This window comes from Lissotriton vulgaris, chromosome 5 (assembly GCF_964263255.1).
Source record: "Lissotriton vulgaris chromosome 5, aLisVul1.2, whole genome shotgun sequence".
In the NCBI taxonomy this organism is placed as follows: Eukaryota; Metazoa; Chordata; class Amphibia; order Caudata; family Salamandridae; genus Lissotriton; species Lissotriton vulgaris.
In genome coordinates, this window is record NC_141693.1 from 1,028,776,569 (window position 1) to 1,028,848,657 (window position 72,089).

At 43.2% G+C, this 72,089-nt stretch overlaps 1 protein-coding gene across 1 annotated transcript; it reads left to right on the forward strand.

Moving 5' to 3' along the window:
• The first annotated feature begins 32,061 nt into the window (after window positions 1-32,061).
• Window positions 32,062-45,913, forward strand: LOC147711934 (uncharacterized). The gene is made up of 5 exons (XM_086920261.1): window positions 32,062-32,120; window positions 36,398-36,433; window positions 42,918-43,355; window positions 43,866-44,081; window positions 45,626-45,913. The coding sequence occupies exons 3-5, from the start codon at window positions 42,918-42,920 to the stop codon at window positions 45,908-45,910; spliced, it is 939 nt and encodes a 312-aa protein (XP_086776387.1). The 5' UTR covers window positions 32,062-32,120; window positions 36,398-36,433; the 3' UTR covers window positions 45,911-45,913.
• The last annotated feature ends 26,176 nt before the right edge of the window (window positions 45,914-72,089 follow it).

The window sequence follows — 72,089 nt, forward strand, 5'->3', positions numbered from 1 at the left end:
ACCTCTACAAGAGCGCGCGGATCAGCAGACACTCCTCAGGCCGTGTATTACTTGAGAGCTCCGAGTTCCACACTTGCTAATGCACTAGTATTTCTTTCGCTTTGCTGATAACGGTTCAGTTTCTATTTTTAAAAGGCATTTTCTCCCGAGGCCTCTGCAACTGTCTGTTCCATGCCATTTTGCCAGGGTTGCTTCTTGAGAGCTGTCTCGTGCGGCGAGGCCTCTGATAAGTTTGTAGCTGACTGGCGCAGCTCTAGCATAACTTGAAGACTGTTCTTGACTGAGTAAAACTAGTGCTGACCTGTGGCTTGGCTAATGACCTATCGAGAAGCACATAGATGAAACCAGACACATCCATGTGCAGCGCAGTACCTCTATTAGTAAGGTTATAACTTATAAGGTGTTACATTAATTATTTGTATTGAGCTATATTCGCCCTTCAGAAGGCTAGTGAGCAGCTCAGCAGTGACAGGACTGGATAGGCGCTAGACGCAAGGGGGGGGGGGGGGGGGGACAGTCGGAGTTATGGCAGTGAAAGAGAGATGTTTTGGGATTCTACCTTCAATGGGCCCCCCTGAGAAAGTGAACTTTCTCTCTGTCTCACACTGCACATCTGTCTATTTCTCCATCTCATCCTTTTAAGTATTATTCAATGTTGTTGGGCAGTGTGGAGCTTAAATTGGAAGAAAATGGGTAATAAAATACAAAGCTGTACTGGGCAGGGGCCCTTAAAGTTTTTCTTGCTTGGGGACCCCAAAATCCGTACGATGACACTGTAGTGAGATGAATCAGGGCGTGGTTGAGGGTTACAAATCATGGTATATTTGTCTAGAGATACTGAGGCACCCCACCAAGAACTCTTCTAGAAGGCAAGATAGTCTCTCTCTAACTAACTAACACACTGTGGCAGCTGGCACAGGTAAGAGCAGTGGGGTGGAGGCAGTGCTGGGTGAGGGGGGGGGGGAGTCAACAGTCGATGGGAGAGGTAAAATTAAATAGGTAAAAAATGAAACCACTTACCTTACGCTCGCCGCGTTGCTGAGTCGGCAATGCGCCGAGCGCAAGGTAATTGGTTTTATTTTTTTAGATTGAATTTACTTCTCCCATCGACGGTCAATTTTTCCCTCACCCCCACTATGCCCCGCCCCACTGCTCTTACCTGTGCCAGCCCGCCACTGCTAATAGATATAGCTCTGGTTTGGCAGATGGAGTGGGTCACATACCTTAGAGTGTTGGGGGTAGGGAGTGCAAAGTTTGAAAAAAGTTTTCGCTCAATCTTCAACATTTTTTGCTATTAATGTGATTACTACCTGTAGTTTGCTAAGTACTCTTTTAACCAGTCTTGCATGGAAATATTGCACGTTTAAAAGGGAAAACAACACCAAAGTCTAATCAAAGAAAAATTAAGAAAATCTGTGCACCACATTAGAGCAATACTTGTGATATGTGTGAGACATAGTTAACATAATAACAACTTTGTACGCTCCTAGATTCGTCCATTCATTTCCCTGTGGAGAACCAAAGGATCATGATTTGGAAAGTAGTTGCACAAAGTGCTGAAGTCTCACACCATTCATGGTTGTCTGTGATTCTGGGAAAAAACATTTAAAAGGAAACGTGCTGGATAAACTTTTTCACAATCCTTTTTATTCAATTTTTCCCAATTAGAGACATTCCCATGATGTTTAATCCATTTTGATGAATGCCCTTTGAGTTGAAAATTTCCTTGAAGTCTTGTTTACAGGATCACATAGAGTTCATACTTCCCTTTTATGGGTAAATCTCATACATCCTCCTTGTATACCCTTTCTTTGTCTTGTATGTGGGAGCAAGGATAAGGTGTCTGATCCCTGCTGCTCCCTGCTGCTCCCTTCTACTCTCTTTGCTCTTCCTTCCTCTAACTATATCATTGTCGGTTCCTCCACCTTCTTCAATAGCTCTTTGTTTTTTCAGCGCCCTTTTCTTCTACCACTGCCTATAACCTGGACCCCTCTATTCCGACGTATACCCGATATACCCTTGCCTATACCATAGTGCCTCTGCCTATGCCTAAACCTTAGTATTCCCATACCTACCTATACCTCAGTATTTTCATACCAGCCTGAAACTCGCAGTTCTGCCTCTGTCTACCCTTATATTATGTTATTTTAGCTTATAAAGCACACAAATCACCCCAGAAGGAGTATCTCGGTGAAGCATGGAACTCAGGCAAGGAAGGCAACACTAGTTTAGGCAGGATCTTATGATCTTGTGTTCTGGAGACCCTCATTCACATTTAACTCATGGTGCAGTATATGTTAGATCTCTGCTCTGTCGGTTAGGTGAATAGCATCATCATTGGGTCTTTAATCAGTTGAGTGTTCAGTTATCAAAGTGACCTGCGTTCCTCCACCTGGAGGGAGACCATCTGGTTTCTAGAAAGGTGTGATTAGAAAGTAAATAGTGTCAAAGAGAGGTGAGATAGATAACATTTTTCCATTTCCGGGGCATGAAGGACGGGGTCAGCACAAGCACGTAAGAGGCATTGCAAAGGGTGAGTTTCCCCTTCCATGCCCGAAGGAGCAACAGTTATCTCCTTTAAAAGTTATAGGCAAAGTGTGTACTTATAACGTACATCAGAACTTGAGCGATTAAGCTCACTGATAAAGAGGGGTAAGTGAACTCACTTACTCATTGCGAGCAACCTAAAAGGTAGCCGCCTTCACTTTGGTCCTGAAGAAGGCCCCCCAACCTGTCAGGGCAAACTAGGGCCGAAGCATGTCGACCTACCACAACCTAACAACAGGTGTGGTGGATCATTAAAACATCCACCTGAGCAGACCACTCACCTTTTTTGATATTACCCCTTCCCTGTCAAATAAAACACTAGACAAAGGAACTGAGGTAATTTTAATCTCTCTCACCTCACAGAGAGGAGAATCAACATATACTGCACCCTGAGTTAAATGTGAATGAGGGTCTAAAGAACACAAGATTATAAGACCCTGGCAAAACAAGACATGTGATTCATTCTCCTCTGATTCTAATTGTAACAATTTGAAGCCGAATTAATCTCTGCTTCTTTCTCACTCAATGGATTATAAAAACACTAGTTTAGGAACAGTCGCCTCCCTTGATGACATAGATCTAATGAATGAGACTCTAAAGATGGCTTTGCAATGGTTAACTACTAATCATCTGAAACTAAATGCCCAAAAAACAGAATTCTTGCTAATTTCACCTCCAAGGAGCCACTCTGAAGTAAAGGAATGGACCAAATTGGTGACTGCGCTAAACTGCACCCCAACCCTAGTCAACTCAGCTAAATCACTAGGAATCACATTAGATGAGAACCTCGACATGAAAGCCCACATCAATTCAATGGCGAAAAGTGCCCGCTTCCATTTGAGCTACTTAAGAAAATTAAAACCATTCATCTTAGAGGCAGATCTAAAACTGGCTATACAATCCTTAGTTATATCCAGGATCGAATATGGTTGCTCTACATTAGCCGGCCTACCTAAAACATCCACAGCACCACTAAAAGCTTGTCTCAACGCTGCGGCAAGATTCATCACTGGATCTAGGAAATTTGATCATATATCTCCTCACCTGAAAGCACTAAACTGGCTACCTTATGAGGCCAGAATTCAAATGAAGATAGCATGTATTACTCACAAAGGGGTGCACTATAACACGCCAAGATACCTAGCCAAGAAAATTAAGCTATCGGGAGGAAACTGACCAACTAGAAGCGCCAAGGAGCTGCTATTGAGGCCAGCCATCTTCCGAAAGAAAAAGACTTATGATTGAGCATTCTCTGGAGCTGCCCCCAGAGTCTGGAATTCACTCCCTCCAAGCATTAGGAAGATTCAAAATATTGTAACATTCAAATTGGAATTGAAAAGCCTTATGATGAGTAAATACCCTGCATAGGGAAGCCGACGGATCGCTGGTACGAATATTTACATCAGTTGAAGGGTGGCCCTCTTCATGAATACTATCATTGACAAGAGACTGACTCCACACACAAGCCTCAGCTGTATCCTTATCGCTACCACAGTCCTATGTGAACTCATAACTGTTTTTCACAGCCAAATCTATATATCCTCTACCTCACCTTATTTATCGATAAGGACCGTGATATAAGCTAAGCCTTACTTACCTTAAAATGCTAATTGCACATGTGTCTGGAATTTATATATTTAGGCACCCTCATAGCCAAAGTTTCTTTTACCTCATATCTGTTTGTTTTTATAATTGATATTGTATTGTCAATTTGTAACCTACCTCGATGTTAAGCGCTCTGATACCCACGGGTCTTGTTCGCGCTATACAAAACTCTATAATAAATAAATAAATAAATAAAATAATAAATAAATTCTGTGCATTTACGTAAGTGTAAGTGTAGTTTGTTCCAGTACCAGGGGGCCAAGTAGGAAAAAGATCTATCACCCGAACGGGATTTCCTGACTCGAAGAATAATTAGAAAGGATTGGGGCTGGTAAGGTGTGAGTTTTGTGGCAACTTAACTTGGTCCTATGCCATTCAGCCATTTAGGAGTTATACAGCAGATCTTGAAAATTATTATTTTACCCACTGGGAGCCAGTGAAACAAGTGCAAAGGGGGTGTAGAGGCCGCCCTGGAAGGGAGATTTTAGATGAGGCGAGCTGCTGTATTTTGGACCACTTGAAATTTGGTAAGTAGTGTCTCATTAGAAGCGGCCAGTAGGGCGTTACAGTAGTTCAGGTGGCTGATAACCAAAGCTTGGAACAAAGTTATCTGTGCAGAAAGTGGAAGTATAGTAAAAACTCTCGGAGCAGACGCATCATGTGAAAGCCGGTGCCAGTGGTAGCCACTACCTGATCTTTCATGGTCAGCTTCCGATCTAATCTAACACACAGGTGTTTTACTGACCCTTTAGGGGTAGGTGCTGAGCCTTGTTCCGAAGGCCACCAGTCAGGGGACCAGAGTAGTTGGGCTCTGCCAAAAAGCATGATCTTAGTGTGTTTCCTGTACACTAGAATTTCTACACCTACATGTACCCAAGATACTTTATCCATGTTAATACCTTAGTACCTCAATCCCCATTCTCTAGTACCTCGAGGCTTACCTATGCCTTAGTACTCCATCCATACTTATATTTTACCCCTACTTCAACCATTGCACATCTACCCCTACAACACCCTAGTCCCGCTACACCTGCCTAAACCCTCAAGCATACACCAAGTATCTCTTCCCTGGAACCCAAGCCTGTACCTTATGCTCCTACCCATAGCTATACCCTAGTACCTCTCCATCCTCTGTCTCTCCTTTTCGTCTTGGCTGCACTGCCATTCTATTTTCTTATGCATCATGCCTCCTTTTCTCCTTTTGTTAGCATTTCTCAAATATTTGTGAGGACATCAGTTTTCTTCATTCTTGCCGATTCACCAGAATCGAGCTTTACTACCCTTTTTTTCTCTGAAATGAGGTATGGCCCCTTAGAACCTGCCTAATTTTTTTGAGCTGTACTAGGATGTCTATGCTCAGTACCTCATCGTAAGTTGCTTAGTTGCAGGGCTAATGCACAAGATTGGTTCGAGATCACATCGAGGAAACAGGGTGCCGGACCCTGCCCATTTGCTTTCGGATTTCATGAAGTAACATTTTTTGGGACAAGTTGCTGCTTAAAGTGTATTAACTTCAAAAAGCATATTTATATTTCCCATGTAACCTTAAAACATTTTCACCATTCCTGTCAATAATGTGAATATTTCTTTTCTTGTCTAATCTAAATTGTCTCATTGGCAGGTCCTTCCTCATTTCGAACCTTAGTTGTTGTTTGGATTCCATATGCTATTTTGTTGAAAAGCTCAAATTGAGTGGTTGAGGGAGTGAACAATGAGAGGTCACCTTCTTACAGTATCCCTATAAGTCACCTTCACATATTAACGAAGCATTTTAGGTAAATGGTGTGCCCTAATAGTCTACATTTCCACAATATGCATAAACTGAAAAAATACCACTAGAACAGCAACACCTTTAAAAGACGTATGTGCTGTTTATTTTAGGCAGGTCCTCACTTTAAACATAAGTGCAGGTGTCTTAATTTCGTTCCACACTCTTTTTTCCCAAAGGCTTTCTTTAACACTGTAACACGTGAATCAAAGGACACAAGAACCATATACCTTCCACCTAATGTTCCTCGGTCTTTCCAGTCTCTCGAGGGTAAGCAGTACAATTTGTGTTTCTAAAAAGGTTCTGTCCCTTCCTTCAGTTCAACAACACAAGGTTTTCAACACAGTTCACAACTCATCGCTAGTCACTGAGGTAAAAATTAATAAAATATGCTAACTCAATCATCATTTTTAAACTAGTCAACTCCCCTTCAATAATTTACACAGGTCATTCTCCTATATAGCACTTTGGGTCTGATGGAAAGTTCATTCCAAGTTTGTTAGAATTCTGCTCAACTTTGCTCTTATCAGCTTACTTGCTTTTGCTCTGTGATTTTAATATCTGTGTTGATTGCCCGAAGTGTTCCAATCTCATTGATGAATATTCCATCATGATACAGTTAATAGTTTGGCATAGAAAGTGTGATATGGTCCCTGGTGCAAAGCAGGGATATTTTGCCCCGTCCTCTGGTTGTTTGTAAAAAAAACAACTACAAATGGGGTGTTCTGGGCCACTCAGACTTGTGGGCCCTGGTGCTACTGCACCTGCTACACTATTGGTAGGTAAGCCTCTGATTATTTAATAGAATTTCCCCACACAGAAGGCCAAGCACACCCCTTACCTGGGTTTTACATCATTATCAAACACCAAGGGTCTATTAGAATGGCGGTGCTGGGACTGGCCGACAGTAGTGCGGCGGTCCCGCACCGGCAATTAGGATGCCACTGCCACGGTGGTGGTGGCATCCCGCATATATTGCATTGTGGCAGGCTGTGCTGTGAGCAGCACCAGCCTAAATGCAATATATGCATGTTGTGGGGTACCATAGGTACCCCCCAAATGCAGCCCCAACCCCCCTCACCCCCCTGGGGTCTCGCAACGGGCCTCCAAAGTGAAATCCGCATGCCTTTCCATGGCGGAGTCTCCGCCATGGATAGGCATGAAACCACCACCATCCTAATATGGATTGCGGTGCCTGCAAGGCACTGCCACCATATTGTGGGCCATTTTCGCTCGGTAGGCAATCCAGGCAGAAAAGCGGCAGTCGCCACCATGCTAATAAGGCGGGGGGTAAAAGGCGGGATGTTTTGGCGTGCGTTTCGCCACCGCCGGTAGGGCAGTGGCGATCCACGCGCCATACTAATAGACTCCCAAGTGTCTAAATCTTTTGCCTCAGCCATACACAGACCATTATGTATACTTTTTAGGTGTCACCTAGGCAGTGCATATGCTATCTCTTAGAGACATGCTGTATCTAGAATATGGGTTCCAAGAACCGCCCATCTTTTCCATTTGTTCCTTTTTCTGTCCGTTGTAAAGGCCAGCTTTTGCTTAGTGAATATACTTAGTTGGACTTTTGTAACCTCCCATGAGAACTGCTCCGGTTACTTGGGCTCTTCCTCTTCATGTTATTTACCATACCTCATGAGCACTCTTTTATTTATTGATTTTTCGCTTTCGAGATAGCACATACATGGCATGTGCATTTGTTTCCTGCTCATCAGACATGTTCTGAGGGTACCTGTTCCGTGCACTTCCCCCTCCCACATTGGCTTTCGAGGTAACAAACAACATAATTTGCATTTCTTTATTCCTGTGTTGGCTTTCGAGATAACAAGCACACATAGCATTTCATTTCTTTTTTTCCTGCTCAGCAGATGTGTTCCGAGGGTGCCTGTTCCATGCACTTACCCCTTTCCTTTGTTTTCTTTTGATCCCACACCATTTGTTCACCTGATCCTGTAACTGTACATAAACCATTGTTTAATCATATTTGTTATGAGTCTAAAGTTATTTGTTACCATCTGCATGTTTTTTGTAGACCTGACCCTGAGACTCGAGCCCAGTTCCCCAGGCACAAAGTCGGCAGCTTTGTTTGTTACGCCACATTGCCAAAAGTCTCCTCTTATTAGTTCAAAATATAATTGGTGCCACCAGGCATTCATAAAGCCTTCAAAAACTGTTATGCTGACACAATTTGCTTTTAATAGATACACAGAGGTGTAAACACTGAGACCGTGACGAAGCAGCTCGTGTGAAACCTTTACTCGCCCAAAATGTGAGTTGATTCGAGGTTCAACAAACCCTCAAACTTGTAAGAAGTTGGAACTTTGGAGTTTGTGGCGATATAGGTCAACGTTTTAGTAAACGAGTTGAAAGGTCACAGCAGTTCCTGACATGGAACTGCCAGATTCATGTTGGGTTGGAAATGAAGTGTTGCAATTTTCAAGAAAGGAAATACAAGGCAAGACCAGTAAGTGTTTGTTTTCAGCAGGCAAATGCAAAATGTTTGCGCTAGCTCAGTGGGATAAACACCCACTCCAGAGATCAGAACGTGGGGATTTAAAACTTTGGGTGGTTTTAAACTTTACTCGAAGAACCAATTTTAAATAGTCACACAATTAAGTTTTACTTGAATTGAGAATGTCGGTACGACACCGATAATTTTGCCAAAGCGCTTAAATGACTTTCTTTGCTGACAGTAAAAACAAAAATCTGGATTAGAAAGAGACTCCACTCTATACCACATAATTACACTCCCCATAAATCTACTCAATGCCACATAGCAACACATAATTCCCCTTAACATAATTTCACTCAATGACTCACAATTCCACACAAAACAATTCAACTCCACAGAATTCCATTCCATCCCACAATATTCCATCCCATAACATAATTCCACGGCACACCACATACATCCAATCCACACCACACAATTCCATGTCATGCCACATAATTCAACACCAAGTCACATAATTCCACTCAATGCATGCCACTCCACGACATACAATACCACTACACATAAGTCTACTACACTTAATACCACATAATTGCTATCCACATAATTCCATTTCACATGCACACACTGATCCAGCATTTCTCATATTGTTCAAGAAAAAGAGCAGGTAGTGGTGTTCCATTGAAGGGAGCTAACCGCATATCCAAAGTTAGAACTGTATTGGAAAGTATCAGTGATTTACGTGAAAAATATATGTGTTGCTATATTGGCAACCGGGTGCTAAATCAGCTTCAAACACCTACTACCTGGAGGTGCTATATGCACATTAAAGCTATAACATGCATCTAACTAAACCCAACAAATGAAGCTATTACAGCACACCCTTTCGACTTGAATGAATTGAGTAACCAAAAACAGTGTTGGTTATAAATCAAATTAATCCCATAATGTAGTTTAGTCTCTGCACAATGAGGACGATGAAGAAGAACCAATAAATTCAAAATAATCCAATCAGATCATCAATAGAGATTTCTTGTACCTTTATTAGAGTCCAAAAATAAAAATTCCCAGCACACGATTAGCCGACATGTGTTTCGTCTGTACTCAGACTTTTTCAAGGCTGGAATGACAAATATTTTACAATCAATGTGCTATATACAATTTTGTGATGAAGTTAAAAGACCACATAGTACAACATTTAAAATAGTGCTGCACATGCAATGTCCAAAGCCCAATGATCTGATACAATGAAGGAAGACAAACCTAAGTCCTATGATAGTAATCATTTAAATTTGGCACAGAAAGACTAAAAAAACACGGTGTGCCATAGATTGAAGAAGAAGAGATCAAGAGACCCCAAAAGAGTAAGATTGAAAGGAAAAGATCACAGAATCAGAGTACCAAAAGCCGTGATATACCCGAGCGTGCCATACTCAATAAAATATTAGAGTTTAGACTGTATAGTGAACAAAATGTGAGCTACAATGACACTATTTTATATCAGTGTAGTGCCATCACCAGCTGTTTACACCATAATACCTGGTGTGTGAGTCTAAATTCGATGAAATAGGAATAGACACCCACCAAAAATTGGGAATATTGGCAAACTGTAATGGGTGGACGGTCCGTACCTGCAGAGCATCAAATGAAAGTGAAGCCAGGATCAAAAAACGGATATCGTGAAATAATGGCAATAAAACCTGGCCATAGAGCTAAACTTGTGGTATGGCATTGTCAAAAAACAAGTATTTAAGGCGTTAGACCCAACAACCAATAGATAACATCTTAGACCATATGAAAATCGCAAAGCGAGTGACTCAGTATCCCTCAAAGAATTTTGAAGAACACACATGAGTGTGACGGATAAGAAATATAAGCACCCTACCCTGAAGAGGTTAGCTGAATACATGTTAACTACTACAGGAAATTTAATAAAAACATTGTCCAAATATCTGGACCCTGGTACAAGACTAATGCCCGTGCGTCACTGTTGCCAAGAATGGCATGGATAAAACACTCACCATACAAGTGTGTCCCAATGCCACATCTGGCATTCGGCCAATTAATGGAATCCCACAAAAGCGGAGCTACACTGAGCCCCAGTCTAGCCTGGAATGACACAAATGTGTATAACCGTAAGAGAAGTTACAATATCAGTGTGTTCTATCAAAAAGGATAAGGTGACAAAACTCACTTCTCAATTACGTCCTAATCGCTTAAATGTTAAAAGCGAAATAAGTAAAATATTGATGCATACTGCAGCAGTGATAAGCGTTAAGGTAGACAATACTGTTGGTTCAGGATAGGTAAGTATCCCCTGGACACCTCTAGGTACAACCCTGGTAAGTTTACCCCTAGAAACGAAAAACATGCAAATAAATATCATGAGCTCTAACCCAAATTACTACAAATACTAATTTAATAACAGTACCCCTGAGCTTAGACAGCACTCACCTCAAAGCACAAATGTCCCCTCCGCAAACACGTATAGGAGGTCACGGAAAATGTAAAGGGCATATCTAACGCCGTTCCGTTCTTATCAACTAGCGGAATGGAGTCACATGACCAAGATCATGTGACCGCAACATGTTGCTATGAGAGTCTGTACTTTTAATGAAAAGTGGGATGCCATGTTGGAATATAACACAAGCCCCATGTGTGATAAGCATAGATGCATGGGAGAAACTAAACAAAGTCTAAAAAACGTCTACAAAAGTTTTGTACTATTAAGGAAATTAATCCAAATCACACGGAAAGAAATTAAGACATTCATCGCAACTTTCCTATATCAATGGTACTAGTGCCAAAAAATCGTCCGCCTAATAAAGCTCTATACCAGGAATCCTCCATAAATGTAAACACCACATAAAAGAGCCAGTAATATACTTACACTAAAGATAGTGAACATCAATCCCAGACTGATACGGCTTTGACAGTTCCAATATTTCGGCCGATTTACTAACGATCATTTCATTTTGACCACTGAGGTGACTTTTGCTATCTTAAGGTATTAATGTTCACTTTTTTAGTGTAACTATATTACTTGTTTGAGGGCGTTTTACACGCATGTGCATTCTTCCTCCTTGAGCTAAAGACAGAGCTAGGTTAGTGCACTAGACGCTTAGACATGCACGCCCAAGTGACTTTACAAGCACTTCCGGCCCCGTCCTACTTTAAGAAGATAGACCATCCACTTACCGCAACCAACGGGACCCCATCATGTACGTAGGACATAACGATTTAATTCCCCTTACAAACGTGAGTATCGGCGCCCGGGAGCCACATACAGGAGCCGCGATGCAGAGCAGTACTTTTACTTTTACCGCAACCACTGTCCTGGCAATCTCTACTTCTTCCCTAGGGTCAGTATGGGGAGTAGCCACGATCGATCGAATCCATGAGGCAATGTTCACTCAGAGTCAAAGTGAGGCCGCCATTGTCAGTCCTATATGTTGTTATTCACTAATTTGTGTCAATCTATGTTTAATGTGTTCTCGCCTAGTAAAATCTGTCAGCTGCCGCCTCTACTGCTGACCGAGAGAAGCGTTTTTTCGAGCAACAAGACTTTTGCTGTGCTGTAACCTCTTAAAACCTCAAAACGTGAGAACTATAGACCTGAATCTACAGACAAGCACATACTGTGTCCCACACAATAGAAGAACTGCACTTGTCTGACAGTAAGGTTGCCCAAAATGGTCTTTTGTAATCGTCTGTGACATAGTTCTATTGGCTTAACAAGACAGCCCATTATAATTTGGCTACAAAGGGTCTTCGATCCAATGCTTTTTAAACTTCTGTCCTGAAGATGGTCTTGTGAATTCAAAAGAAAGACCGAAACGTCGACAACATTGTCTTAATTCTGCTATAGTTTTATTCAACTTTATTGACTTTCATATTAATTTTGTTTGGAGTCAAAGTTATTATTCATCAGCAGTTTAGACCTTTTTTAGATATACCATGTTATTGAACAACACTGCTTAAGTATATCCTATTTGCATTCTCATGTACCCTTGATCATGCACAAGAGATAAACTCTCTATTTGAAAATAAAATACAAAGAAATACTTTTGATTATAACAACCTGGTTTTTGTATTATTATCGTTTTTTATATAATGTTAGTGTGGTAACATTTAGATTTATAGCGATAATTGATTTCTCCAGTCACTAACAAAGAATAGTGTGAGCATACAATTCAATTGAGTTCCGCATTGACTGGTCCCTAGCTTCAACAAAAAAATCCCTTGCTGGCCCAATCTATTACTTATTACTTATTCACTAGTTTGTGTCAATCTATGTTTAATGTGTTCTCGCCTAGTAAAATTGGCGCGCAACAACTAGATACCTAATTTTTTATGTTTTCACGTAATGTGCCATAACGCAACACTTGTGTAGACTAGATCCAGTCCACTATTACTCTAAAACACGCTACAGTCTTAGTGTGCCATTTATCCTTGGACTTTAATCAAACTAAGCACCACCGGGGCACATTGTAGCCACTCCTGGTTATTTTCCAGATAGCCATCATGCATGCCTTCACCCAGTCGCATGGCATGATGCCATCATCTCAATATTCTTAGCATACAGGAGTGTTCATAAATAACGACATGCATGCCAAACAACAAGTCGCATTGTATCTGCACTTAATAATTCTTTCCTTTACAGGTACTCACTACTGCGGATCTGTAAGTAACAAGATTCCACCACACTCACAGCATACTTTAGGGTGTGTGCTGTTATTAGCACCACTGTGGCCTTTTCATCTTTTTGGCCACACACTTTATTTTGGTCCTGACGAAAGCCTCTTGAACTAATCTGAAGGCTGAAACTATTAGACCTAAATCTCCAAAGGGATACAGAGGTACATTTTAAAACCTCATACAGATCCCAATGATGTTTTTACCTATGTCCTAGGACCCTTTCATTAAAACTTTTATAAGGGCTATTCCTAGAGACATTTTTATCACATAACTGCACTTCACATAGCACTTCACTTCTCTCGCACAAACAACCAGCTCCGCTGTAACTCAGGCATTGAAGCACAGCTGGATTGCACTAGGTGATCCAGCTAGTCTTGACCATATATATCACAATATCCGTATTTGGACCCTAGCTTCACTTTCATTTGATGCGCTGCAGGTACGGACCGTCCACCCATTACAGTTTGCCAATATTCCCAATTTTTGGTGGGTGTCTATTCCTATTTCATCGAATTTAGACTCACACACCAGATATTATGGTGTAAACAGCTGGTGATGGCACTAGACTAATATAAAATATTGTCCTTGTAGCTCACATTTTGTTCACTATACAGTCTAAACTCTAATATTTTATTGAGTATGGCACGCTCTGGTATATCACGGCTTTTGGTACTCTGATTCTCTGATCTTTTCCTTTCAATCATACTCTTTTGAGGTTTCTTGATCTCTTCTTCTTCAATCTATGGCACACCGTATTTTTTGTGTCTTTCTTTGCCAAATTTAAATGATTACTGTCATAGGATTTAGGTTTGTCTTCCTTCATTGTATCAGATCATCAGGTTTTGCACCTTACATGTACAGCACTATTTTAAATGTTGGACTATGTGGTCTTTTAACTTTATCACAAAGTTGTATATAGCACATTGATTGTAAAATATTTTTCATTCCAGCCTTGAAAAAGTTTGAGTACAGACGAAACACGTGTCAGCTAATCGTGTGCTGGAAATTTTAATTTTTGGACTCTAATAAGGGATAGAAGAAATCTCTATTGGTGATCTGATTGGGTTATTTTGAACTTATTGGTTCTTCTTCATCATCCTCATTTTGCATTATGGGATTAATTTGACTTATGACCAACACTGTTTTTGGTTACCCAATTAATTCAAGTCGAAAGGATGTGCTGTAATAGCTTCATTTGCTGTGTTCATTTCTCATATTGGTTCACTTGAGGTCTTTCGGCACAGTTTCTTTACCATAACCTTTCTAAGAATACAAACTGCAAATACACAGTCTCCTCTTCTTTCGGTGTCTTCGGCGTAAACAAGCGCAGCCTCTTTATGTGTCTATAACCTTCTCTGCCCTTCATTCTCTATTTCTCACACACTGTTTCTACTACTCTATCTAGAATTCATTCACCGCTTCATGCGCAAACTACCTAGCACTCTCAATCTTACGTTCTATCTATTTTATACAGCTCTCACCCCTATCTATTCACCATACCACATATTTCCAATACACAAATATACTACACAAAACACAATTCCACCCCACACAATTCCAAAACCAACAATTGCAATTCAAACAACATAATTCCACTACAAACAACATACACCCACTCCACTATAAACAAAAAACATAAGTAAAAACAATATAATTTACAATGCAAATATCTCTAACTTTCACAAATGCGAGACTGACTGCATTGCAAATGCTTTTTTATTATGTCTCGCCTACCAGACTGGTTGGCGTTCGTAGGTGACAGACTCTTGTGGAGCATACCATAAGCTTATAAATGCTTTAGAGTTCTCCAATTAATTACTATTGGTTGGCCTAATTGTCACACTTATTTGCTTGCTTCTTATTCAATGTTTGCCTTCCTCTTGTGTCCGTCCCTCTACGAAGCATACTCTATTTAATCTTTATCATCATCTTGATTGGACTATTGTATTCTTCCTCCGCTTACATTCAGGGAACAACTTTTTTTTCCCTTTCTGCACTCCATGAAAGTACACATGATTTCTAGCACTCTCCCTTGTGTGTACTACTACTTTCACCCAGACACCCACACCCTACATGCACTTCATGTTGCTCACTCATTCCTCCCAAGCTAACTTATTGTTTTCTTCATCCTTTCCCTGGCTTTTCCATTGAATATTTTTTGTTTTTTTTGCCCCACCCCCCCCTTCGAGGTTTAGCCTCAAGTTTCTCAGTTGCTCCCCCACCACCCAACCACTAGCGGTTGCTTCCTCTTTCACCCGCTCTTCCGTTGCCCTCCAGCACTCGTGGGTCTTACAACAGAATTTTTTTTTTTTAAATTGGGAGGGTCCAGTAGCTGTCATTTGTTGCCCAGACCCTCCATCTTACAGAAATCACTTTTGCGCAAGCCAAATAATTTTTTTTACAGATTTACTGATCCAAATGATAACCCCTTATTTTGTAGGTGGGCACATGTGTAGTGAAGCATGCGTGAATACATCATCACACATGTGTCTTTTTGATGATGCGGCAGGGCATCAGCAAACAATGCTTTTTGACAATGCTGCACAGGATTGGCAAACAACATTCGAAAAGTGGCTGTTTGCCTGAAAAACTCAATAGCGCAGCAGCCACTTGACAGAATTGGACTGTCTTGCAAAACAAGTCCCTGTGCACCCTGCTTTTTACCCGAAAGACTTAGGAGCACAGCACCTGCTCAATAGACTTGGTCTGGTTTTCACGGTAACCTGCATCTCTGCACATGCACGTTTGTAGATGTGGCCCCTTAAAGAACACAACTAACCTAAGGGCTGCCCATCATGTGACTTTATATTCTAGTACAAGTAGTCTTTGCCGACAAGATTTTACAGTGCACATATGAAAAGTATTTTACTGTGCTCGCACTATGGTTATATTTTATATCACACATGATAATGCCCATAACATTTTTAGGAACATCGGGTTGACAAAGGCTATTTTACTTGAACTTTATGGGTTATGGTGTTTTGTAATAATTTGAATCAAATAAAGTGTTACATTACATTACATTCGCCAAGTAAGTAGGTCCAAAAGGAGAGACCTCTTGGCTTTGCCAAAGCTTGTTGCAGAGGTTGCTGATTCTTAGTCATGCACATTTCTTGTGAATATTTTTAAAGGTCGATCATCATTGAACATTTATGTTATTAGGCAGTGCTGAACTTGCCTCCGATGTTTTCTAACACTTAGCACGCTCATAGCATGAACTCAGAATCGGAGTCCTAAATTGTTAATAAATTATTTTCAATAGCACCTTTTACAAATGACTTCCACCCAGTGTTCCAGACCCTCTGCGACTTGGTAGAATTCAGAGCTTGCACAAGCTATGTGCAAATGTAAAAAAAACTGAACGCAGGTCAGGATAAAGCCTGAAAACAAGAATATTGTCAAAAACTAGTCTCGTGAGGGTCTTGGAGAATTATTTTTTGACTCGAAGACAAGGTGTGAAACTACCCATCCCTCCTTGGATTCCAGGGCGAAAGAGAAACTGAACCCAGCAATAACATCTAAGGATCCAGACAGATCAATCAGCAGTTCTCAAGCAGGAAGAAGTGGAAGAACATAAAGATGCGAAACCATCTTCTAGTGTGAAAAACAATGTAAGGACAAGGCGCAATGCACCAGTCCAAAGATCTGTTTTTATGTCACCCTAGCACTCGTATAACACAGAATAGGAAGTGATGTGATCAGAACAAAGGCTTAAAAACTAGCATCGAATGTGGAACCTGCGATCTGTGAATAAAGTATTACTCACTATTCTCCACATTCATTGGTCAAGGTGTGGTGGCAGATCTTTAGGTCTCGCCTTTACCATTCCGCAGGAATGGGAAATGGGGAGAATTCAAGTCGGCTATTTTCTCTTCAAACCAAAGGGCTTTCAGCCGCGGTTTTCTTGCAGTTCATGTGAATCACGTGATCAAACATGCACGAGCATTCACGTCCAGGGCTTCTCCTCCCCTAGTGTGGAACAGGAGCCCATATTACCATCGATGCCCAGGCTGCTGGCGCAAGACGCCTCTTAGTTCCCATTCTGAATAATTACCAAAATAAAGAGACGGGCACTGGAAGCAGGAATCAAGAACAGAGTTTAATTCTCATGAGGAGAGCCTGTCATGTCAGACACGAAACAAGGTGCCATCGGGAGGTGCTCTAACAAGTGAGCTGAGACTCTGTCTTTTATACTTTACAAAACACTTGGCATTACTATCAGGACATTGTGACGCAAAAGAAAAGACATCCCTATAATCCTCGTGTCAATCCTACCCCACATATGTTCACAATAGGGACCCTTGACCTGCTGATAAGAGGGGAGGCAATGACGCAGCTGAGTGTTCCGCTGATTACTAGGAGATGTGCGCCTGATCGTAACCCAGGGGGTGGGGAGGCTAGGATCAATAGTGGGTCCTTTGAAGAGGAGTGACTTCATACAATAAAGGGCAGTAAACAGTGTCTCCCGGCTTAGGCGATGGCCTCGGACATGTGTGGTCAGTCGGACTCGGGGGAAGGGGTCATCAAAGGAGTGGTATTCATGCTGCGTGGACAATCGAGCGCGGAGGGAAGGCTTTGTCAACAGAGGGGCATTCATGAAAGGAGAGGAGGTGCTGGTCAGGCGCGGCTGTGACTCCCAAGGACAGGGTCTTGCAGAAGAAGAAGGTTTATGACTTGCCCATGTGAGGGAGAAGGAGGGGGTCAGGGTGCGCGCAGGGTCAGAGTCGCACAGAGAGAGAGAGGTCTTATGACCCGTACGTGAGAGAACAGGGGCAGTCAGATACAGCTGGGGGGCTATGTCAGCTGAGGCGAAGGATGCTTCTTCAAGAGGGAAATGGGGGGGTGCCTGGGTCAAGGAGGAGGGTTGCCTTTCATAGCAGGGTCGCGCAGAGTGCTGGGTTTCATGGTCTATGCATGTGAGAGTGGGAGGGGGGTGCTCAAATGCGCGCAGGAGGGAAGCCAGTGATTCTAATGAGTGGGCAAGAGGCCAAGGTGCCTAAAATGGCTGTCATGTACATATGGGCACGGGCCTTTACTGGCGGAGTGATACGGTCAATATTTCAGGGTATACGTGGTGCCTACAGGGAGGGGGACGGGAGAGGGCAAATGAACGCTGCTTATGTACATCAATTTTTCTATTTTCCACAGTCGCCCCTTTTTACATAACAGAGTTCATTTTTCTAATTGATGGGGGTATATATAAACAACAAAGTTCATTTTCCTATCCCTCCTAGTTAAGGGGCGTACATATAAACATGTGGTTGATGAAATAGCATTTGTCAATACTAACATATTTGCACAAAAATCATGAACAGTTGATGTGATGGGCAGAATGCAGCACATAGGAAATTGCATTTGTCGAGTTCCTATCATTTCAAAAGCACTACATAGCATAAATGTTTCTGACTTAAAAATGTGACCAATGAACATTTTGACCAAGCAGTTGAGGGCGGAATCAGTTCAATATACAAAGTCTCTTCGTCACAGTGTCTTTTAGCAGTGAGCCATCACTGGTAGGCTCTAGTCCGTGTCCTTTCGTTGGCGCTGTTGAGCACCGGCGGTGGAGCTATAGGTCCAGCTCGGTTCTATCCTTACGCGTTGCAGGGTGCGGTCAGTCCTCTGCTGTTAGACCACAGTCCTGTTCCCTAAACAATCCGTTTGGCGGCGCCTTATGCTCGGCACCTATATTTCCGTGGCAACACCCTATTCCCACTTGAATGCAGTTCTTCCCTTTGGCAAAAAGTCACGTGGAAAAGAGGGTGAGTGTGGTTCAAATAGTCGATAGGAGAGAGAGCGGAGTTGGGTCAGAGTTCCTGGGACACACAAAAGGGACCAAGGGAGCAAAGGATGACAAGCAGGCAGGCCCATCAATCGGGCCCAAAGAAGGGGGACAGAGACTCCAGGCACACGTGGGTTAGCAGACGAAGGGCTTCAAGGCGGCCCATCATTTTTTTTCATTTTCCACGTTGAAATTGCGGTCTCGTCCCGTATCTTGTTGCTCTGCAGCTCCACCTTTGGTTGAGGCCACACGTGTCCCAAGATCTGCAGCCAGGCCGTACGTCACATCTGACCCTTCTCCTTCGGTGATCGTGAATCTTTGAATAGGTACAAAACAAGCTTTAGAGAACTGGTCAGGGGAAGACATTTATGCATGTGAATTCCTCCCTCAATCCAACGCACTTGGGAGATACGCTCATTGGTCACAGTCAGAGGTTCATTTACCAAGCAGTGCATATGTCGGCATTCCTACTGAGTTCATGCCAAGTTTACTCATCGTCCTATTTATAACTCAAGTGAGGACAAACAAGATTCCCATCAACTGTGCATTTCATCATACTCAACATTTCGGAACATTTCCCTTCAAGGCTGGCTAACCTTTTCAAACAGGGCGGGGGCGCTATCATCGAGAGTCAGGTAAAACAGGGGTTTCTCGAGGGACGACAGTTACTCATGGTCATCATGTTTATATCCGGGACAGCAGCTGGGGTCTATCAAATGGGGCGGGGATGCTTCGGGCGCTCGCGCTTGGGTGCAAAAGGGGGTGGGGCAATCTGGGCATTGGGGGTCAATCTAGACGTTGGAGTTCGTCTCTGATGAACAGAAAAATAAGGTGCCATTGACATACAGTTCCCCTATAAAAGGCCAAATTGGGGGGACCTTAGTCGTCTTACCTGTCCTTTCCTTCTCAGCCAATTCGAGTTCATTCATTTTGCAGAAAGGAGAGGTAGTAATATGGCGAGATACAATCATTTTAGTTTCGGTCAATTTCGCTGAACACCTTTGCGTTCAATAAGTATCCAATCAGACTGGTGCCGGTGGGGCACAATTTTAACACAAAGAGGGAGAGAAAATAGGGAGACTCTCATAGAGAGTGAGAGTCGTCCGCAATCTAAACGAGCCATTCGGTACACGCATGACATGTAGAGAGAGAGAGAGAGAGAGAGAGAGAGAGAGAGAGAGAGAGAGAGAGAGATAAGGGGGTGGTGAGAGAGAGAGAGAGAGAGAGAGAGACGTGTACGAAAATAGGTCATTTAGTGCGCTCACAATCACAGAACAGTAGAGGTCAGGTAACACGCAAATACAGACAGAGGGAAGACATAAATCCGTACATTACATACACACAAACTCAGACAAGGAAGACAGCACATGTACAAGGAAGACAGCACATGTATTACATATATATAAGACATTCACGACAAAACAGAAAACAACAGGTGGCCAACAAAATCCATATTATATCCTACGTATCTTTACTATCCTATTTATCTACGTGCTTAGCTCTTTCTACCCTTCCCTCCTTTTCCTTCTCGCTTGTCATGTCTGCGAGCGTTCCCAATTGCCAATACTTACACCTCGGTTGGTCGATCAGAAATTAACCTGGTCGCGCTATTTACCCATGGTTGGATCTTAAACCATTTTCAGTTCCTTCCTTTGGTGGGAAGTTCTCCAGGCTGAGGCAACGGCAAGTACGGATCGGGAGAACAGTCGGACAGCTTGGCTATATCTATAAGAGTGTGAGAAAGGGGGCAGTGCATTTTGAACATCAGCAACATTTCTAACTTCCCAGACGGGTGGTGCCGTGGTAACCCTTACCCACATATTTTTCGTTGTCCTTTCCCTACCTAGTCAAATGTCTAATTACATTATCTAACGTGTTATTTCTAGTCAATTTTCGTCATACAGTACCCGTCCAGTTTCTATGTCAGTCCATCCTCCCAGTCGCTATGTTCTAAGGAGGAACAGTCATGTTTAAGTCTACGTCTTTTAAAAACTTATCGTTATAAGGACTATGCACATATTCCCTCCTTCCCTTTTCGTCGGTGGGTCGACCATCGCTCTCCCACACTTCAGCCGACGTTCTGACGTGACCTGCAGAAGGGAGGAGAAAGAAGGGGTGGGGGGGGCAGCATTCAAAGCACATCAGCATGCAGTAGTCCGAAAATGTTTTTACCTACCACTTACTCGACCTATCTCCGCGCACTGCATCTCTTTACCATCTCGGCGTTTAAGCCCAGAGGGACCAGTAATGTCAGATAGATAATCATTGACGATCCGCGTATCTACATGAGTTACTTGGTCGCAACCCCTTTTGTTGGGTGCAAGGGTGGCGGTCAGGTGGCATTTCTGTGGTGTCGTTTTAAGGGCGTCTAAAACACTTTTCCGGCTGCCTGTGACACATAATGTAGCTGCTAAATATCTGGTCCTTTTTAACCTTCATCTTTCATCATACTTATTCTTCGCTCACAGTAGCAAAACTTTCAGAACTCATTAATGCAACCGCTACAACTATGCTTTCTTGTTCAAAATACTTTTAATAAAAAGCGTTGATGTATAAATACAGGCCCACGACCCAGTGGACCGGCCACGGAGCAGGTTGAAAACTGTACATAAGAAGAACGAAGTTGGTGGCAGTTCATTGCATAAAGTGCAGCAGTGCAATAAAATCGTATTAAGCTTTCCTACAGAGCAAGCATGATGCATGTCAAGAATTCAGTTTTTCAATTGATTCGTTAATTCATTATCCAAATGCTCATTCACTGTCTAAATTACACCAATTCATTTTCCAAATCATATTTAGTACCCACCCTAAGTCAGTTCATTGTCCAAACACATGATCAATATCTGTATTGCTTTTCTTCTCTAAGCACATAATCACTATCCATCTTATCAACTTTCATTTTCCAAAAAATGCACACGTATCTCAGAGCATCAAGATTCGAGCAATCCGGGTGAACAGAGAGTTCGAAATTTTCGTTTCGTGTATCGGCGCCATTTTGGGCGAGGTCAGGCAGGTTCCGGTATAGTCAGAATGTTTCCAATGACTCATGGTTGGACCAGAACCTTCCGTTGGTAGTTCAAAAAGTTTTTGCACAATGTGGTAACAGTCTAACAATAGTCAAAGAGTGGGGAGGGCGGCAACAATTTTTCCTACCGGGTCATTCTGGTGTTCCACCGGAACTGAACAAGTCTGTGCCGTGGCTGCACTTTAGCCATTTCCAAACTGAAGCTGGCGCTGGCAGGAGTGCGTCGATGTCGCGGTTCCCAGTGAGGGGGACGGGGGCGCCCATGCGGAGGGATCGGGGTGCCCCCCGGCTCTCATAGAATCTTCAAAGTTGAGGAGAGAAGGCATGGGGCGTGTGCCCTTCCTGGGCAAAAGACCGCTTTTCGATGTTGACCCTCTTTAAGCAAAGAGCGTTGGGGTGCCGCTGGAAGCCTCCACCTGGAGGGAGGTGGGGGAGGCTCGTTCGCGCCGCCTCCCCCTTCCGGCGACCCCGCGCCGTTCTTCGGCTCCAGCGCTTCGGTATTGGCCGTGTCAGCCATTGAAGATGGGGGGGGGTCGGTGGCTGAGGCAAGACATCCCCCCCTTGACATGTGGCGGGACTACCTGCAACTATCCAGGCGTTGGCATGTGGCGGGACTACCTGCAACTGTCAGGCGTTGGGTGTAGTTGCAGCCATTATAGCTCAAAGAAATGCCGTCATCCTCGCTTTGGCTTCGGCCTTCGACGAAAGCCGGATCGGGTGAGAGAGAGGGGTGGTCGGTGGCCGAGGCAAGACAGCCCCCTCTCTCCCCGCGGCCTGCAGGGCGGCAGAAGAGGGAAAGGTGGAGAGGTCCTTATTATTCTTTGGGCCGCCTGCCCAACAGCGTCTCCTTCTGACCGCGGCCAGGCGAGCCTCGCATGCCTCGAGGCCTCGCCTTCCGGATGGGCGTAACCGCGGACCTGCTGCACTTCGGGAGCTTCTGGAATGGGGGTAGGTACCTATTGAATTGTTTCTATTTCATGTGACCGTTATCTGGGCGTGGTGGGCAATGAGGCAGACATGTTTGGAGCAGGAGTGGGCAGCGTAACCTAGCTACCTCATGGCTGCCTTGGTGTCAAGCTTGTCTTCCCTCGCCATTTTTATGTTTCTTATTTGCGAGTCATTTCTAACATTTATTATTTTATTTTTAGCGAAGTTGATAACTCATCAGTGGCCTACTGATTTCGCTCAACTCTTTTTCTTGTATTTTTATGCCATAACCTACTATAAGCTATAGCGACTAGTCCACACTTAATGAACATGTCCTTATTAGGTGTACCCTCCAGTGGAGCTGGATGGTTCATCTCTAATAAGCGGTCCGGGCTAAACAGGCTACCAACCAGTGGGGAGAAGATAGGCATGACGGACTACAACGGGGACAAAGGTCTGCATTACCTATCTTATCACAGCGGGCAAAGACTAGGCAGAATAGTTCTATTCTCCGTTGTTTGGCGGCGGTGAATACCTCAAAAGAACCAATATCGAACAATCAATGTTCGGTCAATCAAACAATCAGTGGGGAGAATAAGTGGGCACGAAAAGTTATCGTTACCTACTCTTTCTCTACCTGCAAAGAGAGACCTTGTTCTTCCCTGTTTGCAGACAAAGAATCTCCAGACAATAATCCACGAACGACAGTTCGGGAAACAGTGGGGGAGGAAGATAGGCACGACGGATTACAACGGGGACAAAAGTCTGCGTTACCTATCCTTCACTGCTTGCAAAGGGAGAGCCTGTTGTTTTCTCCGTTTGCAGACGGTGAATCTCCAGAGGTTTCAACAAAGCGTAATACTAGTATTATCCAAAACAATCATTTCACAATTTGTCGCATTTACGCGACCTTACCCGGACCGGACCGTGTGGGCAGTTCTTCGCCTTCCTCCTTCCAGCGCCCGATCGTTCTCTTACTCCATGATTTTACCGCAGCAGTCCTGTGGGATTCCAGTCAGGACAGTAGGTCACTCGAGAGAGGTCCGTTCAGAATAGGTGAAGTTCATTCAATCGGCAGCCGGACGAGGGCCCTCTCAAGGCAGGTATACTCCGATCATTTAGATGTTCACCTCATCGTCTGGATCTCTCTTACTGGACCTTATGTCACTGATGGACCCCGCGTTGGGACGCCAATTGTGGAACAGGAGCCCATATTACCATCGATGCCCAGGCTGCTGGCGCAAGACGCCTCTTAGTTCCCATTCTGAATAATTACCAAAATAAAGAGACGGGCACTGGAAGCAGGAATCAAGAACAGAGTTTAATTCTCATGAGGAGAGCCTGTCATGTCAGACACGAAACAAGGTGCCATCGGGAGGTGCTCTAACAAGTGAGCTGAGACTCTGTCTTTTATACTTTACAAAACACTTGGCATTACTATCAGGACATTGTGACGCAAAAGAAAAGACATCCCTATAATCCTCGTGTCAATCCTACCCCACATATGTTCACAATAGGGACCCTTGACCTGCTGATAAGAGGGGAGGCAATGACGCAGCTGAGTGTTCCGCTGATTACTAGGAGATGTGCGCCTGATCGTAACCCAGGGGGTGGGGAGGCTAGGATCAATAGTGGGTCCTTTGAAGAGGAGTGACTTCATACAATAAAGGGCAGTAAACAGTGTCTCCCGGCTTAGGCGATGGCCTCGGACATGTGTGGTCAGTCGGACTCGGGGGAAGGGGTCATCAAAGGAGTGGTATTCATGCTGCGTGGACAATCGAGCGCGGAGGGAAGGCTTTGTCAACAGAGGGGCATTCATGAAAGGAGAGGAGGTGCTGGTCAGGCGCGGCCGTGACTCCCAAGGACAGGGTCTTGCAGAAGAAGAAGGTTTATGACTTGCCCATGTGAGGGAGAAGGAGGGGGTCAGGGTGCGCGCAGGGTCAGAGTCGCACAGAGAGAGAGAGGTCTTATGACCCGTACGTGAGAGAACAGGGGCAGTCAGATACAGCTGGGGGGCTATGTCAGCTGAGGCGAAGGATGCTTCTTCAAGAGGGAAATGGGGGGGTGCCTGGGTCAAGCAGGAGGGTTGCCTTTCATAGCAGGGTCGCGCAGAGTGCTGGGTTTCATGGTCTATGCATGTGAGAGTGGGAGGGGGGTGCTCAAATGCGCGCAGGAGGGAAGCCAGTGATTCTAATGAGTGGGCAAGAGGCCAAGGTGCCTAAAATGGCTGTCATGTACATATGGGCACGGGCCTTTACTGGCGGAGTGATACGGTCAATATTTCAGGGTATACGTGGTGCCTACAGGGAGGGGGATGGGAGAGGGCAAATGAACGCTGCTTATGTACATCAATTTTTCTATTTTCCACACTAGCAGCACTCCTCCCACACCAGCAACTCTCCCCTCCCACACCAGCACCTCCCCTCTCTCTCTCCGCAAACACAGCCTTGCCCTGGCAGCACTCCTCCCACACCGGTAACTCCCCCCTCCCACAACAGCACCTCCCCTCTCTCTCCCCGCAAACACAGCCTTGCCCTAGCAGCACTCCTCCCACACCAGCAACTCCCCCCTCTCACAACAGCACCTCCCCTCTCTCTCCGCGACTTCCCCCTCCCACATCAGCACCTCCTCTCTTTCTCCCCGCCAACACAGCCTTGCCGTATCAGCACTCCTGCCACACCAGCACCTCCCAGGAAAAAAAATGGCGGCCGCGCATGTAGTTTGTTTACATCTCTGCCACATGCGTTCTTAAATAGCATACCCTTCGTCACTACCTTTTATCTACACAGTATGCTGCTACTGTCTCTTCCGAACCACACCTCTACCTGCAGCACATTTCTGACACATCTTTGTATTTATTTTCACAGTAAATAATGTTGGACGCGCATTTCTTTGGAATATATATCTTATGCTGACTTGGCCTGTCACCTACAACGCCCTACATGTTACTTCTGAGTAAACACCAAGCACAACTCACCATGCCTCTCCCCTCTCCCTTGCACACACTCTTTCAGAGACACGCTTTCCGTTCGTGCAGCAGGTGCAGTGACACCGGACTCAGCAATCCATACTATCAAATTATTTTACAATATTTAAATGGCTGGGACACATACACGAATAATACATCTCTGTTCGTGTCTCTTTGTTATCCTATCCCAATCACGGACGACAACATGCACAAACAGACAACAGACTTTCTCTTTTGCATTCACGCACAGAAACACGTACACCTTGACCACATTTACACGTGCTTCTTGCAAACAAACACCCCCTTCCTTCTGTCTCATTCATTCATTCATCTACACATTTCTGCCTTTCTTATTCAGACGTGCACTTTTTTTTTCATTTTAAGCATAACACCGTGTCTTTCTATTGCTGAAACAATAACATCAAAACATCTCTCTGTTGCATTCAGCACGCAAGGCAACATGCACAAACAGTCCACCAAAATCAGCTTTCTGGTCGTGGCTGTTGCTTATTCTATCCCAATCAGGCCCGTCCACACGCACGACAGTAACACACAGCCATCACACTCTATCTCTTTTCCTTTCATCCACGGAAACATGCACACGTTCACAACATTTACACGTGCATCTTGCAAGCATACCCACCCTGCCTTAGCTTATCCCTCCCTGTCTTAACTTCAGTCTTTTCATTCATCTGGCCCTTTCGTCCTTTTACTCGCGCAAATACGCACTAAGACAAACAGGGTAGACTCTTTCACTTTCATGCACGACTTTCTTTTCCCCTCTGTAAGGTGGGGAGGGGGCCAGAGTCTAACGTCTGGGGCCTAACCACCCCAGGAGACTAAATTGCTTTCAGCAGAGTCGTGAAGATTGTAATCTGTTGTAGGCCAACCGCGGGGAAATGCAAATGTTAACTAAAGAGACCGAAAGGCGCCTTTTTTTTCCGCCAAACCATAAAGCAAGGGAAGCAACTTTAGAAACAAGCGGCACGTTCTTTTACACTGTCGATGACATGCACGTACAATGGTCTTATTGTTGTTTATTATTTTTATTTTATACTTACGTTTCATAGTGGAAACTTTCACGTTCACAACATTTACACGTGCATCTTGCAAGCATACCCACCCTTCCTTACCTTATTCCACCCTGTCTTAACTTCAGTCTCATTCACAACACACATTCGTCACATAAATGCACACCCTCGAAAAACAACACTGCTGCTCACTCAGTTTGCACATGCAGATCACACAACTTCGCAACATCTTGGCAAATATTTTGCGTGAAAAATAACAGGAAATATTACACGGCATTTTAGACACATTTGTCCCATGACTCCATAGGCCATCCTTCCTACTACGCTATTCCATCCTTTCGTTTTACATACAACTCACAACACTTTCAATAAGTGAGGCATTTGACGACAAACAAATTATTTATAACATGCATCTTCAATACTATATACCAACTACAGCTGTACGTGCTCTTAAATAGCACACCCTTCGTCACTACCTTTTATCCACACAGTATATTGAGCCAATTCTGCTGCTCCCTCCTAATGCTCATACCACTTTGCCACATCTCTTGAAGGATTTGACCTGCAAATACGAAACGAAAGTGCCTATGCTTTGTACATATAATAATTCCATGCCTGCACACACTACCTTTCAGAATCCGCAGCTCACTCCTTTTGCAAACACACAGGGCACACTCATTCTAAACATATCACTAACGCATTTCAATCAAAAGAAAACTGTAAGCAAGTGCGTTACTCAGTGAAAGCACCTCTCAGTCACTGATCACAGCAATTACTCACACTGCACACAGGCCTCACTCAAAGTGCACACAGCCCTCACTAACACTTTACACAGACTTCAGAAAACACACTGCATACAGTACGCTATCAGTGCGTACTGCACACACTTACTGCACACAGACAGAACTTACAGTGCACCCAGCACTCACTCAAAAGAACGACACACGTCTTCAATACTATATAGTAACTACAGATGTATGTGTTCTTAAATAGCACACCCTTCGTCACTACCTTTTATCTACACAGTATATTGATCCAATTCGGCAGCTCCCTCCTAATGCACGCACAGATCACAACACGCCGACACATATAGAAAAGTCTGTAGCATCGACATTTACACGTGCATCTTGTAAACAAAATCCCCCTGCTACTGTCTCTTCCGAACAATACCTCTACCTCTAGCACATTTATGACACATCTTTGTCTTTATTTTCACAGTAAATAATGTTGGACGCGCATTTCTTTGGAATATATATCTTATGCTGACTTGGCCTGTCACCTACAACGCCCTACATGTTCCTTCTGAGTAAACACCAAGCACAACTCACCATGCCTCTCCCCTCTCCCTTGCACACACTCTTTCAGAGACACGCTTTCCGTTCGTGCAGCAGGTGCAGTGACACCGGACTCAGCAATCCATACTATCAAATTATTTTACAATATTTAAATGGCTGGGACACATACACGAATAATACATCTCTGTTCGTGTCTTTGTTATCCTATCCCAATCACGAACGACAACATGCACAAAAAAAAAAAGACTTTCTCTTTTGCATTCACGCACAGAAACACGTACACCTTGACCACATTTACACGTGCTTCTTGCAAACAAACACCCCCTTCCTTCTGTCTCATTCATTCATTCATCTACACATTTCTGACTTTCTTATTCAGACGTGCACTTTTTTTTCATTTTAAGCATAACACCGTGTCTTTCTATTGATGAAACAATAACATCAAAACATCTCTCTGTTGCATTCAGCACGCAAGGCAACATGCACAAACAGTCCACCAAAATCAGCTTTCTGGTCGTGGCTCTTGCTTATTCTATCCCAATCAGGCCCGTCCACACGCACGGCAGTAACACACAGCCATCACACTCTATTTCTTTTCCTTTCATCCACGGAAACATGCACACGTTCACAACATTTACACGTGCATCTTGCAAGCATACCCACCCTGCCTTAGCTTATCCATCCCTGTCTTAACTTCATCATTATTCATTCATCTGCACCTTTCGTCCTTTTACTCGCGCAAATACGCACTAAAACAAACAGGCTAGACTCTTTCTCTTTCATGCACGACAACTTTTTTTCTTCTTTCTTTTCACCTCTGTAAGGTGGGGAGGGGGCCAGAGTCAAACGTCTGTGGCCTAACCACCCCAGGAGACTGAATTGCTTTCAGCAGAGTCGTAAAGATTGTAATCTGTTGTCGGCCATCCGCGGGGAAATGCAAATGTTAACTAAAGAGACCGAAAGGCGCCTTTTTTTTCAGACAAACCATAAAGCAAGGGAAGCAACTTTAGAAACAATGTGTCAAGCGGCACGTTCTTTTACACATTCGATGACATGCACGTACAATGGTCTTATTGTTTTTATACTTACGTTTCATAGTGCAAAGTTACACACAAAACATGCATAGCAACATCCCTAAGGGCCTGCTTAGGGCATTCACCCACAACAAATAGACCATCATGACACGATATTTTACGTGTGCGGATCAGGGCCGTCCACACGCACCACAGTAACTAACACACAGCCCTCAGACTCTGTCTTTTCCCATTCATCCACGGAAACACGCACACGTTCACAACATTTACACGTGCATCTTGCAAGCATATCCACCCTTACTTACCTTATCCCACCTTGTCTTAACCTCAGTCTCATTCACAACACACATTCGTCACATAAATGCACACCCTCGAAAAACAACCCTGCTGCTCACTCACTTTGCACAGGCAGATCACACCACTTCGCCACATCTTGAAAATTATTTGGAGTGCAAATTTTCAGACAATATTACACGCCAGTTTTAACACATTTGTCCCATGACTCCATAGCCCATCCTTCCTACTACGCTCTTCCATCCTTTCTTTTTACATAGAACTCACAACACTTTAATAAGTGACGCATTTGACGAAAAACACATTATTTAGAACATGCATCTTCAATACTATATACTAACTACAGCTGTACGTGCTCTTAAATAGCACACCCTTCGTCACTACCTTTGATCCACACAGTATATTGAGCCAATTCTGCTGCTCCCTCCTAATGCACGCACAGATCACAACACTGCGACACATATATAAAAGTCTGTGTCATCGGAATTGACAATGTCTGACAAACAAAAAACAACTTGCCCACACATCACACTAAATGTACACTACTTATCAACACACATTAGTGACATGCATGTACACAATCTTCATCCTATTCGGCTACTCACTCATTAGGCACAGGGAGCTCATACCACTTTGCCACATCTGTTGAAGAATTTCACCTGCAAATACGAAACGAAAGTCCAATGCTTTCTACATATAATAAGGCCATGCCTGCACACACTACCTTTCAGACTCCGCTGCTCACTCCTTTCGCAAACACACAGGGCACACTAATTCTAAACATATCACTAACGCATTACCATCAAAAGAAAAATGTAAGCAAGTGCGTTACTCAGTGCAAGCACCTCTCAGTCACTGCTCACAGCACTTACTCACACTGCACACAGGCCTCACTCAAAGTGCACACAGCCCTCAAAAACACTTTACACAGACTTCAAACACAATGCATACAGTACGCTATCAGTGCGTACTGCACATACTTACTGCACACAGACAGAACTTACAGTGCACCCAGCACTCACTCAGTGCACGCAACAGTAAAAAACTTGCACACAAGCGTCATTCACACTACAGACAGGCCTCACTAACAATGCACACATCCTTCAAACACACTGCATACAGTACGCTATCAGTGCGTACTGCAATCAATATCTGCACACAGACATAACGTACAGTGCACACAACCATCAATCAGTCCACACAGACCTCACTGTCAGTGCACACAGAAATCATTCTGAGACTTTTATCAACTCTAAATCCACCTGCACACAGGCGTCACTCACACTGCACACAGGCCTCACTAACAATGCACACATCCTTCAAACACACTGCATACAGTACGATATCCGTTCCTACTGCAGACACTATCTGCACACAGACATAACTCACAGTGCACACAACCATCATTCAGTCCAAACAGCCCTCCCTGTCAGTGCACACAGGCCTCAGTCGGCAACTTTTTGTGCAGTTCTTAACAATCTACATAGAACACTAGCCCTCAGTATATGCTTAGCACATGCATACACACAAACACTATACATCCTTTTCTATCACACACAACTGATGGATAGATTACACAGTTACAATATGTTTGACATCTTAGTGTGCCAAGTGCTCTTTTACTTCACTACCATTTATTGTAAAATAATTAGCACGAATTCTTAACGTCACATTTAGGACTCCAACGCCGCGATATTTTTACATTATCTTTATACCCACGTACCTTTTACACCCTTCATTGCTTTATACTTTGTTTAGTTTTAAAAAAATATGGATAAATATAAGCTTTCCTAGGATTTACGGTACTTTTTTTCTGAATGCTTCTTCCTTGCTGCGTGCGGGAAGACACGTACATTAACAAGTGGTGCCTCAAGGAGACACGAAAGTCGCTAGTGGCGCCACAATCGAACCTACATCTACATACACATTCACATTTTCACACTTGGGAGTTACACACATTATCTCTGGAGACATCTCCCGGGGCCAAGGGAAGGGGATGTACCTTTCATCCTTTGTCCACTTCCAAACACCTTACCAGGAAACTTCTCCACTTCGGCCTATTTAAGATCACGAAAGGCTCATTGTGAGCCATAGCCTTTTTCGTCTCCAGAAACACAACAGTGACCCACGGAACGACGCTGTATTTGCAACGAAGACTACAGATTCAAAGACACTACGCGACTACTTTGGAATGTAAGTGCATTTGTACTTTTTTTCGTACTACACTTGACTTTTCCTTACAAGTTTAAATTACTTGGTCGTCTCTACATTTCCTTATCTCTTTCTCCTCTCATCTTCAAGCTTTCTACCTCTACACATTCTCCCCTGTATCTCTCCACTTTCTAAACAGATATTTTTTCAGCGTTCACTCTTTTCGGTCCCTTTAACAGCACACTCTTACCATTCATTTTCGCCTTTACTTTGCTCACTTCAGCTCATGAATACTTTCTTATTCGATCTTACCCTCCTTCTTATGGTTCCTATAACTACATTGCCAGATCCACAATAATATTAACCAACACATTTGTTTCATTGACCTCACCCAAAAACTATCAATCGTACTCTAATGACCATTAAAGACGGACGTAATACATGTGACTAAATTATACTTTTTCTTTTACAGATACAACACAGACTGTTTGCTAATCATTCTGTACCACTTGTGATCTTCAACAAACAATAATTTAGGTGAGTACATCTGCATGTTACTGTTGTCATAGAATTATCTGTCTTACGGAAACGCTTAGTGAAATAAGGGTATTTTTAAAGGCCACTATACACTCCCTCTAGCTGTCTCTATGATCAACATGACATACCACATAAGCGTCACACGATTGCACACACTTTTTGGACTACTCCGCTGCTCACTCATTTAGGACACGTATCTCACACCACTTCGCAATATCTTAAAAATGTGTTTAGCTGTTAAATTCATGGTTCATATTAACTGCCATTTTCAATTCATTTGGACCATGTTCGTGTCTCTTGATTATCCTATGCCAATCAATCACGTCCACACGCACGACAGGCAATAACAGCCCTTAGACTACATCTCTTTTCCAGTCATCCACGGAAAAACCTACACGTTGACAACATTTACACGTGCATCTTGCAAGCATACCCACCCTACCTTACCTTATCGCCCCCTGTCTTCACTTCTGTCTCATTCATTCATTTGCACCTTTAAGGCTTTTACTCGCGCAAATACGCAGTAAAAGAACAAACACTCTAGAATCGTTCACATCCATGCACCACAACTTTGATTTTCATTTTTATCTTCACCTCTGTAAGGTGGGGAGGGGGCCACAGCAAAACGTTTGCGGACTTCATTACAATTAATCGTTCATATTAAATGCCATTTTGACATCATTTGCACCATGTTCGTGTCTCTTGCTTATCCTATGGCAATCAATCACGTCCACAAGCACGACATGCACTAACAGCCCTTAGACTACATCTCATTTCCATTCATCCACGGAAAAAACGCACACCTTCACTACATTTAGACGTACATCTTGCAAGCATACCCACCCTGCCTTACCTTATCGCCCCGTCTTCACTTCTGTCTCATTCATTCATTCATTTGCACCTTTCAGCCTTTTACTCGCGCAAATACGCAGTCAAAGAACAAACACTCTCAGTAAACACCAAGAACAGCTCACCATGCCTCTCCCCTCTCCCTTGCACACACTCTTTCAGAGGCACGATTTCCGTTCGTGCAGCAGGTGCACTCACACCCGCATCATGAATGCATACAATCAAATAGATTTCCAGTTTTTCAATAGCTGGGACACATACACGAAAAAAACATCTCTGTTCGTGTCTCTTTCTTATCCTATCCCAATCACGACCGCCAACACGCACAAACAGACCACAGACTTTCTCTTTTTAAGCAAACTCCCCCTGCTACTGTCGCTTCCTACCCCCACCTCTCCCTCCAGCACGTTTTAGACACATGTTTGTCTTCCTTTTAACAGGAAATAATGGCGGACGCTCATTTCTTTTCTATATATTTATTGTGGTGACTTGCCCTGTCACCTACAACGCCCTACAGGGTCCTTCTCAGTAAACACCAAGCACAGCTCACCATGCCTCTCCCCTCTCCCTTGCACACACTCTTTCAGAGGCACGATTTCCGTTCGTGCAGAAGGTGCAGTCACACCGCCATCAGGAATGCATACAATCAAAGAAATTTCTACTTTTTCACCAGCTGGGACACATACACGAAAAAACATCTCTGTTCGTGGCTCTTTCTTATCCTATCCCAATAACGACCGCCAACACGCACAAACAGACCACAGTCTTTCTCTTTTGCATTCAGGCACAGGAACACGCACACTTTGAACACTTTTACACGTTCTTATTCCAAGCAAACGCCCCCTGCCTTGTGTCTCATTCATTCATCTCCACTTTTCTGCCTTTCATATTCTGACGTAAAATTTTTTCCCACTTTTAAACATACAACCCTGTCTTTCAATTGCTGGAACTATTACACATAATCATCTCTCTGTTACATTCAGCACGCAAGGCACACATAATCATCTCTCTGTTCCATTCAGCACGCAAGGCAACATGCACAAACAGTCCACCAAAATTATCTTTCTGGTCGTGGCTCTTGCTTATCCTATCCCAATCAGGCACGTCCACACGCACGACAGTAACACACAGCCCTCAGACTCTAGCTCTTTTCCATTCATCCACGGAAACACGCACACTTTCACGACTTTTACACGTCCATCTTGCAAGCATACCCAACCACCCTGCCTTACCTTTTGTCTCATTCACTCATCCACATGTTTCTGCGTTTCACTTGCGTAAATACGCCCAAAAACACAACAAACACACAAATTCTCTCTCCAAACATCCCCCCCCACCCACAAAAAATAACACGCACGCCAACACGCACACGTGAGTGCCTCTTCCTTATCTTATTACACGCATGCCCGGTAACATGCACAAACAGCTTACAGACTCTCTCTTTTCCATACACGCACGCAAACACGCACACGTTCACAACATTTAGACGTGCATCTTGCAAGCATACACACCCATCCTGCCTTACCTTCTGTCTCATTCACTTATCAGAATTTTTATGTGTTTCACTAGCGTAAATAAACACTAAAACAGAAGCAACACACAAATTCTCTATCCCAAACACACCCCCACACTCACAGTCTCTCTTACACGGAAACACGCACACCATAGCTTTGCTCTCATTCATCGCCACGTTCTTCAAACACACCTTCGACTTTTAGTTACGCACGTAAACACGCACAAGCAGCCCACAGACTCTCTTGGGAAAATACACCTTTTTTTAGGCAATCTATTACATGCATGTCAATTGGTATTTGGACATTCTAACGTTGGGTCGTGCTAATTTACACAACAAACATGGGAAACTGGGATTTAAAGCACATTTGTACATTACATGCCCAGCCCATTTTTCATACTACGCTATTCCATCCATTTTTTAAATTAAAAATACAGTTTGCACCAATTCACAACATTTACATTAAGAATTTTTAGAGCTAAAAAAATTCGTTTGAACACACGGCTTTTTAGACTATAATTCCTACAGCTATACCTATTATTATACAGCACACCCTTCCTTCCAAAAATTTTTTTAACTACATCTAGAGCCTATTCCGCTGGGTCCTCCTAAGGCACACACACATCGAACTACTTTGCCACATCTATAAAGCACAGTTGCATAACAATTACTAACAAAAACAATACATACACAAATTGGCCACACATCACTACAAATTTACACTACATATCAACACACAGTCAAATGCATGCACACTCGTGAGCCAACTCTGCTGCTCACGCATTTTGTTCGGGTATGGGCATCTCACACCCATTTGCCACATCTCTTGAACTATTTGACCTGCTAATTCAATACTAAAGTGCCAATGCTTTGTACAAATAAGAAGGCCATGCCTGCACAGCCTACCCTTCCAACTCTGATGAGCTCTCCTTATGGTAACAAACAGGGGACACTAATTCGAACCATATGTTACTCAAACACAGCACAGGTCCCATAAATGCACAGAATCTCTATCAAAGTCAGCTCCTACCTCTGCATATGTAGCTCACACTAATTATACATATTGTCCCCTCCCTGCACAACATTTCCTTGCTACTCCACTGCTCCATCCTTTGGCACACAAAGCTTACAACACTTTGCTACTTATCAGGAACGTTTATTACATTAACATTACTGTTTTTTTCGTGCTATTTTACAACTATAACAAGCCTCATGCTAATTGTTATTTAGAATAGCAGATGCTTTCATCTACTTTCTTACAACAGTTGACTCCCACTTTTACCTGGCATTATGAGACTCAGGTATTCGGACTAACAACGTAAAATACTGTCACTCTTTACTTTTGGGGGGTGGAGGATGCTCATAGTGACTATTTTATAGGGAAACTGAGTTATCAATTTCACTTTCACATTAATCATTTCTCGCGCATGCCAAAGCGCACACACTTTGCCGCTTACTATACTACCTCACAACTTTCCTTTGTCAGAATGATGTGTTCATAATAATACATTACCAAAAAAAATACCAATTACTTTAACTGGCTCACTAACTTTCATGCTTCAATTATTTTTCACCCTACTTCTCAGTATTTTCTATCAACACTCATTTCATACAAAACATAGAAATGTTTATCTCACTACATTCATTTTTTCTCTACTTCACAAACTGTACTCAGTATGCAGGGCAACAAGCATACACTCTACACATCACACACTTTCACACTACAAAGTTGCTCATAAAACTAAAAGAAGGCACACACACACACACACAATCTATTATCATGCCCTCTGTCACACTCTCACACAAAAGTATACAAACTTTACAAACTACTATTGCATTTCCTGTTTTTGTTTAGGATTTGACGTGTCATTCCATGTAAATAATATTCTGACAATTCATATTACTCTTATTTCAGATTCATCCATTGAGGTACAATCACCCACAAATCAAGGTAAATATTATTCTTGGTTGGAAACAACTATAAATAGTTATTACATAAGTAATTTGACTTACTTCTGTGAATAGACTTTAGAGGAATAAAGTAAAGGGAGTAAAAAAAACCATGCATAGATGTTTAAAAGCCAGTTACCATCAAGGCAATACAAGATTTAATAGTACATCTAAAGGGAAGCAATGCTTACCAAATAGTACTTTTGCTATTTTGCACAATGTATGCAAACCAGTTAATACATGGAACTCCAACGATCTACATTATATCATGGACCTTGGAGATGCTTTGTATCTACAAATGCATTCTTTTAACAATGAAACACTTATGCATCCTGATGATTTGCCAAAATATATAGAGCACAATAATAGGTTTTATTCACTTACTCTACGCAACCCTTTCTATGGTAATGTCCTTAAACGTTTTGATGAAAACTATCCAGATATTAACAGTGCATTGCATTTAGGGATTTCTAAGTACTGTGGGGTACTACTTTGTATGAGTGTATATGTCATTTCTATTTTTAAAAATAGGCAAACATACTATGTATTTGATTCACATAGCAGGGACAATGAAGGCATGCCTCATTCAAATGGAACCTGTGTAACTCTAGAATTTCCAACTTTTGAAGCACTTATGGAATATGTAATTAATCTAGCCAAAAATTTTAGAAATTCTTCGCAGGATTGCATACCATTTGAATTAACACCAATAGATGTAAAAGAAATTTTGAAGCAAACATTCCAAAGAGCACTTCGAGTGCACAAGAAAAATAGTCATTTAACTCCAGTTACTAAAATCTTTGGACATACTACTCAAGTGATTGACAATTCGATTTTTGAAGGGAGTTTGCTTTCTTCGGAGCCTTTAGGTACTGTAAGTAATTGCAGTATTAGAAATATGAGTAAGAAAAATCATTTGGCAGGAACAAGTATTTCTATTATGGGGACAAACAAACAGTCTCTAATAAAAAAAGCAAACTTGACACTTTCTGAACATAGTGCAAAAAATAGTGAAAATACTACTGTTGCACTAGGAACCATTGACAATGTTGGGAATAAAGTACTTCAACCAAACAGACCAACTGTAAGTTTACCTCTGGGACGAAAAAGAAAAGCAAATAAAGCGAGTTTACTTTCTATGGACGCTTTAGCAACTCAAAGTAAGGTGAATAATAGCAATACTAGTAAGGAAACTCATTTGCTACAAACAAGTACTTCTATTCTGGAGACAAATAAACACTGTCAAATCAACTTTGATTACTTTAGCCTTTCAGAACATAGTCTGAAAAAAAGGAAAATTAAAAGTGATGCACAAGGACCCATTGACAATCTTGGAAATAAAGGTGTTGGAAAAAACCCAACAAATGTAATGTTAACGGTGGGAGAAAAACGCAAAGGTAATAAACAAATCCATTTAATTATTAATAAATTCCATCGTGAAATATTGCATGGACCAGAGTATGTTTGTACTATTTGCAACCAGTTGTGGCATAAACAAACAATTAAAAATACTCGCACTGTTTGTGAAACAGAAATGTTTAAAAGGTGTAACATTAGTAGCAAGAAAACATATTTAATTTGTATGACTTGCTATGCTTACATCAGAAAAGATAAAATACCACCATGTTCAGTCCTAAATGGCATGTCATTTCCAAATGTACCAATTGAATTAGAATTATACGATTTAGAAGAAAGATTAGTTTCTCCTAGGATACCTTTTTTACAAATTCGTAGTTTACCACGCGGATTTCAAAAATCATTATCAGGTGCTGTTGTTAATGTACCTGCAGATGTAATGACAACAGTTACAATTTTACCAAGGCAAATGAATGATGCCATGACCATCCCAGTAAAATTAAAAAGGAAACTAATGTATAGATCGCACACGCATTATGAAAATATTCGCCCAAACACAGTTAAAAAGGCAGCTACATGGCTAGCAACCAATAGTGTCATGTTTAATGAATATGGTGTGACAATTAACCCCGAATGGCAGTATATACCTCCAGAAATCAACAATGTAAATGATAATTCCGACACAAGCTATTCTTCAGATACATCTGAGAACATGGAAGCTGGAAATTTAGATACTATGTTAACAAATGAAACAATTACCTCAAATAGGGTAAATGTTTTAAGTTTAGCTCCAGCTGAATATAATACACCAAGAGGTTTATATGAGGATAAAGATTCAGAATTTTTGGCTTTCCCTACAATTTATTGTGGAGAACGAAGGCCAAACAATAAGGAAAGACATATACCGGTACATTATAGTACTATTTGCCAATGGGAATTAAGAAGTCATGATAGAAGAGTAGCTAAAAGTATGACTAATGTTTTCTTTAAACTTAAAAAATTACATATTAAGCAAATTCAAGGGAAAATTAATATTTCGATACGGAAAAAATATACAGATGGTAATAATATTACTGCTAAAGATATAAAATATAATATTGAAAATTTGTTCCAGTTTAATGAAGGTTATAAAGTTTTGAAAACTATACGCAGTTCACCTCCTTATTGGGAAAGTTGTAAAAGAGATCTTTTTGCTATGATAAGACAACTTGGAATACCAACTTTTTTCTTGACTTTATCTGCTGCTGAAACAAAATGGCACCATTTAATAAATATATTATTGAGAGTTAAAAACTTAAATGAATGCACAGAAGAGGAATTCAATAACATGTCTTGGGAAACTAAATGTCGATTAATACAAGAAGATCCTATTACATGTGCTAGACAGTTTGACTATCAAGTGAGGAAATTGTTTAATTGTGTTTTGATGAACGGGACAAATCCAATTGGGGAAATAGTTGACTACTTTTACAGAGTAGAATTCCAACAGAGAGGTTCTCCACATATACATGCATTACTATGGGTAAAAAATGCACCCCTCTATGGTGTGTCGCCATTAGAAGATGTCAATGATTTTATTGAGCAATATATTCAATGTAATAAGTCACATGACACTGTTTTACAGCCTTTAATAAATTTACAAAGGCATGGGCACACTAAAAATTGCCGCCGCAAAGAAAAAAGAACATGTAAATATCAATACCCAAAATATCCTATGTCAAAAACTCTCATATTAGAGCCATTGACACTTGAAGGCACAGATAGGCAATGGAAAGATAATCTAAAACGTATCCATGAAGCTATGAATAATGCTACTTTTAGCACACTTTCTTTTGATGATTTCTTAGGTGTTATTGAGATGGATAATAAAGAATATATCACTTCGATACAAACTAGTTTAGAAAAGCCAACAATTTTTTTAAAAAGAACACCAGATGAATGCTTCATTAATAACTACAATAGTACGATTTTAAAAGCTTGGCGAGCAAACATAGACTTGCAGTTTGTACTAGATGCTTATGCTTGTGCAGTCTATATTATTTCATATATTAGCAAATCGCAAAGAGGAATTAGCAAACTTATTGCACAAGCTGCTAAAGAAGTGAAAAACAATAGTAATGTCAAAGAACAACTTAAACACATAGGGAACAAATTCCTCAATTGCACAGAAATTAGTGCTCAAGAAGCAGCATATCTCATTCTTCAGATACCATTACGGAAAAGTTCACGGGCATTTGTATTTATTAATACTAGCTCACCAGAAAAAAGAACTTATTTAATGCGCGATATGGAAACTATTAATTCTTTGCCAGAAAATTCGACTGACATTCAATGTGAAAATATTATTGCTAAGTACTGCAAGAGACCCAAAACATTAGAAATGTGTACTTTAGCTGATTATGCCTCAAATTTTAATTACTCCAGCAAAAAAAAATATACCAGAGAAATAAATGACTCCGAAGATTTACTTGCTGAAAGAAACTTTTACAGCTCAGATGAGGAAGAAATTGAAATAGAATGTACTGAGGAGGATGTAGGTATGCAGAATATAAATAGCAAGTATGCTTTAAGTAAGCGCAAACGGCGAAAAATTATACGCTTTTGCAGATTTAACAAAGACAAAGAGCCAGAAGAATATTATAGAGAACTATTAATGTTGCACTATCCATGGAGAGAAGAACATAAAATTATAGCTAACAAGGATACTTACTTTGAAAGGTATCTACTAGTAAAAAAGGTAGTTGATTCACAAGTTAAAATATATAACCATAATCACGGTGAAGTTAGAAATATTACGAATGAAGAGTCGAATGAAAATATTATATCCCCTCCTCTATCACCACAATTAATACCAACAGAAAATGTAGGTGATGAAGGGAATAATAAAGAAAATCAACATCTATATGATTTGTCATTAGATTTAGGAATTAGAACAATAACTGAAGAAACAAGCTTAACTAACTCCATTCTACCTGATGATAAATACAAACAGATAATGCACAACTTAACTGCTCAACAACTCAATTTTGTTTACCATCACTTGAATTTGTTAAAAACGAAAAGTACTCCATGCTATACTTTCTGCACTGGAGGGGCTGGTGTTGGTAAAAGCTTTCTAATAACTGCACTACATCAAACATTACTACGCTACTATAATACAAAGGCAGGGGAAAATCCAGATAATATACATGTCTTACTTACTGCTCCAACAGGCAAAGCAGCACATAATATTCAAGGGCAAACATTGCATAGTACTTTCAATATTCCTGTCTCACAAAGTTTTGATTATAAACCACTAAGTCATGAAAATAGAACTTCACTTCAAATGCAAATGATGCATGTTAAAGTTCTGATTATAGATGAAATTTCGATGGTGGGTCAAAAAATGTTTAATTTTATACATAACAGACTACAAGAAATAAAGTCGTCAAATGAACCATTTGGAGGAGTTTCTATTATAGCTATTGGTGACTTCTACCAATTGAAACCTGTTTGTGACAGATACATTTTTCAGGATTCTAATAATTTGTATGGCCCTTTAAGTATTAATTTATGGAAAGAACATTTTAAACTCTTTGAATTAACGAAGATTATGCGTCAAAAAGAAGATCTACAATTTGCAGAACTACTAAACAGATTAAGAGAAGGGAAGCATACTAAAGAAGATATTCTAATAATTAAGCAAAGAGAAATGCCACCTGATGAGAGTCTCTTAGAAACAATCCCATACATTATGTCTACAAATGTTGAAGTTAATGAAATTAACAGAATTGTTTTGGATAAACATAGCAAGGATTATCCAGTGTATATAACAGTAGCTAACGATACTGTGAGTTCAGATGTTTCAGAAAATGTCAAAAAAAACTATACTAAAGCAATTGCCTAAGGATCCAACAAAAACTATGGGACTTGCACATACATTACACATTGCTTTACAGCTCCGTTATGATTTAACTTGCAATGTGGATGTAAATGATGGTTTAACAAATGGCGCAACTGGTATAGTCCAATTTGTTGACATTATTAACAATACTCCATTTCTAGTCTGGGTATCATTTGACAATATTAGTGTTGGGCAAAAAGCAAGGCAAGAATATAAGCATTTATATCATTCACAAATAGAAAAGTCATGGACACCTATACATGCTATAGCTAGACATTTTCAATACACTAAGAAATTTATTACTGTTATACGCAAACAATTTCCTTTACGACAAGCATCAGCACGTACTATACATCGCACACAAGGGGACACTATTGAGCCACTTTATATACACTTTAATAACAGCAAAATTCATCATTTACATTATGTTGCTATAAGCAGAGCTAAATGTATACAGAACATATACGTGAAGAATTTTGATGATACTAAAATTCTAATACACCCAAAAGTTAATGAGGAAATGGAAAGATTAAGGACCGAAATGCAACTTGAAATCACAATACCACAATTAGATACATACAAAACACATTTCAATATTATAACACACAATATACGATCAATTCAGAAGCATTTCACATCAATGATAGCTGATAGTAACATAATGCAAGCAGACATTATTTGCTTAACTGAGATCAACACAACAAGGAACTCAACTGCAAATGATTTTAATGTAGAACAATATGATCACATGATATTTGATAAATTTCATACATACAACACTAACCATGGGATGATACTCTACTACAAGAAAGAGCTTAGGATATTACCTATTTATGAAACACACCAAGGGATAGACATTTTACATTTTACATTACAGATTCAGTACACAGATTACCTTATTATTATAGTCTACAAACCACCACAGAAACTTATTACAGATCTTTTAGAAATTATTACCAGTATCACTAATTTTTATCCAGCACACAAATTCATCATTATGGGAGATTTCAATGTGGATGTCTCTCAAAGCAATTCACAAACTAACAAACTCATTGGGTTCTTTGAGAGTAAGTTGCAATGTACACAACTTATAGATACTTACACAACAGACTACCAATCTATCTTAGATCATATATATACCAATTACATACTTCAAAGTCATGGTATATTAGAATGCTATTACAGTGATCATAAAGCACTATGGATTTGTATTTAACATTTGTTGTAACCTATATTTCTATTTCAGATGTTGACTATTGAAGAAATCGCTAACATTACCACAAATGACAACAAGCCATATGAAAAACCCATAAGAGTTAATGTGATCAAGTGCTCAAGCAAAACTAATTACAAAAACGCAAAACAAGAAAATAAAGTACTTTTTCATTTGGCTCTGGCAGACAAAACTGGAACAATCAAAGCTACGTGCTACCAGGAAAGTTTATATCAGCAGACACAAAAAACTTGTGGACTACTTATACGCAATTTTATAATTAAAAACAACACAATTCTGATTACTAAGCAAACAAAAGTAACAAAATTTCCAGCAATGACTATAACTCAAGCACTAATTCAAGAAGCGGAAAACATTTTGCAGCCTCCTGCACCATCTGCTTCGCCAATAAAAGAAATAAAGCGGGCATCTTTGAGAAGTCTTATGACAGTGTGTGGGACCATTTCAGAAGTAAGTTGTGGTGATTTATACTGTTGGTCTCGCTGCTTGAGTTGTCCGTTTGTGTGTGTCGTGTTGTCTATGCCATTGACAATATTTATTTTCCCTTTATCAGTGTGTGTGTCTTTGTGTGTATGTGTACTATTTGATGCTTACATGTTCTTTCATTTAGAGTGGCTGCAGTTCTGTGTGTGGTCTCTGTAACACATTACATATGGTGGTATGTTTCTGAGGGGTTCTATCCATCATAAATGATCTGTACAGCAGCCAAATAAGAACAATTAACAATGTGTAAATAGGTGAGCTAAAGATACACTGCATTTCTAAAAGTAAAGTTGATAGGTGTTTTAAGAAGAGCGCCAAACTGAGACATCAGAGTTCAAGATTTTTTAACATACTTGGGAACAACACCGTATATTGGAAAAGAGCAATAGCCCTTAATAATTATGTCTTCAATGCTTGGAAAATTATTACGTATTACTTCTGTGCTTTTACATTTTTAACACTATTATTTCTTTTTAGGAAGAGGAAAGTAAACTTGTACTCATTAATGGACAACATACGGCAATAAAATCAATTACATTAAAAGATGCCACTGATGACATAAAAGTCACATTATGGAGAGAGGCTACTGATTTCTCAATAAACATTGGAGAATATGTCATGTTAACTCATGTCACAGTACATGAATTTAATGGACAGAAAATATTGAACACGACAAGGCACAGCAAATTAAAAGTAAGGAACACACGCTCTCTCACGCACCCCTTACTCTATCACTTCAACACACAGACACACACTCACGCTCTCTCTACAACACTCTCTCCACTCTCTCTCTAAAACAGCCTCTCTCTAAAAAGAGCCTATCTCTACAACACCCTCTCTCTACAACACCCTCTCTCTACAACACCCTCTCTCTACAACACCCTCTCTCTACAACACGCTCTCTCTACAACACGCTCTCTCTACAACACCCTCTCTCATCAACACCCTCTCTCATCAACACTCTCTCTCTACAACACGCTCTCTCTACAACACGCTCTCTCTACAACACCCTCTCTCTACAACACCCTCTCTCTACAACACCCTCTCTCTACAACACCCTCTCTCTACAACACGCTCTCTCTACAACACGCTCTCTCTACAACACGCTCTCTCATCAACACTCTCTCTCTACAACACCCTCTCTACAACACGCTCTCTCTACAACACACTCTCTCTACAACACGCTCTCTCTACAACACGCTCTCTCTACAACACGCTCTCTCATCAACACGCTCTTTCATCAACACCCTCTCTCTACAACACGCTCTCTCTACAACACGCTCTCTATACAACACCCTCTCTCTACAACACCCTCTCTCTACAACACCCTCTCTCTACAACACCCTCTCTCTACAACACGCTCTCTCTACAACACCCTCTCTCATCAACACCCTCTCTCATCAACACTCTCTTTCTACAACACCCTCTCTCTACAACACCCTCTCTCTACAACACCCTCTTTCTACAACACCCTCTCTCTACAACACGCTCTCTCTACAACACCCTCTCTCATCAACACTCTCTCTCTACAACACCCTCTCTCTACAACACCCTCTCTCATCAACACCCTCTCTCTACAACACGCTCTCTCTACAACACGCTCTCTCTACAACACGCTCTCTCTACAACACCCTCTCTCATCAACACCCTCTCTCTACAACACGCTCTCTCTACAACACGCTCTCTCTACAACACGCTCTCTCTACAACACGCTCTCTCTACAACACGCTCTCTCTACAACACGCTCTCTCTACAACACGCTCTCTCTACAACTGCCTCGCTCTACAACTGCCTCGCTCTACAACTGCCTCTCTCTACAACTGCCTCTCTCTACAACTGCCTCTCTCTACAACTGCCTCTCTCTACAACTGCCTCTCTCTACAGCATCCTCTCTGTACAGCAGACTCCCTGTACAGCAGCCTCTCTGTACAGCAGCCTCTCTGTACAGCAGCCTCTCTCTACAGCAGCCTCTCTGTACAGCAGCCTCTCTCTACAGCAGCCTCTCTCTACAGCAGCCTCTCTCTACAGCAGCCTCTCTCTACATCTGCCTCTCTCTACAACTGCCTCTCTACAGCAGCCTCTCTCTCCAACTGCCTCTCTCTACAACTGCCTCTCTCTACAACTGCCTCTCTCTACAACTGCCTCTGTACAACTGCCTCTGTACAACACTCTCTCTGAGACACACTGTAACATTTTTGGGGAAAAAAAAATAACTATGTTTTTATTTACTACAACAGGTAACAACACCACCACAAGATAATATTGACGTCGAAATATATGGCGTGGAAAGCACAAACGGAGATTGGAGCACCTTAACAACAAAAATAACCAACACAGATATTTATCAATCGATGGATGTACAAAATCAAACACTTATACAATGGTTTATGTTGGACGAAGAGGTGGATGACATTGGTGAAGCACTACTTCATTATTTGCCTCAAACATGTGAGGTTATATTTTGCAATGGCAAAATTACTAAAATTGTTAAAGAAAAGTCGGAGGAAGATTTAAGTGATTAAGTAAAAATCCTCACAATTACAATTTTTTGACAAAGTAAAATAAATAATTATTGATTTGTGTTTACTGAAAATAAAGATAATATTTTGAACATATCCTGTAGCATGGTCATTTTCGTTCTGGGTGGGTAAATTTTTTTCAAACAATGTTCAATGTGCCAATACTACATACAGAACAATAGCTGTTGCTGTTACATTTTTAAAAAGACAATAACTATACAAGAGTAATGCTGTGTGGTTGCTCAATAGTACTGTGGGGGGGCAGAGTGATAATGTGCTGTTGCTGCGTGTTGCATTGCTGGTGCTCAGTGATGCTGTTGTCAGAAGTGCTACTGTTGTGGGCCTGATTTATGCTGTGGTGGTAATAAGTTAACACCAACACAGCACCACTCATCAACAACGCAGCACCACTCATCATCACAAATGCTTTAATCAGCACCACACTAACATCACTCACCAACACACCAGCATCACTCTCCACCACCACAACAGCATCATTCACCATCAACAAACTATCACTCTACAACGACACAGCACCACTCATAACAACAACACCATAATTCAGCAGACAAACGTCACACAAACAGAACATGTACGCTTTCAACAAGAACACACACCAACAGCTATCAATGCACGCTTTCAATAGGCATACACCCACACTGCACACTCAACACCTCACCCTCACTCATCCTCACTCACCCTCACTCACCCTCAACACCTCACCCTCAACACCTCACCCTCACTCACCGTCAACACACTATCACACTACAACCACACACAAACACTTACCACCACAGCAACACTTCACTCACCCTCAACACCTCACCCTTAACCCCTCACTCACCCTCACTCTCACTCATCCTCAATCACCCTCAACACCTCACCCTCACTCACCCTCAACGCCTCACCCACACTCACCCTCAGCCCCTCACCCTCAGCCTCAACACCTCACCCTCACTCACCCTCAACACCTCACCCTCACTCACCCTCAACACCTCACCCTCAACACATCACTCACCCTCACTCTCACTCATCCTCAATCACCCTCAACACCTCACCCTCAACACCTCACTCACCCTCAGCCCCTCACCTTCAACTCCTCAACATCACTCACCCTCAACACCTCACCCTCACTCATCCTCACTCACCCTCACTCACCCTCAACACCTAAACTTCAACACCTCACCCTCACTCACCCTCATACTCACTCACCCTCAACACACTATCACACTACAACAACACACAAACACTTACGACCACAGCACCACTTCACTCACCCTCAACACCTCCCCCTCAACCCCGCACTCACCCTCACTCTCACTCATCCTCAATCACACTCAACACCTCACCCTCACTCACCCTCAACGCCTCAACCTCAATCACACTCAACACCTCACCCTCACTCACCCTCAGCCCCTCACCCTCAGCCTCAACACCTCACCCTCACTCACCCTCAATGCTTCACCCTCATTCACACTCAGGCACCCTCACCCACCCCCACCTTCACACACCTTCACACCCTCAACATCACACATCCTCACTCACCCTCACACCCTCACACACCCTCACTCAACCTCATGACCTCTACCACACACTCACATGCCCACACGCTCACACACCCCCACCCTCACACACATCCACACTCACACACTCTCACACATCCTCGCACACCCACTCACATTCTCAATAAGCCTCATAGCCTCACCCTCGCCAACAATCACTCACCCTCACCCTCACACCGTCACCCTCACACCATCATCCACTCACCCTCAACACCTCACTCTCGCTCACCATCAACACACTATCACACTACAACGACACACAAACACTTACCACCACAGCACCACTCATCACCACTACAGCATGACTCAGCAGACAAAGGTCATACAATAAAAACATGAACGCTTTTAACAGTCACACACACAACAACAGCTATCAATGGGCACTTTCACCAGGCATACACACATAACAGTCATCAGTACTGCAGTAGTATGTATAAATGAGACTGTTGGTGTCCGAAATACGGATGTGGTAGTGCAGGGTGATGCTGTGTTGTTGCTCAATGGTACTGTGGGGGTGCAGAAAGATAAAGTGGTATTGCTGCGTGTTGCATTCGTGGACATCAGTGATGGCGTTGTTGGGAGAAGTGCAACTGTTGTGGTGCAGAGTTATGCTGTGCTGGTAATTATTAAACACCAACACAGCACCACTCATCACTAGCACAGAACAACACATCACAACAACAGCATTACTAAGCACCACACTAACATCACTCAGCAACACACCAACATCACTCTGCACCACCACAACAGCATCATTCAACAACAACACACTATCACACTACAACTACACACAAACACTTACCACAACAGCACCACTCATCACCACTACAGCATTACTCAGCAGACAAACGTCATACAATAAAAAAATGGACGCTTTTAAGAAGCACACACACACACAGCTATCAATGGACTCTTTCACCAGGCGTACATACACAACTGTCATCAGTACTGCTGTAGTATGTATGAATGAGACTGTTCGTGAGCTAAATAGGGCTGTGGTGGTGCAGAGTGATGCTGTATTGTTGCTCAATGGTACTGTGGGGGTGCTGAATGATAAAGTGGTATTGCTGCGTGTTGCATTTGTGGACATCAGTGATGCCATTGTTGGGAGAAGTGCAACTGTTGTGCTGCTGAGTTATGCTGTGCTGGTAATTATTAAACACCAACACAGCACCACTCATCACTAGCACAGAACAACACATCACAACAACAGCATTACTAAGCACCACACTAACATCACTCAGCAACACACCAACATCACTCTACACCACCAAAACAGCATCATTCAACAAGAACACACTATCACACTACAACCACACACAAACATTTACCACCACAGCACCACTCATTACCACTACAGCATTACTCAGCAGGCAAATGTCATACAATCAAAACATGTGCGCTTTTAACAGGCACACACACCAATAGATAGCAATGGGCACTTTCACCAGGCGTACACACACATCAGTCATCAGTGCATGCTTTCACCATGCATACACGCACACAAACAGGCATCAGTCCACGCTTTCAACAGTCACACACACCACCAGCCGGAAGTGCACGCTTTAGGCCAACTTTTTTTACGTTGCACACACAATTACAGCAAAACAAGCATGCTTTGCTGCTGTACAGTACTGCAGTACTATATCTAAATGACACTGGGGGTGTGCTAAATACGGCTCTAGTGGGCAAGAGTGATGATCTGATGTTGCTCAATGGTACTGTGGGGGTGCCGAATGTTAATAATGTGCGATTGCTGCGTGCTGCAGGAATGGACTTCAGGGATGCCGTGGAAGAGAAAATTACTAAACACAAGCCAAGTGCGACCGAAAAACACGTACAGCAAAACGGAACTCAATCCATGGCAACAAATAAACCGAAATAGCAGCCATTGATAAAATCCAAAACACACTCTAATGAAAGGAGCCAGACAGAAGGTAAATGCGAGCAAAACAAGACCTAAAACAATAATTACATTACCTTTACAATAAGCAAATTCATAAACAAAAGTATAATAACTCACAAATACACTCTTTAAGAATATGAAAATAAAATTGTCATTACCTGTCGATCGTAGCAGCTCATTCACTGAAATGTAGAAAATATTAAAAAAAAAACACAAAGAGAACAGAAACAGTGCATACATAATAATTTTAACTACAACAATCAACAAACAAAAAAAAATGCATAGCGGCGAAAAAAGTCACATACGGGTCCAAAAAACACAAGCAAAAGCCAAGTCAGAGAAAAAATAAACATCAGAGTGCGACCTCACTACCTCACCCTCACTCACCCTCAACACCTCACCCTCATTCACCCTCAGACCCTCACCCTCAACAACTCACCCTCACTAACTTCACCCTCAACACCTCAACCACAATTACACACCCTCACTCACCCTCACCATCACTCACCCTCACTCAACCTCAAGGCCTCAACCTCAGTCAGACACACTCACCCTCAACATCTCACCCGCAATCACCCTCAACCTCAATCACCCTCAACACCTCACGCTCACTCACCCTCAACACCTCACCCTCACTCACCCACAACACCTTACCCTCACCCTCACTCACCCTCAACACTTCACACTCACCTACACTCACTATCACCCTCAACTTCACTCACGCTCACTCACACTCAACACCTCACCCTCATTCACCCTCACCCACCCTCACCCACACTCACCTTCATGACCACAAAAACACACCCTCACATGCTCCCACACTCACACACCCCCACCCACACCCGCCCTCACAAACAATAACACATCCTCACACACCCACACACATTCTCAATAAGTCTCACACACTCACACTCGCCCACCATCATTCACCTTCACCCTCACACCATCATCCCTTAACACTAACTCACCCTCAACATGACTCACCCTCAACACCTCACCCTCAACAACTCATTCACCCCTCATCCTCACTCACCCTCAACTCCTCACCCACACCCACCATCAACATCTCACCCTCACTCACACTCAACACCTTACCTTCACTCACCCTCAACACCTTACCCTCACTCACCCACAACACCTTACCCTCACCCTCACTCACACTCAACACATCACCCTCATCTACACTCAACATCACCCTCACTCACCCTCAACACCTCATGCTTAACACCTCACTCACCCTCACTCATCCTCACTCACCCTCAACACCTCACACTCACTCACCCTTAACACCTCACCCTCAGTCACTCTCAACACATCCCCCACTCACCCTCAACACCTCACCCTCAATGACCCTCCCTCACTCACCCTCACTATCACTCACCCTCACTCACCCTCAACACCTCACCCTCACCCTCAATCACCTTCAACACCTCACCCTCACCTTCACTCAACATCACACTCACTCACCCTCAACGACTCACCCTCAGTTACCCACACTGACCCTCAAAAACGCAACAGCACTCTGCCTCTCCATCATTCACCCACTATCCATCATTCACCCACTATCCATCACTCACAAAGTCTGCATCATTCACCCACTCTTTATCATTCACCAACTCTCCATCATTCATCCACTCTCCATCATTCACCCACTCTCCATCATTCACCCACTCTCCATCATTCACCCACTCTCCATCATTCATCCAATCTGCTTCATTCACCCACTCTGCATCATTCACCCAATCTGCATCATTCACCCAATATGCATCATTCACCCACTCTGCAATTTTAGGAATGTTAGGCCATTTTCATACACATAAAAAAAATTCACAACGGAAAACAAGGGGGTCGACGGAGTACTGCATCAGATACGTTAGACACAAAAAATACTTCGAAAAATTGACCTAAAAGGATGCAAGGATGGTAATCAGGCTTCGGCCCAAAAAGTAAATCTAATTCGTACAATATTACAACAATATTACACAAAGGAAATAAATACAAATATGTGGCAGGAAGCGAGGACGAGGATGTACAAAGACAAAAGTGAAACAGCCAACTTTTTCGTGGGGCAATAAACAAGCACTATTCATCCGGAGAATGGGACGGATTAAAGACAATAGTCAACTGTTACACTAAAAACCGTACGCATACAACTATAGCAATTCTTCACACAGAATTGCATCTAATATAAAAAAAATTTACAAAAATACAACTATTCGGAAACAGTCAACTTTTTCTGAGGGCAATAAACAAGAACGATTCATCCGGAAAATGGGACGGATTAAAGACAATAGTCGACAGTTACACAAAAAGCCATACGCATACCACAATAGCAGTTATTCACACTTAATTTGTTCTAATATAAGAAACATCTTACGAAAATAGAACTATTCTTTCACAAAAAGCAAACAAAAAATACATTACATCACTGTACATGTAATTCATACATTGCTACGAATACTAACGTCAGCAAAGACACAAATTTTCCTTTCATACATCAAGTACGTCAATAACATATTATCCGACTACTTCAGCATCACACGAAAACATAATGCAGACACAACTTACATCAATATATTACAACAAATTTAGCACTTCAAATTTCAAAAAACATCTTTTGTACGTCGAATTACCAAAAAAAACAAAAAATACATTACATTACAGTTTAACAAAACATATACATTACATATCGCCAATAAAAAATATACTTTACGTTACATTACAAACATTTACAAATATTACGATCGAAATAAAAACATTTCGCAAGTCTTTAACTTAAACATAGTATATATACTACATTACATTACATTAAAACAAACTTTGGATTACATTCTTACCTGTCAAACGACGCAGCAACACCACAGGAACAAGAACACGCCTTCCGCGCACCAACATTCTCGAGTTCTGGGGAATTCCACCGTTGACGTATGCAAATCGGAACGCTACGTCAAAAACGTCGCGCTCCGATTGGCTAAAAAAAAACGTAAACAAAAAACACACACAACTAAAAAAAAAACTAGACCGCTAAACATAGCCGACGTCGACGTGACGCAAAACGTCGGCCATTTTGAAAAAAAAACAAAAAAGGGACTCCACAAACACGTTAAAAACAGAACACACAGTTAGTACAAAACATACACACTTACATTACATACAAATAAACACATAAGACAGAACGAATACAAAGGGAACATCTGACACCTTTTGTTAAAAACAACACATTACTTAATTAATATTAAAATACACACACTCATAACATCACCCTCACACACCAAAACTATCACACTCCTTCACACACGCTCAATAACGCTAACACAACATCTCTCTCATACACCATCACACACCTTCAACCTCACACACACTTACTCACCCTCACACTCACACACTCACACCCCCTCACCCTCACACACCATCACCCTCACACCCCCACTCAATCCCAATGACTCAAATTCACCCTCACACACCCTCACCCTCACACACCGTCAAACACCTTCAGACACACTCTGAATAACAACACCTCACACACCCTCAATCACCCTCACACACACACACACCCTCATCCTCAAACACCTTACCCTCACACAAACACGCTCCCCTAAAACTCATCACAACACTCTCACACTCACGACACTTCACACACTCTCAGATGCAAACAACATCACTCATCCTCACACCCTCACACCCCCTAACACTCCCCCCCTCACCCTCACCCCCTCAACATCACCCCTCACACACTCACACTCACTCCCTCAACACCCCACCCACACCCACCCTCACTCACCCTCACTCACCCTCAACACCTCACTCACCCTCAACACCTCACCCTCAACACCTCACCCACCCTCACCCTCACTCACCCTGACAATCACTCACCCTCAACTCCTCACTCACCCTCAACACCTCACTCACCCTCAACCCCTGACTCACCATCACTCTCACTCATCCTCACTCACCCTCAACACCTCACCCTCACTGACACTCACTCACCCTCACTCACCCTCACCCTCACTCACCCTCAACGCCTCACCCTCAACGCCTCACCCTCAACTCCTCACTCACCCTCACTCTCACTCATCCTCACTCACCCTCAACACCACACACTCACTCACCCTCACTCACCCTTAACTCCTCACCCTCACTCATTCACCCTCAACACCTCACCCTCAACTCCTCACTCACCCTCACTCTCACTCATCCTCACTCAACAACACTCAACCTCACTCACCCTCAACGCCTCACCCAACACCTCACCTTCACTCACCATCAACATCTCAGCCTCACTCACCCTCAAAACATCAGCCTCAACCCCTCACCCTCAACAACTCACCCTCAACGATTCACACTCACTCACCCTCCCTCCACCTCAACTCCTCACCCACACCCTCAACACTTCACCACACCTCACTCATCCTCAACCCCTCCCCCTCCCCCTCACTCACCCTCACCCTCACTCACCCTCAACACCTCACCATCACTAAACGTCAACCCCTCACCCTCACTAACTCTCAATACCTCAATCACCCTTCCCCTCACTCACCCTCAATACATCACCCTCACTAACACTGAACACCTCACTCACCCTCACTCTTACTCTCACTCACACTCTACACCTCAGCCTCACCCTCACTCACTCACCCTCAACGCCTCACCCTCACCCCCTCAACCCCTCACTCCCTCACCCTCACTCGCCCTCACCCTCAATGCCTCACCCTCAACGCCTCACCCCCTCACCCTCAACTCCTCACTCTCAACACCTCACCCTCACTCACCCTCAACTCCTCATCCTCACTCACTCACCCTCAACACCTCACCCTCACTCACTCACCCTCACTCACCCTCAACTACTCACCCTCAACACCTCACCCTCAACACCTCACACAAAACACCTCACCCTCAACACCTCACCCTCAACACCTCACCCTCAACACCTCACCCTCAACACCTCACCCTCACTCACCCTCACTCACACTCACTCTCACTCACTCTCACTCACCCTCACTCACCCTCACTCACCCTCACCCTCACACACCCTCACTCACCCTCACTCACCCTCAACTCCTCACTCACCCTCACTCATCCTCACTCACACTCACTCTCACTCACTCTCACTCACCCTCACTCACCCTCACTCACCCTCACCCTCACACACCCTCACTCACCCTCACTCACCCTCAACTCCTCACTCACCCTCACTCATCCTCACTCACCCTCAACGCCTCACCCTCACCCTCACCCACCCTCAACACCTCACCCAAACTCACACTCACCCTCACTCACCCTCACCCTCACTCACTCTCACTCACCCTCAACCCCTCACTCACCCTCAACACCTCACTCACCCTCAACACCTCACTCACCCTCAACACCTCACTCACCCTCAACTCCACACTCACCCTCACTCACCCTCACACGCACTCACCCTCAACTCCTCACCCTCACACTCACACACTCACACCCCCTCACCCTCACACCCCATCACCCTCACACCCCCTCACTCACACTCACTCACACTCAATGACAATAACTCACACTCAGACTCACACACACTCACGCTCACACACCCTCACCCTCACACCCCATCACCCTCACACCCCCTCACTCACACTCACTCACACTCAATGACAATACCTCACACTCACCCTCACTCACCCTCAACGCCTCCACCTCAACTCCTCACCCTCACTCACCCTCACTCACCCTCAACACCTCAATCACCCTCAACACCTCACCCTCAACACCTCACCCACCCTCACAATCACTCACCCTGACCATCACTCACCCTCAACACCTCACTCACCCTCAACTCCTCACTCACCCTCAACACCTCACTCACCCTCACTCTCACTCATCCTTACTCACCCTCAACACCTCACCCTCACTCACCCTCAGTCACCCTCACTCACCCTCACCCTCACTCATCCGCAACGCCTCACCCTCAACACCTCACACTCAACTCCTCACTCACCCTCACTCTCACTCATCCTCACTCACCCTCAACACCTCACACTCACTCACCCTCACTCACCCTCAACACCTCACCCTCACTCACTCACCCTCAACACCTCAGCCTCAACCCCAACCCCTCATCCTCAACACCTCACCCTCAACACCTCACCCTCAACCCCTCACCCTCAATCCCTCACCCTCAAACACTCACCCTCACTCACTCAACCTCAACACCTCACCCTCAACCCCTCACTCACCCTCACTCTCACTCACCCTCACTCACCCTCACTCACCCTCACTCACCCTCAACACCTCACTCACCCTCACTCATCCTCACTCACCCTCAACACCTCACCCTCACCCTCACACACCCTCAAACACTCACCCTAACTCACACTCACCCTCAATCACCCTCACCCTCACTCACCCTCACTCACCCTCACTCTCACTCACCCTCAACCCCTCACTCACCCTCAACCCCTCACTCACCCTCACTCACCCTCACTCACCCTCACACACCCTCACCCTCACTCACCCTCAACACCTCACCCTCACACAGTCCAATAGGTCTCGGAGCATTTGAGTTAGAGCTTTTACAATTGTTTATGGCTTTTTAAATTTGTAATTCTTTAACATTGGCTACAGGGAACAAAAAAGCTAAAGATTTACAACAAAAACCAATAAACAATTCTAAAAGCACTAACTCTAATGCTGCGAGACCTATTGCATTTCCAACGCCACTATCAACTACGCAACGCTACTACTCAACACAACTACGCAATGCCACGAAAATACGCAACACTACTCAAATACGCAACGCCACTCAACTACGCAACGCCACTCAACTACACAACGCCACTCAAGTACGCAACGGCACTCACATACGCAACGCCACTCAACTACGCAACGCTGCCCACTCAACTACGCAACGCCACTCAACTACGCAAAACAACTCACCTACGCAACACCACTCACCTACGCAACGCCACATACCTACGCAACACCACTCATCGACGCAACGCCACTCATCTACTAAAAGACACTCAACTACGCAACGCCACTCAACTACGCAAAACAACTCACCTACGCAACACCACTCACCTACGCAACGCCACATACCTACGCAACACCACTCATCGACGCAACGCCACTCATCTACTAAAAGACACTCAACTACGCAACGCCACTCAACTACGCAATGCCACTCAACTACGCAACGCCACTCAACTACGCAACGACACTCAACTACGCAACGACACTCACACATGCAACGCCACTCACACATGCAACACCACTCACACATGCAACGCCACTAAACAACGCAACACCACTCAACTACGCAACGCCACTCAACTACGCACACATGCAACGCCACTGCCACATGCAACGCCACTCACACATGCAACGCCACTCACACTGCCAACAACACTCACACAGCCAAACGCCACTCACACAGGCAACGCCACTCACACAGGCAACACAAATCACACAGCCAACGCCTCACACACAGGCAACACCTCTCACACAAGCAACGCCACTCACACACGCAACACCACTCACACACGCAACGCCACTCACACACGCAACGCCACTCACACACGCAACGCCACTCACACACGCAACGCCACTCACACACACAACGCCACTCACACACGAACAACACTCACGTTGCCAATAGATCGCGCAGTACGACAGGTGGAACTATTACAATGGCAAATAACAATGCCTTTCACTGTTGTTATCATTTAGAATACATAAAGGGCTTTGTCATTTACACAACCAATAGCTCAAACTTTCCTACTGCGAGACCTATTGGCAACGCCAGTGCTTGTTTTCATATGTGGCTCCCACCTATTGGAATAAACTGTCTTTCCAGACTCACATGTACTGACTACACCAAATGGAGGAAATTACTAAATAGAGATCTGTTTTAATCTCAGTTCTCTGTTTGCTGTTATGTTATATTTGTCCTAAGCACCGAGGTACCTCTGCAGGGGTGATTCGTGCACAATACATAACATAACATTATATGCAAGCAGAAGATAATTTTCATCCATATTAGGTAGAGATTGGCATAGGAATTAATGTTGGACCATATACATATATCCCATAAGAAAACAAGAAATTGACTTTTAGAGGAATAGATATTATGGATCAAGTTCAAGTTCAGTGATTTATATAGCGCGCTACTCACCCAGAGGGTCTCAAGGCGCTTGAGTGAGGGTGGGTGCGTTAGTGCATCATTTATTGAATAGCCAGGTTTTTAGCTGCTTCCTGAAGGATGGGTGGTTCTGTGTGAGGCGGAGGTGGGTGGGGAGGGAATTCCAGGGTTTGGCCGCTAAATAGGAGAAAGATCTTCCACCCATGGTGGATCTATTGATGCGCGGGATTGTGGCGAGGGCTTGATTGGATGAACGTAGTTGAACGGGACTGAAACTAATCTATTCAAAGTTGGCCACCATGTAACATTCTATAGTAACTATTTCATTGAGGTTCGACTCCCCTAGCAACCATGGACGGCAAGGAAAAATAAACAAGGCAAACAACGAGCTCCACCAAATTGACAATGTGGTAACACTTCAATTCTGTTGCTACCCATAATATGTCAGAACAAGCTTGAGCACAACTCGTCCCGCTCAAGGCTGTACAGTTGGATTACAGTTAGACTCTCCCATTGCAGACCATGCCCAGGTAAAGGATAAGCACGCCTGCAGCTGCATTACAAAACCTTTATAGGAACAGCACAACTACGTAAATTCAAACAATTGATTATTGAAATTTGTGCAGCTTACTACAAAGAATGTATTAACTTTGCTCCCAGCTCCCCTAAGGAATCTCTAAGATTGTGAAATATATTATTAGGTCAGATTACATGGGGTAAAAATTGTCTCAGTAACAATTTTTCAATGATTCACTGGTAGCATTTTTTATGTTAAGAAAGTTGAAATATCATTCACGTTTTTTAAACATCTTTCTAACCTCATTCGTCCATTTACACTGGATCTAACGGTTTCAATACTATGGCCAGTAAAATTGGAACCCTGATTGATGTGTGTCTGCTGAAAGTCCTACATTTTCCATTCAATAGTTTTAGTTCCATCTTAACTCTTCTTTGTAATTATTCTATCTCTTCAGCACCAGTCCATTTCACCTAGAAGCAAGCTATTGCTACTTGAAAGAAAATGGCAGACCAAAATAACCATAGTAATTATCATCCAATTTCTCAATTATCTGTTCCAATAAAAATGTTGGAAAAAGCCCAAAGATGGATAATTGACCACCTTCATGACTAACACAGCAGCATTGGACTGTGCAGTCAGGATTTAGTCAACATGCAGCATGGTAACAGCGTTAGTGGCTATTGTGGATCTCATTTTTTGGATGCTTGATGAAGGCAACAGAGGAGCTCTCATTTTACTTGATCACTCAGCCACTTTCAGTGCCATTTCCCATGACATTCCGAGTATTAGAATATAGAGATGTGGGATTCATGATTTCACCTGATCCAGCGGGATACCAACCTGCGGACATCTATCACTATATGTTCATCTGGGCCCATACACACCCTCAATCATATAGGTCAGTAAAACACCGCTGGGGATCAAGTTTATAGGGCTAAAAATGTAAGTTCATGTATTTAGTATTTCTCCTATCTTTTACTGATCAAAAGCCTTTTGATAACTAATGGATCTATTTTAGTTAATTAGGATTTGATGATTACGACATAAATTTCAATTACCTGATTTTTATTTGAATAACCACAGACTTGGATAGATTTTGAATGTTTATCTAAATTAGTCATAGGAGCAGACATATTACAGTGTTAACTCCATCATTCGGAAGAAGTAAGATGACTTTATCAATTTAAACTAAGATTCCACAATAACGGGTACCCCAGGAAAGAGAGAATAGAAAGAGAGAGCGCATTGACACAATACACAGAATTATATTTACCTAGGATGCTGCGAAAATCAGGCCCCTCTGGCCAATAGTTAACGGGCCCCTTGGAAAGTTCGGATGACAGGTACTTCAGGACAGGATATGATAGGATAGATGACCTCTTCTGGATTTGACGCCTACGTCTCACCCCTCTCTGATACTAACTTCCTCCTCGGTTCTTCCGCGATTCTTTTTCTAATTCTATTACCTTCTCGATTCTTCCGAGATCTTCTTCTAATTCTATTTTCTTGAATTTCTAAGTCTGCTTCTTTAGGTATTCGATCAGCATTCGGACAGCATATCGGGCTCTCAACCTAAATGTTTCAACTTTATGAAACTCCTATTTCTGATTTGGACGAGGCTCAGGGGATGATCATCACACCATGCTAAGTTTAATATTTTCTTAAGTTCAATTGTTTAAGTTCCCGCCCATTAATTTGTTCTCTCAAGCTTTATTTCCCAACCATATTAGCAAACGTTTATCGATAACATTGTATACAATTTCACAGGTGTCCATTGGATCTTCAGAATGTTCAGCTGGTTCCCAGGACATGTGTGGAGAAGGTCCTTGGCCGGGTCCCAAGACTTGAGCTCACTACTTCCGAGTTGTCTCTTTTGCGCATGCACCAAGATCCACGTGGGTTTTAGACTTTAGTATCTTCCGGAGGCCCAATTACGAACTAATAGAGAGGTCAAAAGACAAAGTATTAGAATCAAAAATAAATGAATTCACTGTATACCACCTATCTCTACTCTAATCCCATCTACTTATAAAATCTTTTTATGCATTATACAGTTTTCCCTCCAAGCGTTAACACGTCATGTAGCTGACGCATGCGCAGTACATTTTCCCGCGTTAGCAGCAGTCTTTAATCACTCTCTGGTTACTTGTTAGAAGAACACCTAGGCAAGCTTCCCCTATTTGTAAAGTATATGGAATGTTGTGCAATATTTGTATTACAAACATTATTAATACCTTGTTACAGGATTATATGAGAGGATTGCTTCCAAGCAAGTCTCTTTTATACAAGTCCCTGCTCCATCAATCCCCTCTCTGATGGCATTCATGCCATCATAAATTACTCATACCTAACCAAATGCCAACTTTAGCACATCTCAAATCCCTTCCCGGTCTTTTCAGTTTCTACTTTATCTTTATTTTTCATGTTTTTCATCTTCTTAGACAATTCTCCCTTTATCTCTTCAAGTTTGATTTCTTCATATTTCCTCTCCTTTCTCTGTTTATTTACTTCGTACTTCCTTTTCCTTCTGCAGCATTTGCACCATATCATTACTATAAAAGCTATTACTGTTATTCCAAGTATAGGTAATGCTATTTGAGCTACAACTCCTTTTCCTAACGTAGCAAACCATGACCCTATTGAGGTTAGACTATTTGTTAATTTCTTCCATACACTGTCAACTTCCAGTGGTTTCAAGTCCTCTTCCAATTTTGTAATATTTTTAATATACCCTCCAATTTCTACACTTCTATCCGGAATATATGCGCAACAATGTTGCGCTTTCAGCATTTTACAGACTCCACCCTCTTTTGCCAATAATTTAGCAAGGGCAAGTCGATTTTGCAAAATCATTAATCTGATCACAACCATTTCAGTATTGATCATGAGAAACCCTCGTGCAGTGTCAGTCGATAAATGATCAACCACTGTTGATAACTGACAAATTCTTCGTGAATTCAGAATTACTCCCACTTAAGGTATCAATTCACTAAATATCTCACCTATTATTTGAGAAAAACTAGCTCCTTTATTATGAATTAGTTCTTTACAGTTTTTATTGCTGCCAGTGATTCTTTTCACATGATTAACTTTAGGGAATACCATTCCAAAATATCAACTCCCATACCATCTTGTAGGTAGCTTGAAAAAAGCGTTATCCCCACATACATAATAAATTTCAGGAAATACTGGATCAGTTCCCCCTTTTAGCCCCCAACCTCCAAGTATTAAGAAGGTGTGTTCACACTCACTGGAACCAATTAATACATTGTTATAGTCAGTTTTTAATCTATGGAGATAGATCTTTCTTTTCTTTTCGAAATCTAGTGACATTGCAGCATGAGTCTTGCCAGATGTATAAATTCTTTCCTTCTCAGCCCAAGGTGCAATATGGGTTTTCTGTTCACTTTCTTTCTTCTGAAAATCCTGTCTCCTTTCTTCTACTAAATTCAAAAATATCTTCTCTTCTTCTTTTAGTATGCAGGTCAAATTATTCTTATGAGCTTCTACTATATCTATTGTCTTTTGTGTTAGAAAACGTTCGCCCATAAACTGCGCAGCTTGATTACTAAGCACTGGATTCATATTCTTTCGAATAGGAACCTCTGGAAATATCACATCTAGATTTGAATAATAATATTGTATCTTTCCTGTTCTATAAACGAGACTGGTTAAAATACTACATAATATGCCATATGTTAGTGGTAAATGATGATATGTAACACCATCTGCTACTGAAGCTGGTAATTTCATACATACATTGCAATAACTCATTTTCATAGTGTCTACGGGCCCGATTCACAGAACTAACTTAAGACAAAATCCTAAACTTACTACTTTTGGTATTCACAGAAGTTAGGATTTTGTCTTAAGTTTGTCTTAAGACAGACTTAAGACAGACTTAAGACAGACTTAAGTTAGGATGTTGTCTTAAGTCTGTCTTAAGACAAGCTTAAGACAAAATCCTAACTTCTGTGAATACCAAAAGTAGTAAGTTTAGGATTTTGTCTTAAGTTAGTTCTGTGAATCGGGCCCTACATTCTGCAACAATAACTTGGTGAAGACATTTAGAGCTGTGTTATTATCTGTTACCGTGTGATGTATTTCTTTCTCATCTGATGCTTCTAATTGTACTCTATCTCCTCTTCTGTTAGCTAATTTTCCATTAGTGTCTGTATTATTTTTCTTCTCTTCATTCATCAAATATAGTATTGCAATTGTTAAGAATAACCAAACTACCAAAACTAATACTAGGCTACATATACATATTCTACAACACTTCTTTAAACAATTTTGTTTTGGTCTTTCGGTAACTCTTTTTCTAGCTATTTTAGGAAGATTTCTCTTCTTTTATTCACTTTATTTTTGTAATTTTTCTTTTTATTAGTTCAAGGGAGTCTCAATTCTCCTTCGTCAATCTGTTCAGCAATTATTTCTTCATCACTTTCTTCATTCAAATCTAAATTTTCAAGCTCTTCTAGTATCGCATAGGTCTATTTTGGGCCTTTGAATTTATTATTCAGTATTTTTAGTCTTTGACTTCTTCATCTGTGTCTTTCAACGGATGGTCCTGATCGACTAGTAACCTCATTTACTTGTTCAGGTTCTTCATCTATTGTTTTCAAATGAAACCTTAATCTTTTGACATATTTAGGCCAATTATCACCTTTTCTAACCCTTTTAGTTTGCACTGCATATTCACTTTCCTCGTCACTATCGAGGGGTCTTTTATTTACATTATGTTGTGACACAATCTGATTTTCTTCGTCTTCAGAGTCCCTCTCTATCTGTCCTGGTTCAGGGCTTAATTTTGTTACCCCATTCACCTGAACATGTTCTACTTCTTCTATCTGTTCCTGTTCATGTTTTACTCTGGTTTATTCTACTTCTTCTTGAACTTGTTCTTCTTTTCCTGACTGGTCCTGCTGAGGTCTTAATGCACTTTACTGATTTGCAGCCTGAATGTGTTCTTCTAAGCCTATCTGTCCCTCCTCAGATCAGCGAATAGTTTGGTTCACCTCTGTCTGAGTGTATTTTTCTTTCCGTATCTGTTCCTGCACAGGGTCTCCAACAGTCTCAAATTCAATTTCCTGAGCTTGGTCTTCTATACCTGTCTGGTCCTCTCTAGTTTCTTGCTCTTCTAATTTTGTTCTGCTTCTTGTTTTTACATTTACAGCAGGTATGTCATCCATTAGTATCCAATCCTCCTGACTAGTGCTTGGTTGTTCTTGGTCAGCTACTTCAGAGTTTATTATGCTGGACTCCTCAGCTGCACAACCTCCTGCACCCTCAACTGTAGGTATTGGTTGTGGATCTTCCTCATCAGGAGTTGGTACTCTCTTGGTATGACTAGCATGTATCCAGTTAGGTAAACCTGCACATTTCACTGCATTTGTTGTGACCAGTATGACCTGTTAAGGAGTACTCCACCTGTGTGCTAGACATGTCTCTCTGGTGTGATTCTTCACCACCACCCAGTCTCCAGGATTTAGATCATGTGCTTGATCCGGCTGCCTGGCAACTGCATCTTCTGTATGCATCTTTGTGTCTTGTAAAGCGCACTGCTGCCCTGAGGCGTCATGGCGCAGTAGACCGCTGGGGAACCCGTCCTGGCTATCCCTGTGAGATGGTCCCTACTGGGTATCTCCAAGGTGAAATCAGGCATCCCCGGCGTATGTGGGGGGCCATTGTAGATGAGGCAAGCTAATGCCCAGAGTTGCCGAGTGTGATCCCTGGTTAGAGTAGGCACTGAGGTGGGAATTATCGAGTCCGCTGACCCTCGTCCACGACCCTGCCATGTCGGGAATTGAACCCTGCTCCCGGGCCGTTCTCTGCTTCCGGGTCTGCCGCCTCTAACCAGTGAGCAACACCACTCCACCTGGTGAGAGACAGAACTCACTAGGTCAGCCAATCTTTTACAATAGTCTAATACCAGATCATCAGTTATACTCAACAGTCTGTGTCCTGGTATAAAGGCTAATCTAATTGTTCTTCCCATGAGTATTTCATGGGGATTCAAACCTGTATTTCTATCAGGATTGTTTCTGAGTCCCATTGGAACAAGAGGCAATGCATCTGGCCAACACAGTGATGTAGATGCGCACACCTCTGCCAATCTTGATTTTATTGTGCCATTGAATTGTTCTACCACTCCAGAAGCTTCTGGACAGTAAGCACAGTGCAATGTTTGTTCAATATTAAATGCTTCACAGATCTACCGAATTATTTAATTATTGCAGTGAGATCCTCTGTCTGATTCGACAGATACTGAAAAACCAAAATGAGGTATCAGTTCCCTCAACAATAATTTGGCGACTGTTATGCTGTCATTCCATCTGGTAGGATATACCTCCACCCATTGTGAAAACAAACATACTATGACAAGGATGTACTTTACCCTTTACATGATGGTAACTGAATGAAATCAACCTGCAACCTCACAAATGGTCCCTCTACTTTTGCAATCCTCTCCAACTTACCACTGTCTTCCTACCTGGATTATTCTGTTGACAAAATAAACATCTCTGGCAAAGGGTCTCTGCAACTGCTCTAAACTTCAGATTATACCAATCTTGTCTACACAGTCTGATCATGGTACATTCTCGCCAATTGTGAGAGCAAGCAGTCTGACATGAACGGTCTACCAACTGGATACATCAAGACACCATCTTCGGCTCTCCTTTGACATCCTGTTTTTATCCATTCTTCCTTTTCACACACTTCCACCTCATCCTGTAAATGTCTTATTTCATCCCATGTTTCTATTGCTGAGATAAACATAAGTTGGCATTTGATTCCGGCTGTGTCAATCTTCTAATTCACTTCCAATTTAGTTTTGGCACAGTATTGGGCAACTTGGTCAGCATATCTATTACCAGCAGTCACAAAGTAATTTCCTGACTGATATGCAGCACACTTGATCACGGCCACTTCGTTGGTAATTGTATTGCTTCTAAAAGCTCTTTTACAAAATTTCCATTTTTAATAGGGGTTCCTGAAGAAGTCATGAAATCCCTCTGCATCCAAAGGTGGCCAAAGTCATGCACAACCCTGTACCCATACTTGCTATCAGTGTAAATGGTTACCCTCCAATTTTTCCTAATTTTACAGGCTTTAATTAAAGCAATTAACTCAGCTATTTGTGCAGACTTGATTCCTGGTAAATAAGATGCCTCGACTGTTCCAGCCAATGTACAGACAGCATAAGCAGCACTTAATCTTCCTTCCTCATGCCTCAAGCACGATCCATCCACAAACAGCTCATTTTCAGAGTCATTCAGGGGCTCTTCTTTTATGTCTGGGTGAGGTTTGGTACAATATTTAGTAACATCTAGGCAGTAATGTTCAACATCATCCCTCACTTCTTCTCCATACACATCATGTAATAGTGTAGCTGGGTTTAGAATGGCACACCTGATTACCAGCCCATTTTCTGCTCCTAAAATAATCCTTTCATATTTGGTCATTCGACTTGGAGTAAGATACTGAATTCGGGTTCTGGTTAAAATAATTTCTACAGTATGAGGGACATAGACGTTTACTGGGTGTCCCATCACAATGTTATGTTAGTATGAATTTGTAGAGCACACGTTCACCCCAGGGTTTCTTGGTGCTGTGTACCGCTGGGGAACCCGTCCTGGCTTTCCCAGTGAGATGGTCCCTATTGGGCATCCCCAATGTGAAGCCAGGCATCCCCAGCAGCGAGGGGGCCATTGTGGAGATTAAGCAAGCTATTGACCAGAGTTGCAGCGTGGGACCCATGGTTAGAGAGGCACCGAGGCGAGATTTATCAAGCCTGCTGACATTGGTTCCGTACCCTGCTGCGTCGGGAATTGAACCCTGGTCTCAGGCCGACCTCTGCTTCTGGGTCTGCTGCCTCTAACCGGTGAGCCACACTTCTCCACTATTAACAATAGACTCACTTTGTTCGAGACTGTGCATGCAGCAGCCACTGCTTTCAAACAATCAGGTAAAGCCGAAGCTATTGGGTCCAAGGTAGCAGAAATATATGCCACTGGACGTCGCATTAAACCATGTTGCTGAGTTAGTACTGACAAAGCACAATTGTCTCGTTCACAACAAAATAATCCAAATTCTTTTGTTTAATCTGGCATACCGCAAGCAGGGGCTTTGCACAAACAATTTTGTAATTTTAAAAAAGCCTCCATACTTTCATCATCCCACTCTATAGGATCCTTTGCTTGTTTTCTTGTCATTTGTATTAATGGTTTGACCAGTAAGGAAAATCCTAAAATCCATTGCCTACAATACCCTACTACTCCAATAAACATGCTGATTTCTCTCTGGGTTTGTGGTAATTGTATTTGTTTTAATATTTGTATTCTTTCAGGTGTCACTCTCCTCACCTCCCTTTCTAACCGATTTCCTAAATATTTAACTCTGGTTTGGCAAAATTGTAATTTTTCTGGTGATACCTTGTGTCCTCCATCTGCCAAATCGTTTAACAAAGCAATAGAATCAAGGACACAATCATCTCAGGCCTTTGATGCAACAAGCAAGTTGTCTATGTATTGGATGAAAGCTGAATTTCTGGGCATTACTAGTGTTTCTAAACACTTTTTCAGAATTTGATTAAAAGTTGAAGGGCTTTCTGTATACCCTTGAGGAACCCGATTCCACACATAAATATGATTTTCAAATTTGAATGAAAAGAGATACTGGCTATCTGGGTGTAACGGGATGGAGAAAAATGCATGACTTAAATCAATTACTGTAAACCATCCTGCATTCCATGGTATTTGATACAGAATTACTACTGGGTTTGGCACTACATGACAACAAGGCTCTACAATTTTATTTATTTTTCACAGATCCTGTACTGTCTAATATTTTCCGTTAGGTTTCCTAATGCCAATTATAGATGATTTACAAGGACTGCTCAGTATTTCTTTCAGAATACCTTGTTGAATCATTCGTTCTATTTCTGCTATGACTCCTGCTTTGATTTCTGTGCTCATTTTATATTGTCTTGTATTTGGGTAGACGGCACCTTCCTTTACAGTCACTTTCACTGGATCTACATCTGCCATTAACCCTACTTCTTTTCCAGTGAAATTGCACACTTCCGGATTTACTGTCAACTTCAATTCATCAGGTAAGTCATCTTTTGTCATCCTTGAATTGCAAAGCGATCCGGTGTACAATAAATTGTACAATTAATTTTGCAGAGTAAGTCCCTTCCTAATAAGTTTACAGGGCTGGAATTGCAAACCACACATTTGTGCATTTCCCTAAAATTGCCAATGCATACCTCCATGGGTTCTGTGATTGGAGTACAAATCTCTTTGTTTGAGACAGCTACTACTTGGATTGCTTCACCTGAGAGGGGTAGGTTTGGGATGGCTGCTGTTCTTACAGTAGAACGGGTAGCACCAGTATCCAACAAAAAGGTAATGTCTTTTCCTTCTACCTTTCCATCAATGTATGGACCTGACTGATCTACCGGTAAGGATGCGCCAAGTACGCACTCCTCTTACCCCACCAGGCACCATCATTGTTCATCTTCAGATGAATACCTGTTCTGTAAACGAAATTGTAAAGCTAAAGAATTTATCTGACCACTTTCTCTTAGAAATCCGGTGTCCACACTGTACTTTGCTCTGTTCACAAAATTTGGCAACGGGCTAGTGGTGACTGACTCTGTTGATTAACAACCTGATGGGGTTGACTCAATATCACCTCATTCTGCATCTGTGGATTGAAATTTTGATTTGGGCCATTAATATTTTGAATGCTTTAACACTCGTTTTTCCAATGCTCCAATTTTTCACACCCATGACAAGGACATTTCTTCTTTGTTTCCTCTCTACTTATTGTCCCTTTAGGTTTTCCCCCATTAATTTCATTTTGTCCATATCCCTTTGCTTGATCATTAGTTTGATTATTTAATTTATTTTCTTGCTGTTCTGAGACCCCCTGACCCCGTGGCCAGGGCAGCCGCTCCTCACGCCGTGCAGCTCCACCCGACTGCGCCCGTGTCATCTCCCAGTTGATTGCTGCTAGTGGATAGGTCTCCTCTCTGCTCTCCGGTCCCTGCCGCCGGTTCTGTTGCCTGTCACCTGCCTGTGTGCTGTTCTTGTTTTTGCACTGCCTGTTTGCGAGTATCGTTGTACTGTAGTACCCTTGTGCTGTCTTTGTCTTTTACTGCCTGTTTGCTAGTATTGTTGTAGTGTTGGACCCTTGTGCCTTGTTCCCCTTGCTGTCCCTGCCCTCCGACACCCGCTGCTGCGTCCCCTGCGGCCCCGCCCCCCTTGCTCCCATTCGCCACTTTCCCCCCTCCCAGCTGCTCCTCCCTCCCACCTCCCCTTCATATGGCGGCTGCTGCGCAGCAGTGAGAGCGACCCCCTGACCCCGTTGCCAGGGCAGCCGCTCTCCATGCCGTGCAGCTCCACCCGACTGCGCCTGTGTCATTCCCCAGCTGATTGCTGCTAGTGGATAGGTCTCCTCTCTGCTCACCGGTCCCTGCCACTGGTTCTGTTGCCTGTCACCTGCCTGTGTGCTGTTCTTGTTTTTGCACTGCCTGTTTGTGAGTATCGTTGTACTGTAGTACCCTTGTGCTGTCTTTGTCTTTTACTGCCTGTTTGCTAGTATTGTTGTAGTGTAGGACCCTTGTGCCTTGTTCCCCTCGTCTCCCCTGCCCTCCGATCACCTGCTGCTGCGTCCCCTGCGGCCCCGCCCCCCTCGCTCCCATTCGCCACTCTCCCCCCTCCCAGCTGCTCCTCCCTCCCACCTCTTCTCATGGCGGCCGCCGTGCGGCCGCGCGCAGCCACACGCCACTGGCGTGCCAAAGGCGCGCCAAGGGCAAGTCCGTCTTCGCCCATCCGCCTGGACCGGGCCCAGCGACAGAACTCCTGGACCCGCGCGACCACCACAACACCAGACTCCGATACGACGCCAGCACCCTCCACGCACTCAACACCGGCTGAAACCACACCTGCTTCCAAGTCACCCCGAAACAGACTCACACACCTTTCTCTTGCCACACCTGCAGCTTCACCTGCGACAGAACCACCAAATCCCCAAAGACGAGACCCAACCTTCTCCGCTGCATACTCCTCAACACCCTCTCCACACGCAAACACGCCGTCAAGCTCTGGGCCTGCTCGACACCTCCGCCCCAGACGTGGCCTTCCTGACCTGGTGGAACGATGCCTCAGCGCCCGACATCGCCATAGCCATCCCGGACGGCTACTAGATCACCTGCCTGGATCACGCCAATGGAACCGAAGGAGGAATAGCCATCGTCCACAAGTCCACCCTTAAGGTCGCCACCCACGCAGACGACACCCTCAACACTGCCGAACATCTGCATTTCCGGATCCACACCAACCCCAACACCACCCTCAGAGGAACACTCATCTACAGACCACCCGGACCCCGAGCTCAGTTCAGCGACTCAATCACGGACTTTGCCAGCACCCAGGCACTCGCCTCCATGGACTACATCCTCCTCGGGGACCTGAATTTCCACCGTGAGAACAACAACGACGCCAACTCCGCCACCCTGAGTGACAACCTCGCCAACCTCGGCCTCAGACAACTCGTCACCGCACCCACCCACGCCGCCGGCCACACACTGGACCCCGTCTTCTCCACTGGCACCCACGTCGCCTTCAACCACACCACCGAACTCCACTGGACCGACCACCCCTGCATCCATTTCACCTTCAACAAACCAACCACGCACCACTGCACCCAACAGCTGCCTTGCCGCTGCTGGAGCAAAATCACCGAAGACAAGCTGATCCCCACCCTCGCCCAGGACCCACTGACCGACCCCACCAATCCTGACGCCGCAGCCCACAACCTCGGACAGTGGATCAACGACTGCGCCATCACCCTCACCCGCTCAAGAAACCCTCCAACAACCAAGTCAGCAAAAGAGCCACCTGGTTCACCGAAGAGCTGCATACCACCAAACGCGCCTGCTGGAAACTGGAGAAGATATGGCTCCACGATCGCACTCCTGACAGCCACACCACAAGGGCACCACTCGCAGACATCACCACCTCATCAGATTAGCCAAGAGATCCTCCTTCAAAGGCCGCCTGGATAACAACGCACATGACAGCAAAGAGCTCTTCAGCATCATAAAGGAACTCAACAGCGCCAACAACATATCACCCTCACAAGAACTGTGCAACTCACTAGCCCCATTCTTCCACTGCAAGATCGCCGACATCCACAACAGCTTCAACACCAAGATCGCCCCGACTATGCCAGACCCCACCTCCCCTGTGAACACCACCAGCGCCACCCGCCTGACCTCCAGGGCCAACGTCAACGATGACGAGACACGCAAGACCATGAACTCCATCCACCTAGGATCTCCGTCAGGCCCATGCCCACACCACATATTCAACTAAGCAGACGCTGCCATCGCACCCCACAGAAGGTCATCAACATCTCCTTCAAAACAGCGACATTCCTGGAAAGCTGAAAGCACGCCAAAATCAACGCCCTCCTCAAGAAGCCCAAGGCTGACCCCAAGGACCTCAAGAACTTCCGGCCTATCTCCCTGCTCCCGTTCCCGGCCAAGGTCGTCGAGAAAATCGTCAATATGCAACTGACCCGCCACCTCAAAGACAACAACATCCTGGACCCATCCCAGTCCGGATTCAGATGCAACCACAGCACCAAGACAGCCCTCATCGCCACCACAGACGACATCAGATGCCAACTAGACAATGGCGAAACATCAGCCCTCATCCTCCTGGACCTGTCAGCCGCCTTTGACGCGGTCTGCCATCGCACGCTAAAAACATGCCTCCTAGAAGCGGGAATCCAAGAGAAGGCCCTCGACTGGACCACATCATTCCTTCATAGCAAAACCCAGAGCGTCCGCCTCCCGCCCTTCCATTCCGAGGCCACCGACATCATCTGCGGCGTCCCCCAGGGCTAATCCCTCAGCCTGACATTGTTCAACGTCTACATGGCCCCCCTCGCACAAGTGGCCCGCCATGCCAACACCACCTCAACATCATATCCTACGCCGACGACACCCAACTCATCCTCTCCCTCACCAAGGACCCACACATCGCAAAAACCAACCACCATGAGGGAATGAAGGCCGTCGCCAACTGGATGAAGAACAGCCGTCTGAAGCTGAACTCGGACAAGACAGAGGTACTCATCCTCAGATCCACCGCCTCAGCCTGAGACGACTCCTGGTGGCCTACCACACTGGGAACAGCACCGACACCCACCAACCATGCACGCAACCAAGGATTCACCCTCGACTACTCCCTCTCCATGTCTAAACAGGTCAACGCCGTCTCCTCCACATGCTACAATACACTCCGCATGCTACGCAGGATCTACAAGTGGATCCCGACTGAAACAAGAAGAATGGTAACACAGGCCCTTGTCAGCAGCAGACTGCACTATGGCAACGCACTCTACGCAGGAATCCCAGCCAAACACCTACGACCACTACAACGCATCCAAAACGGCTCTGCCTGACTGATCGTCAACGTCTCCCACCACAGCCACATCACCCCCCACCTGAGAGACCTAGACTGGCTCCCCGTCGACAAAAGGATCACCTTCAAACTCCTCACCCACGCACACAAAGCACTTCACAACGCCGGACCAGCCTACCTGAACAGCAGACTCAGCTTCTACACCCGCCAGCTCTGCTCCGCCAGCCTTGCCCTTGCCGCTGTCCCCCGCATCCAACGAACAACCTCCGGTGGCAGATCCTTCTCCTACCTCGCCGCCAAGACCTGGAACACCCTCCCTACCCACCTACGGCAGACCCAAGACCTATCCGGCTTCAAAAGACTCCTCAAGACCTGGCTCTTCGAGCAGTAGCGGCACCCCCTCCCCCAGCGCCTTAGGACCCTCACAGGTAGGTAGCGCGCTTTACAAGTAGATTGATTGATTGATTGCCCACATTACTTTTTCTTCTACCTTTTTCTGTCTATTGTCAATTTCATCTTCACAGTATTTTGCCTATTTAAGTACCTCATCTATTGGTTTTACTTGCCAACATAACATGTGGTGCTGAATCATCTGACAAATCTCAGGCCTTAGGCCAGATACAAACCGATATACAAAATGTCCCA

Coding starts and splice junctions, on each gene's coding strand:
- LOC147711934 (XM_086920261.1), top strand. CDS start 42,918: ATGTTGACTATTGAAGAAATCGCTAACATTACCACAAATGACAACAAG. Junction 43,356..43,865: donor TGTGTGGGACCATTTCAGAA/GTAAGTTGTGGT, acceptor ATTTCTTTTTAG/GAAGAGGAAAGTAAACTTGT. Junction 44,082..45,625: donor CAAGGCACAGCAAATTAAAA/GTAAGGAACACA, acceptor TTACTACAACAG/GTAACAACACCACCACAAGA.